The sequence below is a fragment of the Oratosquilla oratoria genome, chromosome 30 (assembly GCF_046742065.1).
Source record: "Oratosquilla oratoria isolate Oo_2021 chromosome 30, ASM4674206v1, whole genome shotgun sequence".
Taxonomy (NCBI): Eukaryota; Metazoa; Arthropoda; class Malacostraca; order Stomatopoda; family Squillidae; genus Oratosquilla; species Oratosquilla oratoria.
Genome location: NC_134806.1, coordinates 47,821,010 through 47,888,509, shown reverse-complemented (window position 1 = coordinate 47,888,509; position 67,500 = coordinate 47,821,010). Strand labels below are relative to the sequence as shown.

The 67,500-nt window shown below is 42.3% G+C and overlaps 2 protein-coding genes across 11 annotated transcripts; one reads left to right on the top strand and one right to left on the bottom strand.

The window, feature by feature from the left end:
- Nucleotides 1-19,412: 19,412 nt before the first annotated feature.
- On the bottom strand, nucleotides 19,413-46,486 carry LOC143041156 (uncharacterized). 9 transcript variants are annotated; one of them, XM_076212962.1, is made up of 9 exons: nucleotides 46,173-46,486; nucleotides 38,369-38,429; nucleotides 33,156-33,255; nucleotides 31,761-31,999; nucleotides 27,909-28,094; nucleotides 25,117-25,236; nucleotides 24,041-24,112; nucleotides 21,964-22,031; nucleotides 19,413-20,236 (listed from the first exon to the last, which is right to left on the bottom strand). In XM_076212962.1, the coding sequence occupies exons 2-9, from the start codon at nucleotides 38,420-38,422 to the stop codon at nucleotides 20,014-20,016; spliced, it is 1,062 nt and encodes a 353-aa protein (XP_076069077.1). In that variant the 5' UTR covers nucleotides 38,423-38,429; nucleotides 46,173-46,486; the 3' UTR covers nucleotides 19,413-20,013. The 9 variants fall into 9 exon arrangements, with proteins under 9 accessions (XP_076069077.1, XP_076069082.1, XP_076069085.1 ...); XM_076212967.1 differs by having other exon boundaries at nucleotides 38,378-38,429; XM_076212970.1 differs by lacking the exon at nucleotides 38,369-38,429 and adding an exon at nucleotides 41,724-41,851 and having other exon boundaries at nucleotides 46,173-46,485.
- A 1,148-nt stretch (nucleotides 46,487-47,634) lies between these two features.
- On the top strand, nucleotides 47,635-62,007 carry LOC143041157 (rab-like protein 3). Of its 2 annotated transcripts, none has more exons than XM_076212972.1 (6): nucleotides 47,635-47,776; nucleotides 50,866-50,951; nucleotides 51,099-51,222; nucleotides 52,551-52,708; nucleotides 56,119-56,232; nucleotides 57,161-62,007. In XM_076212972.1, the coding sequence occupies exons 1-6, from the start codon at nucleotides 47,662-47,664 to the stop codon at nucleotides 57,347-57,349; spliced, it is 786 nt and encodes a 261-aa protein (XP_076069087.1). In that variant the 5' UTR covers nucleotides 47,635-47,661; the 3' UTR covers nucleotides 57,350-62,007. The 2 variants fall into 2 exon arrangements, with proteins under 2 accessions (XP_076069087.1, XP_076069086.1); XM_076212971.1 differs by having other exon boundaries at nucleotides 52,551-52,726.
- Nucleotides 62,008-67,500: the final 5,493 nt, after the last annotated feature.

Here is a 67,500-nt window from a genome sequence, read left to right as displayed (position 1 = left end):
GAAGAGGGGAAGAAAATAACAAAAATAATAACAATATTAATATCAATAACAATAATAACAACAATAACAATAATAATAACAACAACAATAAAAATAGTAATAATAATTGAATAATAGTAATAATAATAATGATAATTATAATAATATAATTATAATAAATAGTGCAGCTGTCGAGGGTACACCCGTCATGACGTCACGTCGTTCGCTCTCTCTTTGATCTATTCCAAATCTTTCATTTATTTGCGTTCAGATTCTAAAACCATCGACTCAGAAGCGCTTTTGAAGCTGCATTCCGTCACTACTTCATCAGAACTCCCTTTGTTTTCCATTTATTAGCGTCCACTTCAAGCATGTTCTAATTGATTAAGATGTCAATTCTATGGAAATGTTTTAAAGTTGGTGTTGAATGGTTGTGTGTGTGTGTGTGTGTGTGTGTGTGTGTGTGTGTGTGTGTGTGTGTGTGTGTGTGTGTGTGTGTGTGACGTCATCACGGTTTTGTCTTGGATCACGTGTTAGACTCATGATCGACAGCTATTACCCTCCCGGATGAGAGCTCAGAGCTCATATATGACCGATCTATGGGTAATGCTGTGACCTTACACACACAAATCCCCGCCCACGAAAGTTGGAGTAACGGCTCGCAGCGCAGTTATATAGAAATTATTACGGCCATGGGCGGAATTCGAGCTCGGACAGCTGGGGTAGCGGTTGCGTACGCTACCACTGCGCCCTCGAGCCGCGCGCGTGCGTGTGTGTGTGTATGTGTGAATGTACGTACGTATGTGTGCGTGTGAGTGTACGTATGTGTGTGTACGTGTGAGTGTACGTATGTGTGTGTACGTGTGAGTGTACGTATGTGTGTGTACGTGTGAGTGTACGTATGTGTGTGTACGTGTGAGTGTACGTATGTGTGTGTACGTGTGAGTGTACGTATGTGTGTGTACGTATTTACCTAGTTCTATCCTACGGGAAGGGGAGCTACGCTCGTGGCGACCCGTCTCTGTATGTCGCCATGTCTAATTTGCTCTTAAATTCGTGTAGTTTTTTTGCACACACTATAGTTTTGTCTAGTATGTTCCCTATATCCATCACTCTGGAAAGCTGTTCTTTTTCAGGTCTCTACTATAATTATCCTTTTTGAGTTTCCTTCCATGTCCTCTTGTGTTTCTCTTATCCCAGTTTAGTAAGTCTTCTCTATCAAGGACTTCCATGCCTCTCATGATTCTGTGGATGGTCAATAGGTCACCTCTTTCTCTTCTTTGTTCCAGAGTCGGTAATTCCAGTTTTGACAATCTCTCTTCGTATGACAGTTTTGAAAGTGTTGGTGCCATCTTTGTAGTTGCTCTCTGGATTCTCTGTTTTCTTTATATTCTTTTTGGTACTGGGTGAACATACGAGTAGTGTCGCTGCGTACTCCAATTGAGGCCTTATCAGTGTGAAAAGTATTTTCTTTATCATTTCTTCGTCCAAGGAAGTAAAAAACACACACACACGTGTGTGTGTGTGTGTGTTTGTGTGTGTAAGAATATCAATTTCATTATTCATTTATATTCATTTCATCTATTCATCAACTTCATTTTATCTATTCATCTACTTGTTCTATATCTTTATTTCGTTTCTAATTTTTATATATTTATCTATTCTTCATAACAGTATCAAACGACCTCAGCTCCTGAAAGTACTATCACACTAGGCTATTTTTCCTCCAACATCCCACCTCCAACCTCCATTTGAATTTAACTAGAATATGAATTGCCTTACAGGAATCCAGAATTCTCTGAGAACATTATCACACTGGGCTATTTTTCCTTCGACACTTCACCTCCAACCTCCTTTCGGATAGCTAGAATATGACTTCGCTTACTCAAATCTAGACTTGTCTAAGAACATTTCAACAGTGTGTCTAACATTCGTCTAGGTTGACAATCTCTACGTTCATCCTTCTCCTTTGCTAGACGGAGAGACGGTTTGACAGTTGGAGATTTGAAAATTCAAATATTGTAACCGTTTTTACCCCCAACGAACTCTCAACGGTCGTCGCGGTTGGTGTTGAAGCTGCCCAGTATGATAACCACCTTCAGCAGGCCAGGCATACTGTTCCCAAGAAAAAGTCATTGTAATAATATTAATAATTAATATCACGATAGTCCACGTCATAATATTGTATACATTTACTCAGGGAGAAGATATGTATATGATGGTGACAGGGGGGGAAGGGGGGAGATGGTGACAGGGGAGATGGGGGAGATGGGGAAAGGGGAGAGGGGGAAGGGATAGATGGGAAGTGGGAGATGGGGGATGGGGGAGATGGGGGAAGGGGGGAAAGGGGAAGGGGGAGAGGGGGAAAGGGGAAGGGGGAGAGGGGGGAAGGGGAGAGGGGGAAGGGGAAGGGGGAGAGGGAGAAAGGGGAAGGGGGAGAGGGAGAAAGGGGGGAAAGGGGAAGGGGGAGAGGGGGAAAGGGGGGAAGGGGGGAAAGGGGGGAAAGGGGGGAAAGGGGAAAGGGAGATGGGGAAAGGGGAAGGGGGGAGAGGGGGGAAAGGGGAAGAGGGAGATGGGGAGAAGGGGGAACGGGGAAGGGGGAGAGGGGGAAAGGGGAAGGGGGAGAGGGGGGAAAGGGGAAGGGGAGGAGGGGGGGAAAGGGGAAGGGGGAGAGGGGGGGAAAGGGGAAGGGGGAGAGGGGGGAAAGGGAGGGGGAGAGGGGGAAAGGGGAAGGGGGAGAGGGGGAAAGGGGAAGGGGGAGAGGGGGAAAGGGGAAGGGGAGAGGGGGAAAGGGGAAGGGGGGAGGGGGAGAGGGGGAAATGGGGAAGGGTGAGAGGGGAAAGGGGAAGGGTGAGAGGGGAAAGGGGACGGGTGAGAGGGGGGAAAGGGGAAGGGGGAAAGGGGAGGCAGGGGGGAAAGGGGAGAGGGGGGAAAGGGGAGAGGGGGGAAAGGGGAGAGGGGGAAAGGGGAGAGGGGGAAGGGGAGGGGGGAAGGGGGAGAGGGGGGAAGGGGGAGAGGGGGGAAGGGGGAGGGGGAGGGGGAGAGGGGGGAAGGGGGAGGGGGAGAGGGGAAAGGGGAAGGGGGAAAGGGGGAAGGGGGAGAGGGGGGAAAGGGGAAGGGGTAGAGGGGGGAAAGGGGAAGGGGGACGGGGAGAGGGGAGAGAGGGGAAAGGGGGAGAGGGGGGAAAGGGGAAGGGGGAGAGGGGGGAAAGGGGAAGGGGGAGAGGGGGGAAAGGGGAAGGGGGAGAGGGGGGGGAAAGGGGAAGGGGGAGAGGGGGGAAGAGGGAAGGGGGAGAAAGGGGAAGGGGGGAGAGGGGGGAAATGGGAAGGGGAGAGGGGGAAAGGGGAAAGGGGAAGGGGGAGAGGGGGAAGGGAAGGGGAAGGGGAAGGGGGAGAGGGGAAAGGGGAAGGGGGAGAGGGGGGAAAGGGGAAGGGGGAGAGGGGGGAAAGGGGAAGGGGGAGAGGGGGAAAAGGGGAAGGGGGAGAGGGGGGAAAGGGGAGAGGGGAGAAAGGGGAAGGGGAGAGGGGAGAAAGGGGAAGGGGAGAGGGGGGAAAGGGGAAGAGGGGGAGAGGGGGGGAAGGGGAAGGGGAGAGGGGGAGAAGGGGAAGAGGGGGAGAGGGGGGGACGGGGAAGGGGGAGAGGGGGAAAGGGGAAAGAGGAAGGAGGAAGGGGAAAGGGGAAGGGGGAGAGGGGGGAAAGGGGAGAGGGGGAGAGAGGGATAGGGGGGAAAGGGGGGGGGGAGGGGGAGAGGGGGGAAAGGGGGGAAAGGGGAAGGGGGAGAGGGGGGAAAGGGGAAGGGGGAGAGGGGGGAAAGGGGAAGGGGGAGGGGGGAAAGGGGAAGGTGGAGAGGGGGGAAAGGGGAAGGTGGAGAGGGGGGAAAGGGGAAGGTGGAGAGGGGGGAAAGGGGAAGGTGGAGAGGGGGGAAAGGGGAAGGTGGAGAGGGGGGAAAGGGGAAGGTGGAGAGGGGGAAAGGGGGAGAGGGGGGAAAGGGGAAAGGGGGAGAGGGGGAAAGGGGAAAGGGGGGAAAGGGGAAAGGGGGGAGAGAGGGGAAAGGGGGAGAGGGGGAAGGGGGAGAGGGGGAAAGGGGAATGTGGAGGGGAGGGGGGAGAGGGGGAAAAGGGGAAGGTGGAGGGGAGGGGGGAGAGGGGGAAAGGTGAAGGTGGAGGGGAGGTGTCCCCCCCTCTCCCCCCCACCCCACAAAGCTCGCAGGACCAAATATGAAATATATGCTCTCTCTCACGCTAGAAAATATTGCCACCATTTTCCGTATCACAATACGCTTTCTCTCTTTCTCCAAATTTGTGTGTATGTGTGTATGTGTATATGCATGTGTGTGTGTATGTGTATTAAAATAGTGCAAAGACGAGAAAAAATTAAATAAAATACATAAATAAAATCAATAATGATAATGATAAAAACAATAATGATAAAAAAAGATACAAGACAGACACCACAAACTATGGTTAGTATATATTGGGTCCTCAACAAAAATGCGAAAATGGTCGATAAGTTGAGAAAAAAAAAAGTCAAGACCGAAGTAGTCGATAGGCAAAACAAAAAGTGGGGGGGGGGGGGAAGACGGGGGGGGAGGGGAGGAATCGATCAAAGATCCCCCCAACCCGCTCCCCAAGGAGGGGAGACGGTGGAGAGGAGGGGGGGAAATATTAAAGATACAGATAAGCGACCCCTCTCCCCTGAAACCACAAATTAGGGGGGTTAGGGGGAGCGAGGTTGAAGTGGGGAAGGGGGGAAAGGGGATGGATAGAGGGCCCAAGAGAGAGGGGGAGGGGAGGAGAAGGGAACCTGGATGAGGGTGGGGAGGAGAGAGGGAGGAGACAGGGGAGGGGAGGGGATGAGGGTGGGGAGGAGAGAGGGAGGAGACAGGGGAGGGGAGGGGAGAGGGAAGGAGTGAGGGAGGAGACAGGGGAGGGGAGGGGAGAGGGAAGGAGTGAGGGAGGAGACAGGGGAGGAGAGGGGAGAGGAGGGGAGGGGGAGGAGAGGGGAGAGCGAAGGAGAGGAGAGGGGGGAGGGGAGGGGTGAAGAGAGAGGAGGGGAGAGGTGAGGGGAGGGGAGAGAGGGGAGGGGAGGGGAGGGAGAGAGGGGAGGGGATGGGAGAGGGGAGGTGCGGAAGAAAAGAAGAAACGAAGAGGAGGAAGAGGGAGAAGAGGAAGAGGAGGAAGAAGGGGAGAAGAGGAAGAGGAGGAAGAAGGGGAGAAGGCAGAGGAAGAGGAGGAAGAAGGGGAGAAGGCAGAGGAAGAGGAGGAAGAAGGGGAGGAGGCAGAGGAAGAGGAGGAAGAAGAGGAAGAAGAGGAGGAGGCGGAAGAAGAGGAGGGTGGAGGAGGAGGAAGAGGAGGAGGATCTAGAGGAAGATGTAGAGGAGGATGAGGAGGAGGAGGATGGAGAGGAGGATGGAGAGGAGGATGAAGAGGAGGATGAAGAGGAGGATGGAGAGGAGGAAGGAGAGGAGGGGGAGGAGGATGGAGAGGAGGATGGAGAGGAGGATGGAGAGGAGGATGGAGAGGAGGATGATGGAGCGGAGGAGGAGGATGGAGAGTAGGAGGATGAAGTAGATGGAGGAGGATGAATTAGATGGAGGAGGAAGAGGGAGAAGAGGAAGAGGGAGAAGAGGAAGAGGGAGAAGAGGAAGAGGGAGAAGAGGAAGAGGGAGAAGAGGAAGAGGGAGAAGAGGAAGAGGGAGAAGAGGAAGAGGGAGAAGAGGAAGAGGGAGAAGAGGGAGAAGAGGAAGAAGAGGGAGAAGAGTAAGAAGAGGAAGAAGAGGATAAGGATGAGGAGCAAGAGGAGGATAAATAGGAGGAAGAAGGGAGGAGGAAGAGGAATAGGAGGAAGAGGAGTAAGAAGAGAAGGAGGAGGAAAAGGAGTAAGAAGAGGAGGAGGAGGAAAAGGAGGAGGAAAGGAGAGGAAGAGAAGGAGGAGGGGAGGAAAAGAAGGAGGAGGGGAGGAAGAGAAGGAGGAGGGGAGGAAGAGGAGGAAGAGGAGTAAGGAAGAGGAAGAAGAGGGGAGGAAGAGGAGGAAGAGGAGGAGGAGGAGTAAGAAGAGGAGGAGTAGGAAAAGGAAGAAGAGAAAGAGGAGTAAGAGGAGAAGAAGATGAGGAAGAAGAGGAAGAGAAAGAGGAGGAGTAGGAGGAAGAGGAGGAGAAGGAAGAGAAGGAGGATGGAGAGGAGGCTGGAGAGGAAGAGGATGGAGAGGAGGCTGGAGAGGAAGAGGCTGGAGAGGAGGCTGGAGAGGAGGCTGGAGAGGAGGTTGGAAAGGAAGAGGATGGAGAGGAGGCTGGAGAGGAAGGGGGATGGAGAGGAAGAGGATGGAGAGGAGGCTGGAGAGGAAGAGGATGGAGAGGAGGAGGATGAATTAGATGGAGGAGGAGGAGAAGAGGAGGAAGAAGAGGAGGAAGAGGGAGAAGAGGAAGAGGGAGAAGAGGAAGAGGGAGAAGAGGAAGAGGGAGAAGAGGAAGAGGGAGAAGAGGAAGAGGGAGAAGAGGAAGAGGGAGAAGAGGAAGAGGGAGAGAAGAGGGAGAAGAGGAAGAGGGAGAAGAGAAAAAAGAGGAAAAAGAGGAAAAAGATGAGGATAAAGAGGAGGATGAATAGGAGGAAGAGGGGATGAAGAGGGGAGGAAGAGGAAGAGGAGGAAAAGGAGGAAGAGGAAGAGAAGGAGGAGGAAAAGGAGTAAGAGGAAGAGAAGGAGGAGGAAAAGGAGGAGGAAAGGAGAGGAAGAGAAGGAGGAGGGGAGGAAGAGAAGGAGGAGGGGAGGAAGAGAAGGAGGAGGGGAGGAGAAGGAGGGGAGGAAGAGGAGGAAGAGGAGTAAGAGGAGGAAGAGGAGGAGGGGAGGAAGAGGAGGAAGAGAAGTAAGTGGAGGAAGAGGAGTAAGAGGAGGAAGAAGAGAAGAGGAGGAGTAAGAGGAAGAAGAGAAGAGGAGTAAGAGGAAGAAGAGAAGAGGAGTAAGAGGAGGAAGAGAAGAGGAGGAAGAGGAGGAAGAGGAGGAGGAGGAGGAAGAGGAGGAGAAGGAAGAGGAGGAGGATGTAGAGGAGGATGTAGAGGAAGATGTAGAGGAGGAGAAAGAGGAGGAGGATGGAGAGGAGGATGGAGAGGAGGAAGAGGAGGAGGAAGAGGAGGATGGAGCGGAGGAGGAGGATGGAGAGGAGGATGGAGAGGAGGATGGAGAGGAGGATGGAGAGGAGGAGGATGGAGCGGAGGAGGAGGATGGAGAGGAGGAGGATGAAGTAGATGGAGGAGGATGAAGTAGATGGAGGAGGAAGAGGGAGAAGAGGAAGAGGGAGAAGAGGAAGAGGGAGAAGAGGGGAAGAGGGAGAAGAGGGAGAAGAAGAGGAGGGTGAAGAGGGAGAAGAGGGAGAAGAGGAAGAAGAAAAAAAGAGGAAAAAGAGGAAAAATATGAGGAGAAAGAGGAGGATGAATAGGAGGAAGAGGGGATGAAGAGGGGAGGAAGAGGAAGAGGAGGAAAAGGAGTAAGAGGAAGAGAAGGAGGAGGAAAAGGAGTAAGAGGAAGAGAAGGAGGAGGAAAAAGGAGTAAGAGGAAGAGAAGGAGGAGGAAAAGGAGAAGAAGGAAGGAAGAAAAGGAGGAGGAAGAGGAGAAGGAGTAAGAGGAAGAGAAGGAGGAGGGGAGGAAGAGAAGGAGGAGGGGAGGAAGAGAAGGAGGAGGGGAGGAGAAGAGGAGGAAGAGGAGTAAGAGGAGGAAGAAGAGAAGAGGAGTAAGAGGAGGAAGAAGAGAAGAGGAGTAAGAGGAGGAAGAAGAGAAGAGGAGGAGTAAGAGGAGGAAGAAGAGAAGAGGAGGAGGAAGAGGAGGACGAGGGGGAGGAAGAGGAGGAAGAGAAGGAGGAAGAGGAGGAAGAGAAGAAGGAAGAGGTAGAGGAAGAGGAAGAGGAGGAAGAGGAGGAATAGAAGGACGAGGAGGAGGAGAAGGAGGAGGAGAAGGAGGAGGAGGAGGAGGAGACTCTTTGGCGGCAAAGTAAAAAGAGAAATTCATAATGCAGAGGATTTTTTCTCTTTTTTTTCCAAAGTCGAACTACAATCGGTTTCCAAAGAATCGTCTGTGTGTGTGTGTGTGTGGACATTTGCATGGTTCATAACCAAATAAAAGCGTAAAGCGAATTCGTTAACCTGGTTTGAAAAGGTTACGTTAACTATGTATTCCCTCGGGAACTATATATATATATATATATATATATATATATATATATATATATATATATATATATATATATATATATATATATATATATATATATATATGGGAGATTTTATGACAAAATTTTAGATAAATAAAAGTAGGGTGTACACAAACACAAAGAAAAAATAAGAAAAAAAATTGAAGGCAAAGAATAATAATAATAATAAAAATCAATCAAAGATTCAGGCAAAAACAAATAAAATGCAGAAAAACCTACAGATGATAAAGATAAAATATAAAAACTCATAAAAATAATTAAATAAAAGTTGCAGAAAAAAAATCAAGATCCCAACGACTTCGGTTACAATATTTGAAAATTCAAATCTCCAACCGTCAAATTGTCTTTCCGTTATATACAGCAAAGCTGAAAGATGAACTGATTGTCAAACTAGACAAATGTCAGACACACTATTGAATCGTTCTTAGAGAAGCCTAGGTTTATGTTAGCGAAGTCCTAGTCTAGTTATTCAAATGGAGGTTGGAGGTAGGATGTCGGAGGTTGGAGGTCGGAGGTTGGAAGTTGGAGGTAGGATGTCGGAGGTTGGAGGTAGGATGTCGGAGGTTGGAGGTAGGATGTCGGAGGTTGGAGGTAGGATGTCGGAGGTAGGATGTCGGAGGTTGGAGGTAGGATGCTGGAGGTAGGATGTCGGAGGTTGGAGGTAGGATGTCGGAGGTTGGAGGTAGGATGTCGGAGGTTGGAGGTAGGATGTCGGAGGTTGGAGGTAGGATGTCGGAGGAGAATTAGCCCAGTGTGATAACCCCTTGAGAGATTAGTTGATTGGGTCCCGAGGATTGATGCGGAAGAACTAATCAGTTGACAATCCATTAACTATTGTCCAGATTGGGGGCCTTCAAATAATGAGGCAATTCTGAAGATTGGTCAGACACTGGAGGATGAAGAGGAAGAAGAGGAAAAAGAGGAGGAGGAGGAGAAAGGGGAGGGACAGGGAGGGAGGAGGAGGAGGAAGGGGAGGGACAGGGAGGGAGGAGGAGGAGGAAGGGGAGGGACAGGGAGGGAGGAAGGGGAGGGACAGGGAGAGAGGAGGAGGAGGAAGGGGAGGGACAGGGAGGGAGGAGGAGGAGGAACGGGAGGGACAGGGAGGGAGGGGGAGGAGGAAGGGGAGGGACAAGGACGAAGGGGGAGGAGGAAGGGGAGGGACAAGGACGGAGGGGGAGGAGGAAGATGAGGGACAAGGAAGGAGGGGGAGGAGGAAGGGGAGGGACAGGGAGGGAGGAGGGAGGGGTTGGGGAGGGAGGGAGGGGTTGGGGAGGGACAGGGAGGGAGGGGGGGAGGGGTGGGGAGGGACAGGGAGGGAGGGAGGGAGGGGTGGGAGAGTGAAAGAGGAAAGGAAAGGAAGGGAGGAAAGAAAGGAGAGGGAGGTAGGGAGGGAAGGAGGAAGGAGGAGGAAGGAGGAAGGAGGAAGGGGGAAGGAGGGAGTGGGAGAGAGGAAGGGAATGGCTCTAGGTTTTATTTTGTGTTTGAAATGAACACAACAGGTCTCTCTCTCCCCTCGCTCTCGCTCTCGCTCTCTCTCTCTCTTTCGTCGAAATTCAATTTCCCCAATTTCAGTTTAACACTGTTGAGATTGCGAACAGATATAAGCTGTGTATGTGGGCCTTTGAATAATTAATAATAATGATAATAATAATAACAACAATAATAACAATAATAACAATAATAATAATAATAATAATAATAATAATAATACCACTACTACTAATAATAATAATAATAATAATATACAATTGGTTTATTATATAATTTGTGTTAATCTTAGAACTAGTTACATTTGAGTACATCATGCATGTATGTATATATGTATGTGTACGTGTTGTGTGTGTGTGTGTGTGTGTGTGTGTGTGTGTGTGTGTGTGCGCGCGCATCTGGTGATGACGATAGATCTCATCTCAGTGTCCCCCTGGGGAGACAGGGGGGAGGGGGAGAAAGGAAGAGGGGAGGGGGATAAGAGAGGGGTGAGGGGGAGAGGAGGACAGGGCTGAGGAGAGGGAGAGGGGGAGAGGAGAGGGGAGAGAAGGGAGAAGAGAGTGGAAGGGAGTAAAGAGGGGAGGAGAGAGGGAAGGAGAGGGAAGGAGAGGAGAGAGGGAAGAAGAGAGGGAAGAAGTGAGGGAAGGTGAGTGGAAGGAAGAGGAGAGGGGAGAAGAGGTGGGGAGGGGGGAGGGGACGGGAGAAGAGAGGGGAGGAGACAAGAGAGGAGAGGGGAGGGGAGAAGAGGGGGAGAAGGAGAGGAGAGGGGAGAAGGGGAGGAGAGGGGAGAAGGGGAGGAGAGGGGAGAAGGGGAGGAGAGGGGAGAAGGGGAGGAGAGGGGAGAAGGGGAGGAGAGGGGAGAAGGGGAGGAGAGGGGAGAAGGGGGGGCGGAGGGGAGGGGAGGAGAGGGGGGAGGGGAGGAGAGGGGGGAGGGGAGGAGAGGGGGGAGGGGAGGAGAGGGGGGGAGGAGAGGGTGGGAGGAGAGACGGGGTAGGGGAGGAGGGGAGGGGGTAGGGAAAGATAGGAAGGGAGGAGAGAAGGGAAGGGAGGTGAGGAGGGAGGAGGGAAGGAGGGGAGAGGAGGAGAGAGGGGAGGGCAGGAGAGAAGGGAAGGGAGGGGAGGAGAAAGGGGAGAGAAGGAGGGAAGGAGGGGAGGAGGGGAGAGGAGGGGAGAGGAGGAGAGAGGGGAGGGCAGGAGAGAAGGGAAGGGAGGGGAGGAGAGAGGGGAGGGGAGGAGGGGAGGGGAGGAGGGGAGGAGGGAAAGAGAGGAGAGGAGAGAAGAGAGGGCAGGAGAGAAGGGGAGGAGAGGAGAAAAGGGGAGGGGAGGAGGAGGAGAGACGGGAAGGGGAGGAGGAGAGACGGGAAGGGAGGAGAGAGGGGAGGGGAGGAGAAAAGGGAGTGGGGAGTAGTGGTGTTGGTGGTAGTAATAGTAGTAGTAGTAGTAGTAGTAGTAGAAGTAGTAATAGTAGTAATAGTAGTAGTGGCGGTGATAATTCATTTGTCGTTGTGTTTCGTATATACATTACATCTCCATAGAATCCTCAGACCAATTAGGAAGAAGTAATTAGTGTGTGTGTGTGTGTGTGTGTGTGTGTGTGTGCGTGCGTTTCACGTAGACACACGAGACTGTGCTTCTCAAACCTTTTATCTAAGAATGTGCGTTTAACTTTACTAATTATGACTGTAATTGCATTTAAATGTTTTATAAAAATCCTATGTAACACGACCCACGTTGTTGTTGTTTATTATTATTATTAATACTATTATTTATGTTATCATGGGAAACCTTACAATGTGTACACTATTTTACTTATTTTTTATCTATTTATTTTATTTATTTATTTATTTTACTGATTACTGTGTACATTCGTAGCAAAATGACATAAAGGGGTTATCACACTAGGCAGCTTCCACGGGCTTCAACAACAGCAGCGACGACCGTTGAGAATTCGTTGGAGTCAAAACGTCGACAATATTTGAATTTTCAAATCTCCAACTGTCAATTTATATCTCTCCGTCTAACAAAGGAGAAAGATGAACTAAGTGATTGCCAACCTAGACGAATGTTAGACTTACTCTTGGAATGTTCTTTGACAAGTCTAGATTTGAGTAAGCGAAGACATATTCTAGTTGTTCAGATGGAGGTTGGAGGTAGGATGTCGGAGGAAAAATAGCCCAGTGTGATGACGCTTAAGGTGAGATAGATAGATAGATAGATAGATAGACTTTATTTGGCAATAAATCAATGTACATGAAGTGCAAATAATGACAAGAACACATAGTTCGAAATAATAAATGTAAATTGCCGAGGATAACACAAAAAGCATGAACGCTTATTTCCATTGTGGTCCTCATCAGGTAATTTTTCTACATTAAGTCACACGGACAAACATACATAGGGGGTTGAGGGGACCAGAGACACTCATGAGTAATACCAGTCAGTACACATATGACACGTAAACATTGTTATAGATTTGCTAATATTACTGAAATGTTTGTACACAAGTGGAGGAGATCATAATTAAATCAGACTAAGAAACGGCGGCAATTATGACGTGATTAAAATATCGAGGAGTAATAAAATATAAAATACCTCGAAAACCAAAACGATTTTGCACAAATTTCAAATACTCACAAACCCTACACACCTCACTATATAGAAATATTACAAAAATAACAAAACAGATCAATTATACAAAATTAATAGTAGGCCACATTGTACAGAGACAAGTGTGGTTGAATTACGAAGATTAATTAAATTTCTGTAGGTTTCAAGTTTAATTAAATATATATTCATGTCTCCCAGAGGCTTCATAAAATTTACAAATAAAGTGTTGAGCCCACATCGCTTCACATTTGAAATTAAATAAACTTTAATTAGTCCATGCGCGCCATACATGTTTATTAGTCCATTTTCTTTGAACCTTAAGCACACGAAAGAGTATGAATTACTTAGGGGGTGACTTTTATTTTCGCAAAGCTACCCAAATTGTTCCTGTTCTTTTATTTCTGTTTGTAATATAAAATCACTACTTATTATTTCTAAAGATATACATATTTCTTTGTGGAAAAAATCATAGCTGGCAACTCGATTTTCAGATTTCTCAAAAATATAGAAACGAAAATATTTTCATATTTATATTTCGCATGATCTCGTAAATTCTTTCTTACCGTATATTTCATCATTACGTCAATGTTATGACAAATATTGTGTGAGATATCTTAACCAAATTAAACAAAAACAAATAGATAGAATAAATAAACAATAATAATAATAATAATAATAATAATAAAAATTAGTGGAAGAGGCAGAACAGAGGTACCGTGTCTTGTCTCATTACCCGAGACGTGTGCCGGAAGTCGGGAACAAACCATCCCAGTTCCCCCCCTTCACCCTTTCTCCTCCCCTACCCCTCCACTCACCCAAGATCACATCAGCACGGGCGACCATTGGGAAATTAGTGGTGATTAATGGAAATTATACGATGTGATTCAATGAGGCTGCCGTTAATGTCCCCCTTGAGGAATCCAGCCAGGGATAAGCAAATGTGACCCAAATGACATCCAACTGTGTAAGGTCGGTGGAAGAGTAAGAGGAAGATAAAGAGATGGAGGAGGAGGAGGAGGAGGAGGAGAGGAGAGGGGAGGAGGGAGGAGAGGAGGGGTTGATGGGAGGAGGGGAGGGCAGGAGAGGAGAGGGAAGAAAAGGGAAGGGAGGGGAGGAGAGGAAGGGAGGAGAGGAGGAGGGAGGGTGGTGATGTTGGAGGTAGTTGCAATCATGGTCGCACCAGTAGTAGTAGTAGTAGTAGTTGTTGTAGCTGAGTGACCCCCGTTATTCTGTGAACAGGCTTGGTCACGTGTTCTGTGACGTTATATTTATTCAGTGTGAAAGATAACGAGTATAACGGCAGTAACTCTGTATTTTGTAACGTGCGGGTTGTGATGCATCATCGTACATTAGGCAACCTGATGTACCTGCCCTGTTAGTTGTCGGAAGTACTTTAGAACATAAGACTGAAGGAGATTGCAAGAGACCGTAGGGCCTACACTAGGCAGTTCCATGTCCATTACCACCTGTCATCCCCATCCATAAAGTTTGGACAATTGTGTTACTTTGTTCCATTAGACGTTTGTCTTTATTCGTTTGTCAAGCACGTTTTAGCATCTTCCCTTGTTTTGATCATAACCATACTATGGCGCCTTATAAAGACAGTTCTAAAGATGAAACTTATCCATTATCTTCAATCTAGGTCAAAGGTCAACGTCATAATGTCGTCATGTGTGATTTCCATTCAAGGCCCGTGACGTCATCAGTGGTGCCCGTGACGTCAATCTGATCAACGTTTATGATTTCTCCGGATTAATCAAGTTTTTATTTATTTTATTTTATATTTTATTTGTTTCGTTTATCTATTTAGTTATTAATTTATTTATTTATTTATTATTATTGTTATCATTTTCATCAGTTTATATGAAGTTCATCAATGTTTTCAATTTCACGCGGGGACCAAGTTAATCAAATCGGTCAAATCGACTTGATACTGTCTCTGGGTAGACCGAAATATGTTTATTTGCCTCATGATTATCAAAGACTTTATTACAATACTTTTTAACGTTGGATAAATTTCTAACGATAAAGTAGACAGCTTTGAATCCGAGTGAATAGTGACGTTTTGCGAAAATTTCGGTTCAGACTATTTTGCACAAAAATTCAAATGTTCTTGGGCACTGCATACGCACCCCACTTCACCATATAAGACCAGACGGATGAAGGAGACTGCAAGAGACCCTAAGGCCTATACTTGGCAGTTCCATGTCCACGACCACTTGTCATCCCCATCCATAAAGTTGTTTCGAAGTTTCTTAAAACAATCTATAGTTTCTGCGCTCACTGCATCATGATTACTAAGTCTAATTCATTACAATATTTCACTCAGCACCTGTTAGGTTGTGGGCTTGACTGACTGACTGACAAAATATCAACAAAATTTATAAACAGAATGGAAAGTTGACAGTACATACCTATGCAATGGCCGGTGTGACTCAAATATGAAAATTTCCACCTTTTTGTATGTTTCGAGTTAATTTCAATGTCAAATTATTGTTTCTATATGCATTATAAACTTTCACAGATAGATGGTAGACCATATTTCTTTACATTTGCACTTAAATTTACTAAATTTGTACACACTGTCACACGCACTGCTCTATGTAAACTTAAATTGTTTTGTTTACCGATTCAGTGGCGCCATAATAAGCTTCGTTTGAGTGAAAGCGACTTCGGTTACGTTTTTTTTTTCAAATGTCAAACGACTCTTGCTTCTGATTACCTAAATGGCGAATTAGGAGACTTTAAACCTGAATATTAGACACAAAATTGGTGGGATGTTTTTAGTCTAGAATATTGTTACCGAAGTAGTTTCTACACAAACAAAAGAGCAAAAACAAAGTTAACGGTATGAAAATCTAGGTACTGGTGACTATTGTTTTGTAAAGTTGCCCAAAGTGTTGATGTTTTAAAAAATCCTAATTTTAGTTCAGAATGCGAATAGATATTTCCCGGATAATGAGGACTATAAATCAAATTCCGGAATCACGCAAGCACGTATAATCTAATATGAAATTTACGTTCTTCAATAGCTCCTCATGTAATCTAACATAATATAACCTACTGTAATCTAACCTGACCTGACAATTTCATAGGAAAAATAAATCTCTGAAATGAAAAAACGAAAAACGTAAAAGAATTTGCTTGCGTGATACTGAAATAATACCTGCCTATAGTGACATTGTTTAGAAAAAAAATGTGCCAAGGAAAGGAGGGAGGGAGGGAGGGAGGGAGGGATGGTAAATGGGAGTGGAGTAAGTGGGGATGAAATGGGTGGGAGTGGATTTTATGCCTTTATTATGCCTTTTGCCTTTGGCTACCTCCATTGTAAGGGAAAAAAGCCCTTGGTATATGTATGCATGTATTATTATCATTACTGTTACAATCATTATTATCATTATCATTGTTGTTAATATTGTCATTATTATTACTATATTATTATTATTTTATTATTGTTGTTATTATTATTACTATTATTATTATTATTTTATCATTATTATCATTATTATTAATATCATTACTATTACTATTATTATTATTATTGTCATTATTACTTTATATTCGTGCTTACTACGTACTTACCATGGTCTACTTCTCAATCCTCTTTCCTCTCTCCTCCTCAGAATCTCCTGATGGCCAAGAAGATCTCTTGGCGATCTAAGTAGGAATTACCACACTGACACGCTGGCGTCTCTTGCCCCTGCTCTCTCCTCCACAAGACCCGCGGCCTCCTGTTAACCGGCAACAGCTTCCGATCGAGACCATCATAGGCAGCTCGCGCACCGATGCAACCAGTTGCATGAAACCGGTCGCACACCCACACATCCCCGCACACCCACACACATACACGACTCGACGGCGCAGTGGTAGCGTTCGCAACTGCTGGTACAGCGGTCCGGGTTGGAATCCCACCCAGGGCTGAAATAATTTCAGTAGCACTACGCTGCGGGTCGTTACTCCAACACTCGTGGGCGGGGAGTTGGGTGTGTGCGTGCGTGTAACGTCACAGCATTACCCATAGAATATAGATCGGTCACTTATGAGCTCTCTTTCGGGAGGGAAATAGCTGTCGATCACGAATCCAACACGTGACCCAAGACCATGGTGAAACACACATATACTGGTGTGCCCCGCGATCGGTTTCATGCAACTGGTTGCGTCGGTGTGGGACACCAGTACGAGGTGTTATGCGTTTTCAGTCTGGGAGTAGTTGGAGTATTAAGGGCCTGTTCACACTAGCGGTTTGAACCGCGTGGAAACCGTGCGGAAACAGCGGCGGTACCCCATAGTCAAGGAAAAAATGCGAGGTTGTGATGTGATAATTTCAATTGAACCGCCGCGGTTCAAACCGCGAGTGTGAACAGGTCCTAAGAGTTAGGTGGTCTTTCTTGAAGGGTGACCCAGCTGGGCAAGGCTTCCCAGCAGAGGTCAGGTCAGGACAGGGTGACTGCGTTCCCACATCCAACTTCCGTTTGAATTTAACTAAAATATGACTTCGCTTACTCAAATCTAGACTTGTCTAAGAACATTTCAACAGTATGTCTAACATCCGTATGCGTTTACAATCTTAGTTCATCTTTATCCGTTAGTGGACGGAGAGACGATTTGACAGTTGGAAATTTGAAAATTCAAATATTGTCCCTGAAATCGTTTCGACTCTAACGGTCGGCGCTGGCAAATCCCGTGGGAAAGATAATTTGAAAGTTGGAGATTTGAAAATTCAAATATTGTCCCTGAAATCGTTTCGACTCTAACGGTCGGCGCTGGCAAATCCCGTGGAAAAGATAATTTGACAGTTGGATATTTGAAAATTCAAATGTAGTAACCGAAGTAGTTTTTATTCCAACGAACTTTCAACGGTCGGCGCCGGCAAATCCCGTGGAAAATATAATTTGACAGTTGGAGATTTGAAAATTCAAATGTAGTAACCGAAGTCGTTTTAAACTCCAACGAACTTTCAACGGTCGGCGCCGGCAAATCCCGTGGAAAAGATAATTTGACAGTTGGAGATTTGAAAATTCAAATGTAGTAACGGAAGTCGTTTTTACTCCAACGAACTTTCAACGGTCGGCGCTGGCGAATCCCGTGGAAAAGATAATTTGACAGTTGGATTTTTGAAAATTCAAATGTAGTAACCGAAGTCGTTTTAAACTCCAACGAACTTTCAACGGTCGGCGCCGGCAAATCCCGTGGAAAATATAATTTGACAGTTTGAGATTTGAAAATTCAAATGTAGTAACCGAAGTCGTTTTAAACTCCAACGAACTTTCAACGGTCGGCGTTGCTGATGGTAAAGCCCAGTGTGATAGCCCCTTAAGTCCCATTGAAGGACAATTACTCAACCTACTGTGTGGATTGTATCTATGGGCAGGACATCTCCAGCCTCCACTTTCATGCTCCACCATCGGATGATTATGACAATTAATAGAAATTATGAAGCCTTCATTAGTTTTGACAGTGATTAAAGGTAATGTTCGTCTTAGTCGCTGGACAAATTTAGCTTTAAGAAGGAAATAGGCAAGAATTGGTTTACTAATAGACTGGTCAATGAATGGAATAGACTTATGTCACCATCTAGTTAGTAAGCGCTGAAACTATCTGTTGTTCTAAGAAGAGGTTAGGCAACTTTATGGATGGGGATGGCAGGTGGTAAGGGACATGGAACTCCCTAGTATAGGCCATAGGGTCTCTTGCAGTCTACTCTATCCTCATGTTCTTACACTTGGCATCAACCTCTCAGGTGATAGTTACAATTGGGGGATTAGGTGCCTCGAGATTAATTTTCTTTTCTTTTTCTTTTCTTCTTTCTTGGTTTGTGTCCGTGACCTGCTCAGACCTTATCCTTGCATCTTCTTACCCTCCGCTAGGCAGAAGGCGGAGTTACGAAACCTTTTTAAATGAAACTGAAGAGACACTTGAAAACATCGCCCTCAATGTTGAGAATTTGATTCACAGATTGACAGACAGGGAGAAATACAATAGAGATTGAAATGGAGAGAAAGATAGAGGAGAGAGATTGACAGTGAGAGACTAAGAGTGAATGAGAGTGAGAGACTAAGAGAGCTTGAGAGAGACTGATAGAGATTGAGAGGGAGACTGATAGAGATTGAGAGAGAAATTTAGATAGAGATTGAGAAAAAAATTGAGAGCTAGAGTTTGAGAGATTGAGATAGATATTGAGAGGTTGAAAAAGATTGAGAGATGTGATTGAGAGCTTGAGAGTGAGGCTAAGAGAGAACAAGATTGAGAGTGATGGACTAAGAGATTGAGAGAACTTAAGAGAGGGAGACTGAGAGATGGAGATTGATAGAGATTGAGAGAGACTAGGAGAGATTAAGAGGGATATTGACAGAAATTGAGATAGATATAGAGGGATATTGATAGAAATTGAGAGATAGAGATTGAGAGCTTGAGAGTGAGAGACTGAAAGATCGAAATCAAGAGTTAGAGATTGAGAGAGGTTGATAGAGATTGAAATAAAGACTGAGAGACAGCTTGAAAGAAATAGAGATTGAGATAGAGCCTGAGAGAGAGAAAAGACGATTTTATTTTTCTATATAAAAGAATTCAATGGGAATGAAATAGGTACTTGCTCGTAAGGGGGAAAAACCGCCTTTGTTGTTGTCGTTCCCTAGACTGTCCGAGCAGTCCCGTCTCCCCAAGGAATGCCACTGCCGAAACTGGGTCTTCCCACAAATCCTTTATAGAGTGTATGTTGTGTTGTTTGCATGCATGATTGTGTATAATGCAGTCTTCCATTATGTGTTGTATGGTATGGGGTGAAGTGTTACATCCTGGGCAGCTGTTCACAATGCGGTCATCCAGCCTCTTCTGATAGCTTAGAAGTGCTGGGTGGTGGCCACACCGCAGTCTGGCCAGGTGAACTCTGTCCTTTCGTGGGAGAGAGGATTCAGAAGGGTGGATATCAGGGGGTCTGGCATGCTGGTATTTGGTGGTTGTTATTATACATAGATCTATCTACATACCAGAGGCTTCTTTCCCCCTTATAAGGGGGGGTAGCCAAGTCAAAGGGCACAATCCCACTCCACTCCCGTCCACCATCCCTCCCCTCCCTCTCCCTGTTAGCTCGTCGTGGATGACGGGTCATCCCTGTAAGGCTCAATGCAAACCAAACTCCCGATGTCTACGGCACATTTTATTTAGAAATCTTCTCCGTCTTACAGATTACTGGGTGTGAATTGCAAACATACACTCTAAAGTCTAGACAAACTCATAAGAAAATTCTAGATAAAGATTCTTAAATACACAAAATCACTTTGGTTGTACGAGTCTTGATACTATTACGGTAATGAAACAATTGCTCTATTTAATTCTAATTTGTATATTTGTTTTCTTCTCAAAGATACTATAACTCTGCTAAATCTAAATTGGTTTACATAATTTTGCAGTCTTCTACAAAGAATAAAAATTATTAGAAATAATCATTTGTCGATTTCCTCTTTACGGGTTCTCTGTACAAAGTTTCATCTACGCACACCTGCGGATTATTTTGTAACGTCGAGGCACAAAGAAACGTGCGTCATTGTGTTTTCCATCCCTGCAGGATTTACGCCGTTGGTCGTGCAGGCCAATCGCTCACAAATCCGAAAGATACAAAATGCACTTGCAACATATACATACACTCTAAAGTCGATAACTTCACACAAGATAAAACGATGGAAAAAGTGGCCAAACAAATATTCTCGAAACGGTCAGTTTCATCCTTAGAACGACGACGTTCATCACTTTGTTGCAAATCTTTCGGCTCGCTTTTTCTTCATCTCGTCCTCCTCTGGGGTCGCTGCTGCTGCTGCTGCGGGTGCTACCACCGGCGCCGCTACAGTTGTAGTTGTACCTGTGGCGGGAGTGGCTGCGGCGGCAGTGCTGTCGCCCGTCGTGGTCCCAGAGACCCCAAAGCGCGCAGCCCTGGCCGCCTTAGCATCTGAAGGTTCTGTTGTCGTCTTACTGTAATACACGAAAGAACGTAAGAAAATAATTATGAACGAGACTGCAAGAGGCCATGAAGCCTACACCATGTCCCTTACCACCTATCATCCCTATTCATAAAGTTGTATAACCTTCTCTTAAAACAACTGATCGTTTCAGTGTTCATGACATGGTTACCAAATCTATTCCATTTGTTAACTACCCTGTGCGTAAACCAATTCTAGCCTACTTCTTAACCCCTTCAATACGATGACGCCTACGTAGGCGTCATGAGGAGCAAGTGGGTATGCGAGGATGCCAATGTCGGCGTCTTGATTATATATATTGTAGTTGTACCTGCGTGACCCCCATACTCTGTAAACTGGCTTCATCATATCTTCTCTGGTTATCAAAATTCACGGGTGAAAGAGAACAAGCAATACAGTGGTAACTTTATTTCTTATAATGCGAGTATTATGACGCAACATCGCACGTCTGGCAGCTAATGCTGCCCGCGAGATTTTGGCCCGTATTGAAGGGGTTAAAATAACTGATCGTTTCAGTGTTCATGACATTGTTACCAAATCTATTCCATTTGTTAACTACCCTGTGCGTAAACCAATTCTAGCCTATTTACTTCTTAAACCTAAATTTGTCCAATTTAAACCTATCATTACGAGTCCTGCCCTGCTGTCTTTATATGATGACCTTGCCTGCATCACCCTTATTGAAGCCCTTGACCCTGTATGGAGGAAGGGGGGAGGAGGAGGAGGAAGGGGGAAGAGGAGGAAGGGGGGAGGAGGAGTAAGGGGGAAGGGGGAGGAACAAGGGAGTAGGAGGAGGAAGAGGAAGGGGGAGGAGGAAGAAGGGGGAAGAGGAGGAAGGGGGAAGAGGAGGAAGGGGGAAGAGGAGAAAAGGGGAAAGGGGGCAAAGGAGGAAGGGGGAGGAACAATGGAGTAGGAAGAGGAAGAGGAAGGGGGAGGAGGAAGAAGGGGGAAGAGAAGGAGGAGGAAGGGGGAAGAGGAGAAGTGGGAGGGGGAAGAGGAGGAGGAAGAAAAGGAGGAAGGGGGAGGAGGAAGGAGAGGAAGGAGGAGGAGAGGAAGGGGGGAGGAGGAGGAATTTAACTGACTATCTGTGAACTACCAGACTAACGGTGGCAGCACAATAGGCATTTCTCACTAGCATGCTACTTGCTTTTGCTATGATCTTTAGGTTTTCAAATTTCCAAATGTCAGATTACTCTTGAATCCTACAGCGAGTGGCTAAATGACGAACTAAGAGACGTGAAACCTAGAATATGTTAAGACACATTGTTGAGATGTTCTTATGGATGTCTAGAACAGCGGTTCCCAAACTTGACCATACCAGGGACCCCCAAACACGAAGAGTCCCGGCCGAGGACCCCCAACCAAATAAAAGTTATCAATGCCATACCGGAATACCCAGTATTACCCAGTACAACGGAGTACATTTAATATTTACTTATTACTGCACATCGCATAAATAAGAAAATATGATGATAGAGAAGCAGTGATATATATTTTTTTTTATTGTAGGCTATATATATTTTTCATCAGTTAAAAAAATGACTTTCCTTCATTGTGTTGCGGACCCCCTCGGGCTTTCTTCCGGACCCCAGTTTGGGAACCTCTGGTCTAGAATACTGTAACCGAAGTTATTTCTACTCGTCCAAAATAGCAAAAGCAAGTAGCACGCTATCCTAGTGTGCCGCCACCTTAACTCGTCTACCACAACCAGTAACTCACGTTTCTGAGGAGGTCGCGACGAGTCCAAATCTTTCTTGTCTTTTCTTGATCTGGTCATTTGAAGCCGCCTGTTCAAAAAAGAAAAGAAAATAAATACATAAATTAAGAGTAAAAAACTCAAGAATAATAACAAGCACAAGAAATGCCGATGGAAAAAAGGTCATCCTTGTATCCTGCCCACTGCCCCGGGTAGAGAGGCACAGTGCATCCGCTATCTAGTACAGGGGTTCTCATTAGGGGTGAAATTCACCCCCAGGGGGGGGAATTTTGGGTTTTCTGGGGGTGAATTGTGTGACCACATTAAGTTTACGGAGTGAGGAAAGCAAATATAGGCTCTGGCCTATCTGGCCTGTCACCTGGGCTGGAATTATACCAGCGCTGACCCAGGTTGATCTTAGGACTGGAAAAGTGTTACGCTGTGCGATAATATCTGCATATTATTTAGAATGCACCTTTTGAAACAGGCAATCTTGGAAAGGAGGGGGGAATGACATTCTGGCAAAGGGTGAAAGGGGTGCATGAGCCAAGCAAGGCTGAGAACCCCTGATCTATTCTGTATACCAAGGGCTTTTTCCCCCTTGCAAGAGAGGTAGACAAGTCCAAAGACAAGCACCCACTCCCAACACCCTCTCTTCCCTCCTTAGCTCCTCCAAGATGAACCATGGGGAGTCCCCAAATGGATTCTCAAATATAATTTGATGACAGTAAACAAGTGAGGGGACATTAACCACTTGAGTATGATGACGCCTACATAGGCATCATGAGACGTGCGTGGGTACAAGAGGATACTGGCGTCATCATCTTACATACATACATATACCAAGGCTTTTTCCCCCCATACAAGGGAGGTAGCCAAAAAGGAAAAGGCATAAAATCATTCCCACCCATTCCATCCCTGAATACACTCCACACCCCTCCACTCTTAGCACCTCCTGGATTACTGGTCATCCCTGCACCTTGTCCACTGCCCTGGGTCAGAAGCAGTGTCGCAAGACAGCACATCCACAGCAAGGCCGCTTCATTAAATCAGCAACCCCCCCTCTCCGTCTCCCCATGCATAAAAGGAGAAGACAGGAAGAAATCCCTTTGGGCTGCATCAAATTTTGCTCACACATACTACCTCACCCCCCATCCACCCGCCCATTCCACCTCATGCATCACAACATCATCCATATACAACCATTCTCCATTCACCCGTCTTCTGTCCTCTCCCGTCCTTCCTCAACAGACATTCCCCTCTTCCCCAAAGGCCCCTTCACCCCATCCATCCACCTCATCCTAGGACGTCCCCTCATGTTCACTCCCTCCACATCTGCCTTCCATACATCTTTTACTAGTCTTTCTTCACTCATTCTTTCCATGTGTCCAAACCATCCCAATAATCTTTCATCAACCTTATCTCCCAACTCCCTTTCCACCCCTGTTCTCCTCCTCACCTCCTCATTTCTCACTCTATCTAGCCTAGTAACCCCCATCATACTTCTCAGACACCTCATCTCAAACACATTCAAACTCCTTCTCTCTTCCTCTCTTATGTTCATCTCAAACACATTCAAACTCCTTCTCTCTTCCTCTCTTATGTTCCATGTTTCTGCCCCATACAGTGCTGTTGGCATAATCACTCCTTCATATAGTCTCCTCTTAGCATCCATTCCCAAATGTCTATTCCTCATTACACTTTTTAATCCACCAAGGCATTTACTCGCTTCTCTCAATCTACATTCTACCTCCACCTTCACTTCACCTTTTCCTGCCACATTTGCACCCAAGTATCTAAAACTATCCACTTCCTCCAGTCAGCATCTTGATTTTATATATATATATATATATATATATTTTCTTGTAGTGTGTTTATTATTACTCAGAGTAAAAGAGAACAAGTATTGCAGCAGTGACTTTATATTTCATAATACAAGTTGTGTGATGCAATGTCCAAATGGCAGCTGCTGCTGCGCACGAGAATTTGACTCGTACTGAAGTGGTTGAAGGAGTTTGAAGAGGTGTGTGTGTGTGTGTGTGTGTGACAATAGCAACATTGCTAGCACAACCATTGTACAAATCATTTCTCATTTCCTACCTGTGTGAGTATTTTTGAGGTCACCTCTCCAAACCGTTCAGCTCGAGCTTTCAGCTTGCTAACATCAATGTCCTGCAAAATAAGTGTGTTAAAAGTTACTGGAATATAATAAACAAATTGCTGCACCAAGTTTCTCCATTTATATATGATGCCTTTATGGGAAGGGGTGGGGTAGGGACATAGAGGGAGAGGGAGGGAAGGAGAGAGAGGAAGAGGGAGAGAAGAGAAAGGGAGGGGAGAGAGAATGAGAGAGAGAAAAGAAAGGGAGGTGAGAGAGAATGAGAGAGAGAGAGAGAGAGAGAGAGAGAGAGAGAGAGAGAGAGAGAGAGAGAGAGAGAGAGAGAGAGAGAGAAAAAAAAAAAAATCACAACCCGATAAAAATGAGTAATACTACCCCTTGGGCCCTCCCATAGACTGCAGGAGACCTTAAGGCCTGCACTAGGCAGTTCCATGCCCCTTACCACCTGTCATCCTTATCCATAAAATTATCTCATTTTCTCTTAAAACAATAGTTTCAGAGCTCACTAACTACATCACGGTTACTAAGTTTATTCCATTCATTAACCACTCTGTTGGTAAACCAACTCTTACCTACTTCCTTATTATTATCATTTTCAATTTAAATTCATTAATATGAGTCTTGCATTAAAGAGAAATGTCTTAGAAAATTTGTTCTCATCTGTCAATACAATAGTTATGTTCAGATGATGAAAATAAACAAATAATAACATTTTGTGACAAAATTGTACAAAACATTTGCTCACCTTAATTCTTCAAGAACAACTGTTCTCTGGATATGAAATATCATAACAATCATTCAAGAGCTAATGGACTACATGTCGTCATTCGGTTTAACGTCACAAACTCCCCCAATCAGGAGGCTAGGACGGTGCCCCTTACAGAGGACTTTGTAACATGGAATTTAATGAACCATGCCCTTGGTCCTACTCGCTAGCAGTAGGATTTGAATCACCATCACCTTGATCTCTGCCATAAGTAGCAACGCTCTAACCCGCTTGGCCTGTGAGCATCCACGGAACTACGTGTAAACAAAAAACAAAATTAAATACATTTACCCCAGTTTCACTCGACAACTTGGCTGGTCTCCTGGTGTTTCCGAAACGTTCTGCACGAGCTTGCTTCTTGGAGGTTTCGGTCCCCGATATGCCAAATCTTTGTGCTCTGGCATCCAGATTCTGGGGGAATACAAGACATATTAATTGTTTAATTAATCAAATATTGTCTAATTAATTAAATATTAATGTTTAAGTCTCACCAGTGTTACTGCAGTATCTCCCAAATAGAACGACAACACTCAAAAGGTAAAGAAATCAGCTCCAGAGAAGACTTCATTTTTTGGTCTTCCGTAAAGATGATTTCTTTACACCCACTCTCCACTCACACCGATCTCAAAGGATTACAAAGGCGGAGCATGCCGACAGGAGACCTTTTGATCCATATCTAGGTCGGATGCAAAAAAAAAAAAAAAAAAAAAAAAAAAGACATTCCTCTTGTAAAGAGTGCCCCTTTCACCCAATCTATCCATGCTTACAAACTTGTTTGAGTCCGTTTTACGAGTGACGTTTTTCTATATATTTTTCGGATCACACGAAGAACGGTCACCCCAGACTTCGAGAGTGACAATTCTTCTTGTGGGCCATCATCCTGGGTTGACGATTCTTCGGTTGTACAAGTTGATGACAATAAGCATAACCCTCGTTCAACCTAACCTAATGTAATCCTTATTCCACTGTTGATATTCGGAATTCTGGGGTGGCAATTCTTCAGGTGGGAACTCATGGGGTGACAATTCTTCATGTGAGCGTTCTAGGGTGACAATTCATGTGTCCCTATTTTTCTATATAAACAATGGAATATCCCTATAAGGTTCACACTGGTGGTAGTTTCTGTGCCAGGTATGGAAAACATAAGATGAAGACATAAAGAAACAGTAGTGTAAAATGCGGTGGGGCAACCTACATTTATTTTTCTGGAGAATCGACACTTTTCGGGAATAAGTTTACAATCTAATAATGCAGCAAAAGGGTTAGAATTACTCGTACACTATTTCGAAACCCACTTAACATCCCATAGACTGTTGGGGCGGGTAACACTCACTCCTGGGAATTGAGGAGTGCGGGATTCAAACCCACAACTAAGTGAATGTAAGACCAACATGCTTCTGACAACACAACCAGTGCAAATATTAAATAAAACATAACTTAATGTCTCAGTGCGAACCAGTTCATTAATATAGCAGCTTTTAGTATGTTTCGCCATTAACCACTTTGGTATGATGATGCCTATGTAGACGTTACAAGGCGCAAGTGAGTACACAAGGATGCCAGCATCGGCGTCTTGATATATATATATATATATATGGAGATTGGTATGTTACAACACATTTATAAAAGCTCACTGTAAACCCACTATCGGAGAAATAATAACGGAAATAAAGAGAAACTGTAGTCGAAATATACAGTTTCTCTTTATTTCCGTTATTATTTCTCCGATAGTGGGTTTACAGTGAACATATATATATATATATATATATATATATATATATATATATATATATATATATATATATATATATATATATATATATATAGGATCACATGAAGAATCGTCACCCCAGACTTGGACAGGGTGACAATTCTTCTATTTGGGCCATCCTGGGTTTGCAATTCTTCAGTTGTATAAGTTGATGACAATAATCATGACCTTCATTCAACCTAACCTAACCTTACCTAACATAACGTAACCTAATATAAATCCAAACCTAATGTAACCTAATCTAACTACCTAACCAAACGTAATCTTTATTCCACTGTTGATATTCAGCTAACTGGGGTGACAGTTGTTCAGGTGGGATCTCATGGTGTGACAATTCTTCATGTGGGCGTTCTGGGGTGACAATTCTTCATGTCCCCCTTATATTTTATGTAGCTGTACATGAGTTACCCCCGGATTCTATGAACTGGTTTGATCACATTTTCTGTGTTTATTATTACTCAGAGTAAAAGAGAATGAGTAATACAGCAGTTATTTTATATTTTATAATGAGATAAGTGTGATGCATCATACATATGGCAGTCGATGCTGTGCATGAGAATTTGAGTCACACTGAAGTAATTAACCTACAGTATGCAACAACCCTACCTATTTGCGTGAATGAATTACAAACATGAACACTGTACCCCATGAAAAGCTACACATTTCATTCAAGTCTTACATACATACATATACCAAGGCTTCTTTCCCCCTTACCAGGGGGGTAGCCAAAAAGGACAAGGCACAAAAACATTCCCACCCATTTCATCCCCGAAAACACTCCACACCCCTCGACCCTCCCTCCCATCTTAGCACCTCCTAGATGACGGGTCATCCCTGCACCCTGTTCACTGCCCTGGGTCAGAAGCCGAAATGCATTATATATACATACTATAGACCACATTATCAGAGAAAAGAATGTTGTACAAAGGTATGTATATTGCGATCACTGTCACATCCTCTTGAGTATGATCTACAGATATATACATGACCTAGTGGGATCTACAGGTCATATTGCCATTGTGTTAGAATAACTTGCTTACATATATATATAAATACAGTAAACCCCCGATATAACAGATCTCAATATACCAGATATTGGATATAATGGACAAAAAAAATCTGACTGTACAAACCCTCGCTAACCGGATTTTCATCCGTTACAGCAAGGGATCCTCGGTTATAACAGATCTTCAGATATAACGACAGACCCGTCCCCATATCGTCCGTTATACCGAGGGTTTACTGTAAAGAGTGTTTGGACGCATACTAAAGCCGTTATAAAAAGGAACCGGATCAACAAAATGATAAATACACTTGCAACTGGGGTGTCACTGGGCGGTGCATTGATCTTGATGATTTTCTTGGGCGGAGGTGTTGTCTCCGTATTCTCTTTGTCGTTACTGTCTGCAGCTTCCTGCCCATTCTCCTGTGCCGGTAGAGTGGGTTCGGACCGCTTCAGACTAATTTTCTTCTTCTCTGGTTCTAGAAGAGCAGAGTCCTGCGTAATGGAAGCAAAAGTCAGTGTTTGTAATTTTACTATGAGAAAAGAAAAGAAAAAAAAACGAGGGCAGGAATGAGTGGAAATAAGAGACAGGGACAGAGAGAGAGAGAGAGAGATAGACACACACACAGAACAGGTATGAAGCTTAGTCATTTAGTCACCATAAAAAGGACAAGGTCAAAGACCGCAACAATGGATACAGTTGGTGAAGAGTTCAATATTACAAGCAGCACTTTTACGACATATAAGAACCACAAGAAAAGCAGATTTCATGACCTACCTCTGGAGATCACAGAAAAATCTAAAAGTGATACAAATAATTTAGATGGCTAAATATGCAAATAAGCAGCATTTTGTGCTTTATTTTGCATATTTTGTATTTAACTGACATTTCTCAATCTAAGAATAAATTTAAATATTTTACAACTAATTCAAAGCATGCCTTGTTATGCAAACCATCTCGGAATTTGCTAACTCGAAAATCTGGGTAATTAGGAATGGCTCAACCCCTATATGTGCTGAATTATCAAATTTCAATATACATACGTACAGTTTGCAGAAAAAACACACTGGTAAATAAGAAATGTAGTCCGAAAGTTTTCGTCTATTTAAGACATCATCAAGGTATTCCCTTGATGATGTCTTAAACAGATGAAAACGTTCAGACTACGTTTCTTATTTACATACATACATACATATACCAAGGCTTTTTCCCCCTTCCAGTGGTTTTTCCTGCAAATTATATTCACATGTCATTTGTGAAATACTGCAAAATATACGTACACAGGGATGAAGAGCCTCCGTCACTGGGACTTGAACCCGCGTGTGCAACTGCTTACCTCAAAACCAGAACGTTACCATTGCACCATGTGCAACTGCTTCGTGGCAAGCCGTCACGCACGCAAGAGTTTGTGTCCCAGTGGCAGAGCTTTTCACTCCATTCGTCATAACTTCAAACGTATGTACGCAAACACCATACAAGAATTCAAGAACAAACTAGATGTTGCGAGATACAAAGACAGGTCACTACTAGCCTAGCTCCCCTTCACGTATAATACAACTAGGTAAATACACACCAGTGCCCTTTACCACGTTAAGTCTAATGTAATGCAGTGAGGCACAGCTTTTCCAAAGACAAACCGAACATCTCCCACTGTGTTGCACAGACCCACCATCCAGGAGGAGCCAAGACGAGAGGGAGGGATCAAGGGTGGTGAATGGGAGTGGAGTATGTGGGGGATGCAATGGGTGGGAGTGGATTTTATGCCTTTATTTTTTGGTTACCTCCCTTGTAAGGAGGAGAGAGAGAGAGAGAGAAGAAGAAGAAGAAGAAGAAGAAAAAAAAAGCCTTTGGTATACGTTTGTGTGTGTGTACCTATTTCGCATGATGCTTTTCTGTCCACAGCTATTTACTCGTTTCCCTTACTATTCAAACCACCACCTACCATCTGTACCACACAATACATTAAACACTCAGATTACTAAACAAGCTCTTCAGGACAGACAACTTGGCTCAATAATGCACTTACATGTGTGCTAGGAGAGAGAGAGAGAGAGAGAAAATAAAAAAAAAAAAAAAAAAAAAAAAAACTCTCCCCTTAAAACTTTTACATCCTAACTCACTGTCCCACTCCTACGAAGTGGGAAGTGATTTTTTTTTTTTTTTTTTTTAAAGACTTGTTTGGATCACCTCCCTGCCTGGCCAGGGCTGTTGGGAAACAACACAAGAAGCAGGCAGCAGGTAATGGGAACTGAACTCACAACCACTTGCTCATGAGTTCAACACACTACCCACTGGGCTACCCCATGGCCCCTTTTACATCCTCACGAGCAAATCTTCCAATCATCCTTTAGGGAACTACTACATAATCTGTTCATGCCCTCTTGACTGTACTCCCACCCAACCTTGCCCATGTATACTTATGCTCATCTATTCTTATAAAAAAAAAAATTTCCTTTTAAACAAACAGTTCCAAAAGCTCTCTATTACAGTTCTTTCCTGCCTCCCCATACCTCCCTACTATTCTATCTATCAGCTCATCAACTATCTTGGCATTCAACTCTTCCATACGATGACGCCTACGTAGGCCTCATGAGGTGCGAGTGGGTATACGAGGATGCTGACATTGGTGTTCAGATTACAATTTTTTTTGTAGTCATACCTCAGTGTCCCCTGTATTTTGTGAACTGGCTTGACTGCATTTTCTGTGGTTATTAATATTCAGAGTGAAAGAGAACATGTAATACAACTGTGATTTTGTATTTTACAATGTGAGCAGTGTGATGAATCATTGTACATCAGGTATCCGATGCTGCGCACGAGAATTTGACTCGTATTGACGAGGTTATGAGCCCTACCACCATTAACTAAATTTCCCCCAAACCTCTCGACATCCTCATCTTAATGGGTTCAAAATCCTTCCCTCTCATCACTTTCCTCATAATCGGGGATATTCAATTGATTCAGTTTAATGTCAAGAACTCCCTCTATAAGGAGGCTAGGATGGTGCCCCTCACAGAGGACTTTATATCATTGAATTGAATGAACAATGACCTTTGTCCAACTCGCCGGTGGCAGGGTTTTCATTGCCGCCAACATGACCACCATTGCAAGTAGCGATAATCTAACCCACTTGCCCAGCGAGCATCTGGCCGGGGCCGTATACTCGTACATTCGCAAATGCCCATATTTCCCCATCCCACTCACACCTCTCACAAAATAATTTCTCTGTTCCACTGCACACCTCTCGTCACTCACCAGCAGTGCCGTTCCCTCGCCCTCCCGTGACTCCCAACCGGACTTCCCAAATTCCAACTCCACCTTCCATCTGGCATAGTCCTATTATCTCCGTTCAATATTTGTTTTATAATGTCAGTTACTTTCAAGATTAATTTTGGCAAATGCTTATTTTCATACCATTCCTAAGAGATAATCTCCACCTACCATATATATATATATATATATACATACACACACACACTTGAGTAGCAAAAATCCCTTTCCTGCTTCTATGAGAAGTGGGTAAGTCAAAGTATACACAAATCCCACGACATTTATATTCTACACTACACAACATAAATAGCATGCAAGGTGTTCTATATAAGACTCATGCATTTACTGAAGTCCCTAAACGTAACTCCTTTGTACGACACATCCCTTGAACCAATGACAACAAAGAGTATTAACACCTTTCTCACAGTGGCATAAGTTACAATTCGCTTTCCATTACGAACACTGTCTGGTTCTGATCCAGTTTCACAGACCGATTTGATCCCGTTGTTTTCCCGCGACTACTGCCACCCCCTCACCACCCAAGCACATGACAGAAAATGGCTTCAGTTGTGGAGACAGCAATTCCCTTAGGTAAGGTTCCTGCTTCTTACTCTAAGGTCTTCTGCATCTGGATGAGGGGCGGATCCTAAGAAGAAGCGAGCCTTTACGGACGTTTTTCATCCTAGGGCCAGCCCCTTGGTAAAATAAAATCCGTGATTTGCCATAAAAACACCTTATAAGATATGCCAGTGTCGAAAGATTATTGATACAGTTGAAACAAAAACATTGTCGTTTTGCCACAGTGATGGCTCATAAAGTGTTCAAACAACAAAGACCTGCATGAGGATTTTTAGACGATAGAACAGCTCACATCAAGAACAATTATTTACATCTCTCACTCTGATAGTTCCTTGCAATGCTGCTTCTTCCTCCTGCGGAGTAAGCTTCCCGAGATCTGCGTCCATGTCCACTTCGCCAGCTAAGATCTCCTCCTCGTCAAAGTCTTCCTCTTCGCCTTCAGCCTCAGCCTCGGCCTCAGCCACAGCCTCGGCCTCACCTTCTCCTTCTTCTTCCTCTTCTTCGCCTTCTCCTCCTCCCTCGGTGGTCGCCAGGGGTAAGGTGCCACCGTCTTCAGTAGCGAAAAAACGACAACAAGAAATAACAGTAACTACACCAACAATGCCACATCTATTTTAGTAATTCCAATGAAATAAAATTTTGTATTTTAATTTCTTTAATACAGATAATAGTGACTCTTTCTTCTTACCTTGCTAAAACAGCATGTTGTAATATAAAACACAATCTGTGAAAAATGTGACTATCCCAATGGGGCCAATTAGTCTCTACCTTCAACTACAACAATTATTTTTTTAATTACAGCAGTACATTTTGCATATATCTTCTCTGGGGGAATGGAAAAACCACGAAGAGACCACACCAGCCCCTCAGGAAACACCTAATAACCAAATAATTTAGGTATTAACAGTTGTGAATTGGCTTGTGAGATTGTTTAATATGAGCCCAAGGGAAATGCTCCCATGGAGAGGAGTGCAAATGATAGATGATGCGTGTCTACGGTCCTTCCACTTCTCAAACCACAAGCTTCCATTTCTTATGAAGTAGTGTAGTTGTAGTTCAACCTTAATGGTCCTCTACAGGACCAGCCTATCCTCTGAGGGATGATACAGCCTCCGTACCTCGCTGTGGTAGCTTAATCTGGCTTGGTAAGGTTGTGTGTATGGTGACAAGTGCTAAATGTGAAGTACTGGTATGTTGGTATGTTAGCTGTGGTTGTGAATAAAGTCTGAAATCAGTATAATCAGCTTGATTATACTGATTAGGTACTAGCTACTTGACACTGGTCTACCGCACCTCTGATATCTACCATTGTGGAGAAGGGTCGGAAAGCCACAAAAAAGCTTTGCACTTACCAGGGGTCGAACCTGGACCTTCCACATTCTGAGGCAGGAACATTACCCACTTCTCCACATGGGCTCAATTCCACTGCTTTTTGATTTGGTTTAACATCACAAACTCCCCCTTATCGGAAGGCTTGGATGGTGCCCCTTACAATGAACTTTGTATCGTGGAATTTAACGAACCATGCCCTTAGTTCAACTTGGCCTGTGCAGGGTTCGAATTGTCATCATCTCGACCTTTGGCACAAGTAATGACGCCCTAACCCACTCAGCCAGCGAGCATTCCGCTGCTAACAACATCCGATAATACTCAATGAAACTCCCCCCAGATGACTGTGAAAAGATAAATACAATGAAAACTCTTACCTCCTGAAGCTAACGCTTCCTGCAGACGCTCCACGAGTTCATTTTTGTTGCCGGACTGCGGCAATCCCCGGGCCTTCAACTCCTTCTTCAGGTCTGCAACCTATAAAGTCGTTTATTTATACTTTAGATTCTTTGAGGGAGACAGATAGAGAGAGTGAAAGAAATTGTTTCTACTTATAGTGTACGAGGAAAACAAACTTTGAATTTAGTGATGAACTCGTCATGAAAAAGCATCTGTTCATCTTCGTTTCATTAGCGTTTCTTAACTATAAATCCCTTTCTTAATGGTGACATGCTTAACACATTTTCTTCTGGCTAAAGCTACATGACTAATTAACTTCGGGAACTGTGCTACAGAAAAGCTGTTGTAATTATCCAGCTACGATGATATATTCTATTTTACTTATTCATAGGAAACACCACCACAATTAAGGTGACGGCAACCTAGGCATTTCTTACTAGCATGCTACTTGTTTTGGTTACTTTGAGTAGAAACAACTTCGGTTACAATATTTTGTTTTTCAAATTTCCAAATGTCAAATTACTCTTGCGTCAGAGTGAGAAACTGAACGACAAACTAAGAGAAGTTAAACTTATATGAATGTTATACACATAGTCGAGATGTTCTTACAGAAGGTTAGAATATTGTAACCAAAGTCGTTTCTACTTCAAGTAGCAAAAGCAAGTAGCATGCTAGCCTAATGTGCCACCACCATTAAGGGATCAACAATAACTAATCTAGTAAATTATGATCGCAAGTGAGAAGTATTTTTCTTTATGCATTTCTTGTTCAATATGCAGACAACTATAACCTAAACAGCTAATAAGAAAAAATCCATTTAAAAAACAATATAAATCACATTAAACACAACTGGTAATGTATATATGCAAATAACTTAAACAAAGGTAACATGACCATTATTAACTTTGTCCACTAACAACAAGTTTTTTCCCATACAAAAATTTGAGGAGAGAGAAAGAGAAAAGAGAGAGAGAGAGAGAGAGAGAGAGAAAGTTATTTCACTGTGCTTGAACAAACACCATGCTTCTCTGAAACAATTAAAAACCAGGGTAAATTGGTTCTGTACCACATAACTTTTCCTGTGATCTATGCTATGGAGGGTGATCACAAACTCATCAAAACTGACACATCCAAGACTGGGATGTGTGTCAGTAGTGGAGGATACAAGCAAGATCGAGAGAATACAAAGGGCAGCAACCAAATGGTCCCCACCTTGGCATATAAACCATATGAGGAGAGACTAAAAGTAGTGGGTCTACCAACTTTGAAAGACTGAAGAGAAAGAGATGACATGATTAGTGTTCAGGTCACTAATGGGGATCGGTTGCATTGACAGAAGAGATCTGATTAAAGACGGGAGAGCTTTAAGAGGCCATGGGAATAAATCAAGAAAGACCGATTATAATTCATTTTATATTATTTGTTTTTGTTTTGTTATCATTTGTCTGTCTGATTTTCATTTATTATTAGTTATATGTCAATTTATTATTATTTACTATTTACCTGTTTGTTTATTATTTAACTATACCTATGCATTTATGTATTTTATTTGTTATTTACATTATTATAGTTTTTATTTATTAATTATTATGATTTTTTTCGCATCCGACCTAGATATAGACCAAAAGGTCTCCTGTCGGCATGCTCCGCCTTTGTAATCCTTTGACCGTATGTCTACGGGATGTGAGGAAATACAGTTTTCCATATGGATGCATAAGTACTTGGAATAGCTTAGAAAGCAATACAGTACTACCTCTCATTAACGGATGTTAATTAGCTGTGTTTGCGGCATTTGCGCTGTGTTTTCGGTGTTTCCGGTGCTGTTGTTTCGTGCTGTGCAATCACTATTATGCCACCCAAAAAACCACTCCAAATCATCATCATCATATCTTGTCACACCAGAACCGTGTCCATACAAGGGCAGTTTCATTTGCTTCCCTAAGGTCTTGGTCGGAGCAATGGGGACTCAACGGACATTCCCGGAGGACGTGGACCATCGTCTGTACTTCGCCACAGGGACATTGGGGGCTATTGGTGTATCCCCACTTGTGTTGATTTTCTCTCGTTTTGCCCACCTTGGCTCTTCCTCTGTTTAAGGTAACCCAGTCCTTCCTGGTTAGGACACCGGTACCACCCTTTTAGTCCGTTCATGAGAGGTAGTACTGTATAACCAAAACTGGAGCATTAAATGAAATCAAGTCTCAATATGATAATTGGAAATCAAGGGTAGAGATGAAGTTGGGACTGTAAATGAATCCGAGTCTACGTTAGAGAATGGAAAACAGGACCCCATGAGCATTGCTCTTTTCCTGTATACTACGATTAGGTAAATACGTGGATAAACTCCGTGCGCTCCAAGGAGCCTGTTCAGGGTGTGGAGTATCTCACGAGCCATTCTGCCAAATCAACCTTAGTATGACCTCTCTCCCTCATTCTATTTCCCATCTATGTGCTATTATTTTTTTTCTTTCATATATTCTGTACATAGTAAAGGAACCTGCATAGTACAACATGTATCACTTTTTAGGATTACGACATCTATTTGAATCAATTCTATGACACATGGAAGTGCTCAATCAATTCTATGACACATGGAAGTGCTCAATCAATTTTATGACACATGGAAGTGCTCAATCAATTCTATGACACATGGAAGTGCTCAATCAATTCTATGACACATGGAAGTGCTCAATCAATTCTATGACACATGGAAGTGCTCAATCAATTTTATGACACATGGAAGTGCTCAATCAATTCTGACACACGGAAGTGCTCAATCAATTTTATGACACATGGAAGTGCTCAATCAATTCTATGACACACGGAAGTGCTCTTTCTCCTTGATGTTATGCTGAGGTTTCACTGGGGTACAGGTAACCACGACAATCCGATAATTGGGGGGTCAAATTGGTAATGTCGCACTTAGTGGGTTCTTGGAGTCCCACTTCCTTGGAGTACAAGGACTCTAGGAGGTGTGTATCTGTAGCCAAATCCTTCATCTTTGCTCTACGGTCTCCAACAATTGGAGAGTGTGGGATTCGAACCCCATACTGAGTACTGTACATGGACCACACAATTCTGATTAAGCCACCAGTGCATGATCTATAGAGGAGAGTAAATAGTGAAGCCTGCAAGGTATATCGGTATATCTTTAGTGCAGGTTTTAGAGCTCCAACACCCTCTGGATGTGCACTGTAGACAAAACGACTGGGACACGATCCTCTCCCATGTCCGTCCTGCCAGACCACGACACATAACTAACCATCATTGGTTGTTGCTCTTCTGGCAACCCGTTTCCTCCAAAACTACAACTTTATAATCCGCAGACACTGGAATCTTAAAAATAGTACAACAACAACAGGAAAAATACCAAAGGATGCAAAAGTAAATGTGTTGATCCTAAGTTCCCCTCGCAAGGGACGACCAGCAACAGGTTCATCTCACAAGGGACCCATGGGTCCCGGATGATCAGCAACAGGTTCCTCTCACAAGGGACCCATGACTCAAATATTCAGCAACAGGTTCCTCTTGCAAGAGGCCTATGGCTCCCAGACGACCATCAACAGGTTTCTCTTGCAAGAGGCCCATGGCTCCCGGACAACCATCAACAGGTTTCTCTTGCAAGAGGACCAAGGCTCCCGGACGACCATCAACAGGTTTCTCTCGCAAGAGGCCCATGGCTCCCGGACGACCATCAACAGGTTTCTCTCGCAAGAGACAGGTAAATCTGAATGCCTCGTTTTACTATGCCCTGCCCTAGCAATACCCAGGCAACGTAGTTCCTGCTTCTCTTGAGAGGGATTTTTCTGTAGGGATGCTGGGGAGACTCCTCTGTGCCATGCATCTTCAAAGAGGAATAACAACGAATCCATGATCTCCCTTTATCAACTTTAATTAGCCCCCCCCCTTTATCAACTTTAACTACCAACCTCCCTTTATCAACTTTTAACCAACCCCTCCCTTTATCAATTTCAACTATCATCCTCCCTTTATCATCTTTAGCTATTCTCTTCCCCTTATCAACTTTAACTATCCCCCTCCCTTTATAAATTTTGACTATCCCCCTCCCTTTATCATCTTTAACTACCCCACCTCCCATTTCCTCATAACAAGAAGTGGCAAATGGCCTGCTGCGGTTCAGTAGTAGCACGTGCGTCCGGTAACCACACGGGGATTCTGGTGTCTTTTCGAACCCTGTCCTCGGCGTAGAGGTTAGGAATAGCATCCACTCAGAGTAACGACCCCTAGACTGCTACTTGCCCCTGACCCGAGGTGACTTACGCACCACTGTGTGTGTGTGTGTGTGTGTGTGTGTGTGTGTGTGTGTGTGTGATGCATCAGCTTCCTCTGGGTATTGTCACTGCAGTGGCATACCATGGACACTGTCCCCTACATTCATGTAGGAACTGATTCAGACCCCCTAAAAAATGGAGGTCCGAGCAAGTATCATCCCTACATGCCATGAAAGAGAGAGAAAGAGAGAAAGAGAGAGAGAGAGAGAGAGAAAAAGGGGGGGGGGCAACCAATACCTACTCTCTGTTCATTGGTGAGTGACAAAGAAACGGATCAAAGTGAAAACAACATTAATTACATTCCAATTTCCTTCATAGATAGATCTATGAGAGGGTCCAAGGATGGTGTAGGGTTGCAGGTGAGGAAGAAAACAAAACAAAATAGAATAAAAGAAAAGTGAGAGGGATCAAGAAAGACAGAGGGAGAGAAAAAAAGGAAAGAAAATGGGAGAGATGAAGGGAAATAGAAAACAGAAAGGAAGAGACATTAAGTAGTGAAAGGGAGGGAGACACACCATGACTCAGTCCGTAACCATTCTTACGTACACTTGAAGCGAGGGTTTGTTATACAAAAACAATTTAACATTGACAAGTCTCAATCCTCAAGTGAGGTCATTCACTCATTCACAAAACTGAACAAACATCGGATCCCTCAAGAGCCCCCAAGAACAATTTTGAATATAGGTGCACACTCGTTAAACTTATTAGTGATAACAATTAGTAAAAATAAAATAGCATACTAAACACTTTCACAAAATAACACTAAAAGCAATTAGTATTATTCCAGATGCATGTAAATCACGACTTCAATCGGCACAAATTTTGTCATTCTGTTCTCCGCAACACCCACGGAGAGCAGCTGACGAAATTAGATGCACTTCATGGACATTTTTACGCACCTGACATACCTTCAATACAGACAGCTTGTCAGCACTTGTTTCAGCACTCGCCATACTAAATCTTGACATCGAGAAGCAGAATTTAAATGCGTGTCACATAAACAATTAAGGTGATAAACAAAGTAAAGAATGAAACTTAGGATATCTGATGAAATGTGACTGAAGGAACAAAATTAAAATCTTTGTACAATTACATTAACTGAAGCGTATGCAGATCAAACTTGAAAAGGCATCTGTTAGTCTTATAATCCTATCTATCCATACACATTATACACACTGTGTATTATATATGAACACACAAACTTACAATAGTTTATAGACAACCTCATCTCCTTTTCTCTGGATGTTGCAATGAAAACATATCTGCTTGTAAGCTGAGTAAACACGAGGAAATTAAGCATAAATCCTTTATATTTTAAGTTTCAAATATACCCCAGAGTAGCTGACCATACAGCTACTGAAGACGGTAAGATCCACTTTAAGCATTTCAGGATTTCAAAACAACCATATAACTGTTTCTTTTTGAGCAAAAGACATTTCAAGTCTGAATCAGTGATATAAAATTTAAGTACACATGGGATGATACAAAATGTCTGTCTATATACCAAGGGCTTTCCCTCCCTTATATGGGGGGGTAGCCGTGTCAAGAGGCACATACCCACTTCCACCCATCACCCTTTCCTCCCTTCCCATCTCAGCTCCTCGTGGATGATGGGTCATCCCTGTCTCCTGCCCTGGGTCAGAACCAATGCAGTAAGACACAGCACATCTACAGCAAGGCTGCTTCATTTTATGAGCCACCCATCCTCTCTGTCCCCTCATGTGAAAAATAGAGAAGATGGGGAGAAATCCCTTTGGGCTGCATCAAAATATCATTTACACATAACCACTCCCTCTCTTTCTTGCATCACAGTACCACCTGTACGATAATTGGAAAGCACGGATATAAACTGTTGGAACTGTATACGAATTTGAGGCAAGGTAGGATAAAAATGGAGGGTAGGAGATGGGACTCAACAAGTGTTGTTCCTTTCTGTGTACACTATATTGGACTCAACAAGTGTTGTTCCTTTCTGTGTACACTAGATACCAAGAAATTTTTCCCCCTTATAAGGGAGGTAGCCAACTCAAAGGCACACACCCCCTCCCTTCCCCCCCTTTTGTCTTGGCTCCTCATGGATGACAGGTCATCCCTGCATCTCGCCCACTGCCCTGTGGGGTCAGAAGCAAAGTAGCAAGACACAGTATGTCCATGCCAAGGGTGCTTTATTTCCTGTGAACTATAATTTTGTAAATACTCAATTTCCAGACTGGGCCCAGGATTTCTCGATCAATTTTGACAATTTCCTTCACCTTTTCATGCACGGAGAGCTAATAACCAATGACTGTCCCCATCCTCCTTCTACAAGCCGATGTCATGGAAAAAGATCTATACTAAGCCTGCATTAACACAGAGAGTCAGGGTCGATTCTCACTAAATGTTGTGAATATGAATAGCTAGAAGAAGACTTTGCATGCAGCATTCTAGACTTCCCTAAGAACACTTCAACAATGTGGCTACGAGTAACATTCGTAAAGGTTTAACTCCTTTCAGTTTGCCATTCATTTTTTCAGTATACGAAGCAAAGGTAATATGACATTTGAAGATTAGAAAAATGAAAGATTGTAAATGAAGTTGTTCCTACTCAAAAAAACTCAAAACAGTTAAGGAAAATTGTCCTACACTCTCTCAGTTTAAATGCAGCCTAATACAATACTTCATTTTTTTTTTTTCCAGAAACCTAGAAAAGAACCTGGTGGCTAGTGAAGCTGTAGTTTTTGAGTCAAGCGAAGTGCGAGGCTACAATCATAACCATAGTCTGTACACTCCAAGGAGACCATTCAGAATGTGGCCCTTGTCGCAAGCCACGCTGCCAAATCGACCTTAGTATGTACCCCCTCTTAATTTCCGTCTATGTGATACTTTAATTTTTTTTTTATATTTAGTATATAGCAAAGTCACTGATTAAATGAAGCGGCCTTACTGTGGATGTGCAGTGTCTTCCTGCATTGGATGTGCCCCAGGGCAGTGGTCGAGATGCAGGGATGACCCATCACCCAGGAGGAGCCAAGAAAAGGAGGAGGGAGGGAGGGAGGGAGGGGTGGTGAGTGGGAGTGGAGTGGATGAGGGATGAAATGGGTGGAAGTGGAATTATGCCCTTTGACTTTGGCTACCTCCTTTGTAAGAAGGAAAGACTTTGGTATATGTATGTATGCATGTACAGTATAAAGGAAGCTATCCTATAGTACAATTGAGTATTAATTTTTAAGATCATAACAATGATTTGAATCAATTCTATGACATCACTTTTTCTCCGTGTTACCGTGGCAAGGTCTCACTGGGTGACAGTGACGATCAAATAATTCTTAGTCAAATTGGCACAATCGCACTCGGGGAGAATTCTCACTTCTGCCCCACCCTGAACAGACTCCTTGCAGCACAAGAACTATACATACATACATATACCAAAGGCTTTTCCCCTCTTACACGGGGGGGGGTGGCCAAAAAGAAAAAGGCATAGAAACCACTCCCACCCATTCCACTCCCCTCCACCCTCCTCCCTTCTTGGCACCTCCTGGATGAGGGGTCATCCCTGCATCCTGTCCACTGCCCTGGGTCAGAAACAGTGCCTCAAGACACAGCACATCCACAGCATGGGCACTTCATTGATTCAGCGACCCCCCCGCCCTCCGTCCCCTCATGCAGAAAAGGAGAAGATAGGGAGAAATCCCTCCGGGCTGCGTCAAGTTATTTCTCATACATACACCCCCATCCCCATCCCCCACCCCCTCATGCATCACAGCATCATTCATACACAACCTTCTCCATTCACACCTATCTTCTGTCCTCTCCCATCCTTCCTCAACAGACATTCCTCTCTTTTGTAATGCCCCTTTTACCCCCATCCATCCATCTCATCCTAGGACACCCCCTCATATTCACTCCTTCCACACCTCTTTTACTAATCTTTCTTCACTCATTCTTTCCATATGTCCAAACCATCCTAATACTCTTTCATCAACCATATCTCCTAATTCCCTTTCCACCCCTGTTCTCCTTCTCACCTACTCATTTCTCACTCTATCCAACCTAGTAACCCCTATCATACTTCTCAAGAACTATAGACTATTATTATAACAAACACAATATCATTTCACCCAGCTTGGGGAAACTAACCAAATCATTTGAGGCCTGATATTTAATATTCAATTGTCACATTCCATCTTGCATTTACCACAATAACTATGCAACTGGAATGGCAAAGATTTCGGGTAGAATGAAAACGAAGATAAGGGAAAAGACGCCAAGACTTACTTGTTCTAGGCACATATGCAACTTGCATGCAAACGGAAGACAGTAAATCTGTGGCCAACAAGGGGCAGAAGCTCAAAGATTGTTCTTGAACACTTTCAAAGTGCTTTAGAAACTTCCTGGACTTGTTTCTGCAGAAGTAACATTGTGCATGAGACTACAGTGCTCAATGGCTTTCAAGAGGAAAGTGCAAGAAGAATGAGGAAGAAAAAATAAATAAAATAAAAATATAGAAATAAAGATTATAAACAAATAAATAAATAAGAAAAATAAAAAGATATATATATATAAAATAAATATATGTGGTACCTGTCAGGTGTCACTTTGTGCAAAATATCCAAAAATGCAAAAACTTAACTGAAAAGATTGGCAATAATCCACATTTGTGCTATAATCCCTGACTCAACAACATATCTATTTTGCCGTTTTCTAAACATCAAATCATAAAGAAATTTGACAAACATAGGTTTGGAGGAGAAAAAGAAAAGAAGAAAGAAAAAGAAAACGCAAATCTGAAGGACGTGAAAATAATCTTCCTCACAGATGCACAACAACAGTATAATAACAATAATCATCACCGCAAGTTTTGTTGACGGAAAACTCATAACGGCAGTCAACGATCCTCAAGCCCTTCTGTAGCCCTCACTGGACCGCTGTTTGCATGGTATTGCGGTAGAACTATTTTCGTCACCAGCGTTATCACACTGGGCTATTTTTTCCTCCAACTGTTGAAGCAAATGTGCAACCAGCAACTTTCAGGAAGGAATATGATATGCTGGAGGAAAATGATTTTCCTCCAGCATAATATCAAATGACATTTTTTGTATTCCCATGAGAAAACAAAATAGTCCATCAGAGTGAGTTTACAATGGAAAAAGTTCTGGAGGAGAGCAGCACCACAGATTAATTTGAAGTTGGAGGAAATAGAGCCCAGTGTGATAACCCGTTATGGAGCAGGAGAGCAGTTGCTGCTTGCTAGCTCTTCCTATAGGAAGCAGTGGAACACAGTTGATGTTGATAAAGAGCTTAGTAGCCCACTGGATACAGCATCAAACTCATGAACAGGTGGTCGTTGATTCACGGGACCACCTGTATGCTTCTTGCTGAGGTTCCTGAGAGCCCTGGTCAAACGGGGAGGTGACTCAAACATCAAACTAAAAAACCCAAAAACTTGCCGCAACTGACAGGTCTTGCCCTACCAGAGATTTTTCACTTCCCACTCTGTTGACGGAGACAGACTTTGGGCCCAGTCCGGAGATCCTACATCAGCCCCACAGATACGAAAACTTCCAGAACAGTCTACAAGATGATATAACCCAAGCTCGAAACAGCCATGAATTTAAAATAAAGTATGACAAGAAACAGAACCCCCTAAACATAGCCCCTGTCCTGTACAACATGACGATGATAACATGGTTTCATGTCACAAACTTCCCCCTATCAGAAGGCTAGGATGGTGCCCCTCGCATGACTAAGTAAATATGTATCAAAGAAGGACAGTGATGCAGGAAGGGCAAGAAAGCGCCAATTGCACACAGCCGGCCACAGTGCTTGATGTGGCAGTCCATCTGGATGGGAGGGAGAGGAAGCATACGAAACAAAATGAGCTAAAGCGACAGCAAGACAGAGCTCAAGTGAGGGAGCAATCACCTGACTGAGGTAATGCACACTTAATAATTGTGGGTGAGGAGTGATGGAAAGGTGACAATGATGGTAGCCAGCCAGCAAGTGCCCAACAGCGACATCTCAGAACCCGTGGACGTGTGAATCACCTCTTGTGAGGCAATGACATAGTATCTGGGCATGGCATTTGGGCTGCAATCATGGTATTTACAGAATTTTTAGGTTGCCACAATAGTGGAGATTCATGATGGCTTAAGTCAAAATGGCGGAGGGCTATATATAGTAATTCTTGCTCTTTCCCTACTGTATGGTGGCATACATACATGCATATACCTCCGGAGGCAGCCGAAGTCCAAAGGCATAATTCCACTCCCACCCATTTCATCCCCACCCACTTCACCCCTCCTTCCCTCTTATCTAAGCTCCTCCTGGATGATGGGTCATCCCTGCATCTCAACCATCAAGACGCGCACATGGTGGTACAATCTAAATATACTGTTGTGGTTTCCACCAGACCGGAAACTACTTGCCCCAATAGACCATGCACGTAGGTGACAGCTTTGCCGCAGCTACGTCTCCTGACATAGGCTCTTTGCCACCTTTTCCCCCATTCATGTGCTGTACCCAGTATTTAATGCAAACACATTGTTCACTTCCTTCATTTTGGCAGATATCTGTGAAATTTTGTCTCATCGGCTTGCACGATAATTTCTATATTTTTTCCATCTACATTACAACAACTCAAACAATTTTTCTTAGTAACTTTTTTACTAAAAATTACTATTATGGGATGATGAAAAAATAATTCCCACAACCTTCCCACTACTCACCACAGAAGCAGTGTCATGGCAATTTGTATATTTTTTCCATTTGTATTATGACAACTCCAACAACTTTTCTGAGCATAATTTTTCCTACAAATTATTATTAAGGGATGATGAAAAAATAACACCCGCAAACAATCCGCTATTTGCCAGTGGATGGCTGTCCACGATGCAAGTTGTACTGTACATGGTCACGCGGATTAGGTAGGCTAGTTTTAGGTTAGGTTAGGGAAAAAATATATATTTCATTAAAAAAATAGTGGGTGATGATCACAACAGCAATGGTGCTTTGGTAAAAAAGTTGCGGGAACTATTTTTTCACTATCCATTAACCTCTTCAATACAAGTAAAATTCTCTCATGCAGCATCGGCTAATTGATGTACAATGATGTATTACAATACTTGCGTTACAAAATATAAAGTTACAGCTGTGTTAATTATTTTCTTTCAGTCTGAATATTAATAACCACAGAAAATGTGATCAACCCAGTTCACAGAATAGGGGGGGGGGGCACTCAACTAAAATTACAAAATACGATCAAGACGCTGATGCCGGCCTCCTTGTATATTCCTCACACCTCGTAATGCCTACACAGATGTCATCGCATGAAAGGGATTAATATAAATTTCTGGACAAAAAAATTAGAAAGAAAAGTTGTTGGGGTCATCATGATATAGATAAAAAATATACACAAATTGCTGTGCCAGCAGATGAGACTAAGGTTCACAAATTCCTTGCGTCATTTCAAAGATCTACATTTAGGTTAGGATAGGATATGTTAACAGCTATTGAACAATATAAATCTTATGTTAAATATCCATATTTGCATGATTCTGGAATTTTACCCTACACCCTTACTAGGAAAATAGATCTTTCAAATAAGAAAAAATATATTTTTAAAAGTGCACACTTACACATTTTAGTAATACAAAATCAAATAATAAATTTGTAAATTATAATACATCAACATAATCGACATTATTTTTGGCAGGAATCAATAATAGAAATAGTTGCTAAAATCTATTAATAAACATGTAGCCACTACTCAAGATGCCATGTTTGTTTTGGTAGAGACAGAGGCCAAAGAAATTAAAGTATGCTAAATTTGTATATTCTATCCCAACCTAACCTATCTAACCTGCATTTAGTAATTTGGTATCTATAATTCTAGATGTTATCTCTAACCTCAAAATTTATTAAAACAAGGACGGTGTCTTGAGGAGTCTATACAACTTCGTTTGTTTATAGCTTTCAGTAACTGTTTCTATTATTGATTTTCACCAAGAATAATGTACATTATGTCGATGTATTATAATTTATAAAATTATTATTTAATTTTCTTTACTATATTGCACTTGACTATATGCACTTCTAAATAATACAAAAATTAAAGCTGCGTTTGATACTAGAATAGAACCCGTGATTCTGTTAGATCGATTTATTAGTATGACTATTCCATAGTAAAGGCATTAAGCCTACCGCAGTTAATATTTTGGTAAAATTCCAGAATCATACATTCACACGGTCACGGATATTTAAAATGATATTTGTGGTCTAATAGTTCTTAACGTAACCATTCCTAAAATAATACTTTCAAGTACAAAATAGAAAGAGATGAAAAATGCGTTTGTGTAATACTGAAATTGAATTAATATTTTATCAAACTAGTGGTTCTTGCAAAACTTTGGCAAGTCGAATACAAGCATAAGCATGATAATATTGGCAATTGTGAACGAGAACAAATTCTCATCTTATTCGTTTGGGTTGGCTGTTTAATTACTGCTATATCTATTGAGGTGGTTACTTCATAGGCTTAAAGTAATCCTGTCACCCAATAAATACTTCACATGCACTCAACTCCTGACAGTAACAATCGAGAAATCAACATTGATAAAAAAAGATATTCTGGCTTTCATATACTTGAATTACATTAAGAAATGCCTTGAGGTCATCTGACAGGCGATAACAATCACTACTTTAGACATTAAAACTGTATACTATTACCTTCATTTTCGAGACTTCGTTAGCGTCCTCCATGTTGCTTGTTTATATCAAGAGTTGGAACGCTGGGATGATCAACGGCTTATGAATCCCGTAATTTGAAGCCGCACATGAATTATTCTGCCTTGAACAATGCAGAATTCCACAAATTTACCTAATTAATCACGTATGTTACCATAGTTTGATGTAGATATGTTTTATTTAATGATTTTGAGATTTTCAGTCAGATAATTCTAGTCATCGATGACATTGGAGGTTCTAACATTTACTGCGAAATTATATTAATTCATAATTTTTCCCTCCCATGATAAATGCCCAGTGATAACACTGATAATGATTCAAAATTTGAAAAATAAATACAATATGCAAAGTTCTAATTTTAAAAAAATGTATAGGTAACCACCACAATTATATAATAGCCTACAAGTGTATACAATTTTTATTATAATTATACGCCATAAGAAAAGGTGAGTTAATATTGAATTGATTACTTGGTGGGTTTTTTTTTTAACAATAACACTCACCAACCGGTCAATACTAGTGATCGATGATGAACATATCTCTCCCGCGGCAGTACTTCGCGTTGGTCGTATCAGTAACGCTATCCAGCTTATTGAAGAATAATTCGTTGAATATATGATGAGTTAAATTGATAAAACATACCGACATAAGAAATTAAGTCCATAATGATTTGCGATGGGAAATAAATAAGGATCTAAAATTAATCAAATATCCAAATCAGAGATAACTCAGCATCACAGAATTTTACCAAGAACCTTCCTTCCCAAATACTACACCTCAAACGGAATATCTAACTGTAGACGACAGTAATGCAATAAAGATGTCGAGTCGTTCTCAGATCCCTTACATGTCTAATTGCTGCCCCGGGGCAGAGTTCTCAATGACGCACCCTCTTCCCGACCATCATCGCTTCCCTTACTGCCTATTATAACTATTGACTTGCGAAATAATTAAACGAATTTTTAAAATGTTATTTAATGTCCCTATTGCAGAAAGGATAAGGGGAAGATATTTCATATTCTGTTGAGTCGAACGCAAAATTCGTTTATTACGGTAAGATATTCAAGGCTTCTTCGACTTTTTTTCTAATATACTTATTTTGTCATTCTTGTGGGCGGCATGTCCAAACTAGAACCGCCGCCCCATGGGGACATATGCACCCACCATGTGAAGGCAGAGATTAATTTAATTAAGGAAGAGGAGAGCGGAGAGAAATTTATATTATATATTTTTGATTTTGCGTTTGTCACTTCGTAGAAGTTTGGCCATCATGCTAGACAGATGCTTATCTTTTGTAGGCGACTTAAAACGGCTAAATAAAATCTCCTGTGGTTTCTTAAAACAAATTATCTTAATGGTGCAAAACCTATACTGAAGAAATATAATGACATAACCATAGATGAATAAAGTTTGTTTCTATGGTGATACCAGTTATGAGCCGCTAAAATAATCGAGTTCAAACCAGATTCGAATGCCTCGAACAACAAATGACCGCTGTCAACATCAACAACAACACAACTCAGCAGAGATGGCAGGGGTAGCGAATGCGATCAGCAAAGTCAAAGTACTCGTTGTTGGAGACTCGGGTGAGGAAATTAAGTTGTCTTCAACTGAAATGAATAAATACTAATAAAGCACTTTAGGGTTAATCACAATGGACTGGTGAAATAAGAGTGTAATGATATATTTTTAATAAATAATTATAATAATAATAGGCTCGGACTGAGGCCTCGAAAATTGGCAAACGCGACAGATGATAGACAATGGGTGTGAAGTTCGTGTAACTTTTCGTGAATTGCTCTACGAATTAAAATGCTGTTGCCGGTAATTCCCTCGATGTTTGGCAGACTATTTGTTTGATTGAATATATCACAAACCGGTGAAGACCAGGAATGTAAATCATGATGTCAAGGACAAGGTTATCCCAATTGGGTGGGAACTTCTAAGAACAATTTTACCGTAGAACACAGCTTGGAGCTGTTTTCTAGAGTTCATGAAGTGTTATTCCGTCTGTTATTGACGTAGCTGAGATGGATTTCCACTGAGGCCAGCCAGCTCTCTTCCCTCGATTGTTCAGTGTAGTAGACTGTTGGAGTTGGAGCCTTGGTAGTGGGTATCCTGGTGCAGGTGGAATTTTGGCCAACCAATGCAGGCGGTGTTCAGAGGTGTCGGGTGAAACGCCACTCAAGTTCCTGGGTTTTGTCTGGATGCAGTTTGTGTTCCATTGTAGGTGAAACTGGTGTGTCAAGGTCCTGATTCTTCGAGATGTTCAGGGGCCGTCATGACATAACATAACCTTCCTCTTCTTAGTTGGATCTTTTCTGTGAAGTTGACATTATGGATACTCTTTTTTTAAATCTTCTAGGTACGGATAACAATGTACCTCTCTCTCTCTGTACCGCTGGAGGGAATACTGATGTAGCTTTTCAAGTCTCTTCCAGTAGCTGAGGTGATGTATTCCTTGGATCTTGCTCATGAGAGATCGCTGTAGGCTTTCCAGCCCTGAAATTTTGTTTGCTGACCAGAATCGGCAGCAGTATTCTAGATGGAGTAGCATCAATGATTTCTGCAGGGTTATCATGCACTCTTCACTTCTTGTGTGGAAAGTCCCTTTGGATCCAGCCTGATAGCTGCCTTGCTCTCCGCTATTTTTGTGATGTGGTATGAGAAAGGGGCATCTTTGTCCATATTCACCCCAAGGTCTTGTACCATCTCCTTAGCCTCAATATCCTCTTAGTCACAAATGTATTTTGTTGAGCATGTAAGGTTTTCTACCTTTTAGTACTGTGCAGCGGACAGGATGCAGGGATGACCCGTCATCCAGGAGGTGCCAAGATGGGAGGGAGGGTAGAGGGGAGTGGAGTATATAGGAAATGGAATGGGTGGGTATGGTTTCTATGCCTTTTTCTTTTTGGCTACCCCCTGTGTAGGGGGAAAAAGCCTTTGGTATATGTATGTATGTATTACTGTATAAACTTCTCCCTGTTGAGAGCCATGGTATTTATCTTCGTCCACTTCAGGGTCATATCCAAGTCTTGTTGCAGTAACTGCACATCTTGTTGCAAGCAGATTCTCTTGGATATTGTAGCATCATCAGCAATAAAGGATATAACAGTGGAATGCTCCAGGTCCAAGTCAAAAGATTAGAAATAATGATTATTGACACTGGGAGTTACTGGGGGATTATTTCAGTATCACATAAACACATTTTTAACTTCTTTTGTTTTTGCATTTCAAAGATATACATATATATATATATATATATATATATACATATATATATGCATATATATATATATATATATATATATATATATATATACATATATATATATATATATATATATATATTTTTTTTTTTTATGGAATGGTTAGGTTAGGATATAGGAGCTATTGGAGGTTCTTGTGTGATTCTGGAATTTTGCCCTTACTAGTACAAGTAAGAACTTGACTATGATTGTACACTCTTCAGAATTCACACAATATAGTCATCATTATATTTTTCTTCCCTCAGAAAGAGCAGACAGCGTAGTGTCATAAAATTCTAGAATCACACTAACACAGCTGTTTAACATCAAATTTACATTGTCCAATACCTCCTAACCTAATGCAACCGTTCTGTAGAATAAGTGAATCTTTGAAGTGCAAAAATGAAAGAAGTGAAAATTGTGTTTGCATGATACTAGAATATTATGGAGTAACAGAATGGAATAATAAAAAAATACCAGTCCAAATAAGATTCCCCTTATATAATTTTTTCTTTATAATTTATATTTTTTTTTCGCATCCGACCCAGTTATGGACCAAAAGGTCTCCTGTCGGCAGGCTCCTGTCATACAGGAAAGAAGTTGTTCGGTTCCGTCCAGCGGCGGCGCCAGGAATTTTTAGTTGGGGAGGCTAAGGGGGGGCTGAGCAAATTTTTGGGGTGCTGAGCAAATTTTTGGGGGAGCTAATAGTAATATGATAATACACATATATTATCCTCATTTCAGAAGAGGAGGGGGTTAATGGTTGGGCTAGCACTGATGGCTGACAAATCTTTAGCCCTGGCAATTAAAGATTCCACTTAATAAAATTATTTCAATGAGTGTTTTAAATTTTCAATTTGCTCATTTCAGTTGGGGGGGCTAATGGGGGGGCTAAAGCCCCCCCCCTGGTGCCGCCACTGGTCCCGTCCCCCATTCCCTAATTTTCTAACATACCTAGACTCAAATTCATGTACAGTTCCAACTTAATCTGTACCCGCAATTTCCAATTATCATATTTAGATTTGAACTCGTGTATTGTGTGTGTGTACAGTTCCAACTTAATCTGTACCCTTGATTTCTAATTATCATATTTAGATTTGAACTTGTGTGTTGTGTGTGTGTACAGTTCCAACTTAATCTGTATCCTTGATTTCTAATTATCATATTTAGATTTGAACTTGTGTGTTGTGTGTGTGTACAGTTCCAACTTAATCTACATCCTTGATTTCTAATTATCATATTTAGGTTTGAACTCATGTATTGTGTATTTATACAGTTCCAACTTAATCTATATCCTTGATTTCCAATTATCATATTAAGATTTGAATTTGTGTATTGTGTGTGTGTACAGTTCCAACTTAATCTATATCCTTGATTTCCAGTTATCATATATAGATTTGAACTCGTGTATTGTTTGTATGTTGTAGGTGTCGGGAAGTCTTCCCTGGTGCATCTTATCTGCCACAACAAGCCGCTGAGCAATTCCTCATGGACTATTGGGTGTGGAGTGGAGGTAAGACATGGATCATCATAGCTGTTGCGATTATTAATAGCAACTATGTTTTACGTCATATCATTTCTGTTCTCCCTCATAGCTGTTAAGCTTCACTCTGTCCTTGGACAAAATGAACGATTACTAATCAACTGTTTTACTTTTTAGGTTAAACTTCACGAATTCCACGAAGGGACGCCGCAACAACGTTCCTATTTTGTTGAACTGTGGGACATCGGGGGAAACAATTCGCACAAGATTGCTCGCCATGTTTTCTACTCCTCTTTTCATGGTGAGAACCCTTGACACCGACTGTCCATGAATGTCAACAGAGCAAAGTCGAAAGATTACAAAAGAAAATCATGCCAACAGGAGACCTTTTGGTCTATAACTAGGTTGGATAAAAAAAAAATAATAATAGATAAATAAATAAGTAAATAAATTAATCAAATAAATAATGACAAATAATAACAAACAGAAAAATAACAATATATACATACATATACCAATAGCTTTTTCCCCCTTACAAGGGAGGTAGCAAAACAACAAAGGCATAAAATCTACTCCTACCCATTCCATCTCCAACATACTCCACTCCCCTCCCTCCCTCCTATCTTGGCTCCTCCTGGATGATAGGTCTTTCCTGCATCTCGCCCACTGCCCTGGGTCAGAAGCCATGTCAGAAGACACAGCAATGATTTATAATAAATTTTGTCACACTGTTTGTCAAGAGACATGTTAACATCATGGGGATTGAGGTATGAATGAAGGTTGCTGTGGATGTACTGTGTCTTGCTGCATTGCTCGTCATCCAGGCAGGGGACGAGGATGATCCTTCATTCACGAGGAGCAAAGAGGAGAGGGAAGCAGATGACAGGTGGGAGTGGGATGGCCTCCTCCCTCTTGGTGTTATCACACTGGGCTGTTTTTCCACCAACCTCCAGCACTTTTCCACCATCAAATCCCTCTGGCAAACTATTTTGTTTTTTCAACCAAAATACATAGAATGTCATTTAATATAATGGAGGGAAATTATTTTCCTCCAGCATATCAAATTGCCTTCCCGGAAGTTGTGAGGTGCAAATCTGCTCCAACAGTTGAAGGAAAAATAGCCCACTGTGATACTGGGTAAGAAGCCTCTTGAGAGTCTAGACTCGCTTCAGGAACTTCGCTTCAGCTTGACAAAATTGTCCATCATTAAAACAAAATTACCCAAGGGACTTCTCCCCATCTTCTCCTTTTCTGCGTGAAAGGGACAGAAAGGGGGGTCGCCAAATTAATGAAGTGGCCTTGCTGTGTCTTGCGACACTGCTTCTGACCCTGGGCAGTGGCCGAGATGCAGGGATGACCCGTCATCCAGGAGGTGCCAAGATGTGAGGGTGGAGGGGACTGGAGTATGTAGGGGATGGAATGGGTGGGAGTGGTTTCTATGCTTTTGTCTTTTGGCTACCTCCTGTGTAAGGGGGAAAAAAGCCTTTGGTATATGTATGTATGTATGTACGTGACGACATCTTGACAGGTTGTGAGAGAGGCAGAGGGAAAAACACACAAATAGAACGAGAGTGTGTATGTATGTACCCAAGTATGTGGTTAGACATCACAATTTCGCACTTCTTCCAGGAATAATCTTGATTCACGATCTGACCAACCGTAAATCTCAACAAAACCTGAGGCGCTGGCTGGTGGAGGTGATGCTCAAGGAGCCGGGACTTGCCAAAGGAAGAGCCTCGTCAGCCGTGGAAGAATTTGATGCCGAGCAGTTTGGTGGATTCTCTCAGGTATATGGAATCCGGCAGGTAGATATCCCACCAACGATTTTGTTTTCTGAATATCTGTGGGACTTGGGATGTAAGCAGTAAGGGTAGGATTAAGGTAGGATATTGTTGCCGTAGTATATTAACATAACATTCTTTTGTTTGTTCTTTATTGTTTGGCACATTGTTTAGTTGCTGGCTGTTGTTCAGTGTGTAGCATTATTATATATATGTTTTTTTATTGGCTTTCTATGTTAATGCTTTCTAGAAGTTGTGCTTTTAATTCCCTCAGTACAGTGTCAATATATAATAAAATGCCAGGAACTTTTAATTCTCATCCTCACTAAAGAGGTCAAGATTGCCTGTATCATTTGCTTGATTCATCACAGTCTTGGTAGAGCGATCGAGGTAATACCAAGCACTTTTGATATCAAATGCACACAATGCGTCAATAGCAAGAAAAACAGAACAGGTGACTTGCAGTTGACAGAAATTCACATTTTGTGAGTTTGAGAGTACATAGTTTCTCTTTCCATGAGTAATTTGAAACGATGCAATGTGCACCAAATAAAATTTCACAATCGGCTCAGTTTTATGGAACAGCCGTTAAATGTTACTCTCTGGTCTGTCGCAGGGAATCGACTGTTTTGTTCACTTGCTGTGTTGCCCCCGTCACACATATGTGACTCAAGCGAGTTCATTCGAGTAGAAACAACTTGGGTTACAATCTTTTATTTTTCAAATCTCCAAATGTCATATATTGAGAAGTCAAATGATGAACTAAGAGGAGTTAAATCTGTAAGAATATTAGACACATTGTTGCATTATCGGGAAGTCTAGAATTCTGTAAACAAAGTTGTCTTCCAGATTTCCAAATTCACAATATTTGACGAGAATTTTGAATGTGTGATAGGGGCTTTTTAATAATAATAGCACCTCAGCTTCATGCTTTCCCGTTGTGTTGCTGTACCGCCTCTGTTTTCCCTTTACTTTTGTGGCACAGGAACTTAAACATTCTAACAATGTCTCAGAAATAGAACTCCCTTACTTTGTGTATTCTTGTGAAAAAATTTGTGCATTTGGCAACCTTGCCAGGAACATGTCTGTTGCATCAATCATAATTGTTTTGTTTACCATTATAAAGAACAAAAAATAAATACAAGAAAATAGTTGAGTAACAGACTATCTATCTATATACTGAGAGTTTTTTCCACCTTATAAGGGAGGTAGCCTAAGTAATAGACACTTCAATAAATTTGTGGGAAGTTGGAAATATAGCTATCTATATCTATAGATAGATGTATAAGAACATAAGAATGGAGGAGACTGCAGAGACTATAAGGCCTACACTAGGCAGTTCAAATACCTAAAGCATAAGTTTACATTTACAGAAGTTTCCCAACAGAACACAAATTTACATTGCTTGTTGTTAGAGGGTTATTGTAAAGTTTATTGCTCCCTTATGAATATATTAACCCCTTCCATACGGTGACGCCTACGTAGGCGTCATGAGGAGCAAGTGGGTACACGAGGATGCCGACGTCAGCGTCTTGATTATATTTATTGTAGTTGTAGCTGTGTGACCCCCATACTCTATAAACTGGCTTCATCATATTTTCTATGGTTATCAAAATTCATGGGTGAAAGAGAAATCGATTAATACAGTGGTGAATTTATTTTTTATAATGCGAGTATTATGACGCAACATCGCACGTCTGGCAGCTAATGCTGCCCGCGAGATTTTGGCTCGTATTGAAGGGGTTAAGCAATGTGTAAATTGCCTTTTGTTTTTCACTATTTATGCTATTCTACTGCTGCACAACTTTAAATATTAGCTTGTAACAGTTAATATTACTGCAATGTATTCCTTACTTTTCCATTTACTATGTTATTATGCATTATATTGATATAAAAGCTGGAAGTTTAAATGTATATTCTGCTTTTTTATTTTATTTTATTTTCATTTATTTATTTATTCTAATGAGGAGAGGGGGATTGCTGATGTAAATTAGCTTCAGCTGTTGGGCCATGCTGCGGAAGTGCTGTCTCACTGCATTGCATTTGACTCTGGTGTAAGGAAATGGACACCCTCCCCACTCAAAATATTATTATTATTATTTTTTTTTCTATTTATAAATATTAAACATTAACATAAGTATTGTTTATTAGAATATCTAACATGTCCTAACCTAACCTAATGATAATGAATTGTTTATTTCATTGATGGGTCTGTGTCTTGCTGCATTGCTTCTGGTCCAGGGTAGGGGGGAGGATACAGGGATGACCCATCATCTACATGGAGCTAAGAGGAGAAGGGGGGGAGAGTGTGGTGGATGGGAGTGGAGTGGGTGGGGGGTGAAGTGGGTGGGAGTGGAATTATGCTTTTTGACTTTAGCTAACTCCATGGTATGGTAGAAAAAGCCCTTGGTATATGGATGGATGGATGGATGGATGGACTGAAGGGTCAATTGTCTGCTGTGGAAAATGGACCTGGTTATCCATTTAGAAAATGGGCCCTGGGTCCAACTTCAGGGGGGTCCATATTTCATTTCACACACTGGCAGTGCAGGAGACAGGACATCCTGAGGTGCCGAAATGGTCTTTAATATGTTTGTTGTGGTCGTGTGTTTTGACTCGGCCACTCCTGTCATAAGCGGAGGGGCTTTTGTATGTAAGTCTATCTATGTACCAAGGGCTCTTTCCCCCTTATGAGGGGGGTAGCCAAATCAAAAGGCAAGCACCCATTCCACTCCCCTCCACCGCCCTTTCCTCCATCCCATTTTAGCTCCTCGTGGATGACGGGTCATCCCTGTATCCCGCCCACTGTCTTTTGGGGTCAGAAGCAATGCACCAAGACGTAGTATATCCACAGCAAGGCTACTTCACTTAGTTGGTGACCCCCCCGTCTCCTCATCCATAAATAAGAGATGACAGGGAGAAATCCCTTTGGGCTCCGTCAAAATATCATTCACACATAACCACTCCATACTCCCATCTCCCCCCTTCCTTAGGGAGGGGGCGGGGGATGTAACATAAAAGTAGGGTAAGTACGCTAGGGTCTCACAATTCGACAGGCTGAGGATGGTTTTCGAGGCATCAAAATGTGATTTGTCAAAATGCAAATCACCTCCATCTTAGTGGAGAAACTAAGAAATTTGTGCTTTTTTGTGCACCTTGAATGTCAAATTTGCAAGTTTAGGCATTGAATTAAGGTTTAGGGGTTGGAATTTATTGAGGTTGAATCTGCGAGTTGTTGAATTGCGGGACTCCAGTGTACTGCACTACAAACGGTTACTGTTACTGTGATTAGTGTCTTGGACATACACAGACCATCCAGCTTAAAATAGTACAATTTATTATTGCAGTTTACGGACCGCTTATGTGAGTGTGGAGATGTCGTAAGATCGATGAGTAATGGGTAATTATTGCTCCAGGTACCCGTCTTGGTGGTGGGAACGAAACAGGACCAGGTGGCTGAAGTGCGTACGAATGCTCGAATTCGTACATCTTCCATAGCCGATGAGTGTTCATCAGATGAAATGTTTGTCGTGAGTACAATTGTAGTATTAATATTGTTACTGTTATCATTATTTATTCATGTAATTATTTGATTATGCATTTATCATTTTCTTTTTATTCATTTGTCTTCTTGGAGTTGGGTGTCGCGACTTGCGACAGAGGTTGAGGACGGCAATTCTAATCCTGCCTGGGTTGAGTTAGACCAAGGGCATGGTTCGTTAGATTCCACACTCCAAAATCCTTTGTAAGGGGCACCGTCCCAGCCTTCTGATAAGGGGGAATGTAACATTAAATTGAACCTTTCTTTTGATAGGGGGCAGTTTATTTGTTTACCCACTGCTTGTTGAAATTGACCTAGTAACCGAAGCCATTCCTGGGGTCTGTGCCACCCACAGGGATGGCGAAGGCTTCTTGTGAGAGTTTTGCCTCAAACTTCTGGAGTTAACATAAGAGTGAAGGAGACTGCAAGAGACCATAAGGCCTACACTAGGCAGCTCCGTATCCATCACCACCTGTCATCCCCATCCATAAAGTTATCTAATCGTTTCTTAAAACAAATGATAGTTTCAGTGCTTACTGCATGGTTACTAAGTCTATTCCATTCATCGACCAACCTATTAGTAAACCAATTATTGCCTATTTCCTTCTTAAATCTAAATTTGTCCATTACTGCGAGTCCTGCCCTTTGTCTTAATATGATGACCTCGTTCACGTCACCCTTGTTAAAGCCTTTGATCCACTTGAACACCTCTATTAGATTACCCCTCACTCTGTGTCTTTCCAGAGAGTGTAAGTTTAGGTGCCTAAGCCTCTCTTCGTAAGGTAAATTCCTGAGCCCATGTATCATTTTAGTCATTCTCCTCTGTACTGACTCAAGGTGTGGATGGAGTGAACTCGAGAGGAAGTTTTCCAGTGAACCTCTGAAGTAAATGTTAATGTTGGTCATTTTCCTTTCAGAATTGCCTTGAGGTTAAGTCCATTGCGCCAGGCTCCAGCAACGCCGTCAAGTTGTCTCGTTTTTTCGACAAGGTTATCGAAAGACAGTTAACGACTCGGCCGGAAGTTGGCATCTCTGCGTCCTACCTCGAAAGAGAGAGCAGCATGGTCAGAAGAAACAAGACCTCGTCTTCGTACTACATATCTTGATTTGGTGTGAAAGATAGCAACAGAATTATTCATTAGTTTTATGCATTTTTCCTCTGTGATTGTTTGTTACTGGGCTGTTTTAGAATTAAATCTTATGTACATAGTGGATGTTGCGTCAAACTCACGAACAAATGGTCGTGAGTTTGATTCCTGGGACCGGTTGTGGGCTTTGTCGCATTGGTCCCCCCCCCAAAAAAAAAAAAAAAAAACACACACACACACAGTGGCTCGCTGCTATTAACCACTTCCATACGGTGACGCCTATGTAGGCGGCATGAGGAGCAAGTGGGTACGCGATGATGCCGATGTCAGCATCTTGATTATATTTATTGTAGTCGTACCTATGTAACCTCCATTCTCTCTAAACTGGCTTCATCATATTTTCTATGGTTATCAAAATTCACGGGTGAAAGAGAACGAACGATTGAGCACTGACTTTATTTTTTATAATGCGATTATTATGACGCAACATCGCACGTCCAGACGTGCGATGTGCCCCGGAGTGAAGAGGTTAACAGGTCTCACCCTACCATAGATTTCTTACTTCTCAATTCATGACAGTGGGATGCCGAGCCTAGCATAGAGAATGTAGAAAGTAATTGAAAATCTGTGGCTAGTGATATCCCATGTATCATAAAGGCTGTCTTTTTCCTCCAGATATCTATATTTTATATTTTATACGTAAACATAATTAATTGGGATGCCCCCAGCCGTGAGTTTTTTTACCTTCATATTTCTGCGTAACTGAACATAAGCTGTAATGATTACAATATCATACAGTACAAAAGAACTATCAGTCATACACTGTTTTGCGCTTCCCGTGTATGCATCTCCCAAATACATGCAATGAAACAATGTCTATCAAGTTCCTATTTTATATTGAAAGAAACGCGACGTGTTCTGTGCATAACAAATTCCCGATTATGAGTTGGATGTGGTGGAACAAGCGGCATGGAACACTCGTTTTACGTTGTCTATATATCTTATAAAGGAAAAAAAAAAGCCCTTGGTATATACATACATATACCAAGGGTTTTTTCACCCTTACAAGGGAGTTTTTAGGAGGTGCTAAGATAAGAGGGAGGGTGGAGGGGTGTGGAGTGTATTCAGGGGTGGAATGGGTGGGATTGATTTTGTGCCTTTTTCTTTTTGGCTACCCCCCTTGTAAGGGGGAAAAAGCCTTGGTATATGTATGTACAAGGGAGTTTGGCTACCTCCCTTGTAAGGTGGAAAAAGCCCTTGGTATATGTATGTACGTATATATATATCTATAATTTCCTAAGGGAAAGGGAAGGGAGTGCATACAGCATTCCACATAAAGACTTCAATTGTAAGTACTTAGGCCACACTGGTAAACAATTGAAAATCAGTACAAGCCAACATTGATACAATAATCCCCCGCAATTCATGGGGGTTACGTTCCTTCCCCTCCCGCGAATCCCGAAAATCCACAAATTATTGATGCAGTGAGGGTATACTGTATAACATTAGGACATATCCCATACCAAGCCCTCTACACTCCCTCCTCTCCTGATATCACCTTTTGCTCCCCCTGCCTAACCCCAACAACATCATGGAGAGTGGTCGGAGCCCTTGGTTCTGACCACCTTCCAATCATCATCACCACCAAAACAAGATGCACCCCAGCTGGCCACAGACACACTTACACCAATTACAAGAGAGCTAACTGGGAAGCCTTTAATGAAGAGACAGAACAACATTTTGAAACACTTAACAGTACACCAATCACAAACATAAACAATGCTGTGCACGCTTTTAATACAATCATACAAAACGCAGACAAGAGATACATCCCTAGAGGCAACAGAAAATCACACAACCCCAACTTCACACCAGAAATCCAAGACCTCATCAGACAACGTGACACACTTAAACACGATACCCCCACACCTATCCCTCAAAACATAGCAGACCAAATACAAACACTAAACACTGTGATTGCCAATAAAATACATGAACAAAAAACACAAAATTGGCAAAACTTTATCAATACACTTGATCACAAAACAAACACCAGCAAATTGTACAAAACACTCAACAGCATCACACTATCCAACACTAACACTACACGCTCTCACGCAGCAATAATCACAACAACAGATAATCTACCCTCAAACAGACAACAAGCAAACGCACTCATACGTCATTTTGCACAGACGAGCCATCTTACATCTCACCCTGACGACCGACGCACCATTCGACGTAAGAAAGACTTTCCCACAGACTCAGACTATACACCCTTCATAGACAGTCAGACAAAACTCATAATGCATAGTCTCAAGCACTCATCTGCCTGTGGCCCTGATAACATAAGCAACATCCACCTAAAACACATTGGACCACAAGGTATACACGCACTCACAAACATTGCAAACTACAGCTATTCACACAACACTATACCCGACATCTGGAAGCATGGTAAAATAATCACCATTCCAAAACCGAACAAAGACCCAACAATCCCAACATCGCACCGGCCAATCACACTTCTCTGCACCCCCTCTAAAGTCATTGAACGCCTAATACTTAAACTTGTCACACCATATATTCCCCTTGCTGACTCACAACACGGTTTTAGGCCACTACACTCCACAAACACTCTTCTGACAAACCTCACACAAAGAATTTTAGATGGCATCAATTCAGATAGGCCCCACCACAGAACACTTCTTATAACATTGGACATTAGTAAAGCTTTTGATGCTATCCCCCGCCACAACCTAACAAATAAAATATATAACACAGACATGCACAATAACACCAAAAGATGGCTGGCCAATTATCTGGCAGGCAGGAATGCTCATGTGTCATATAATGGCCAATCATCGCACATCAGAAACATTAAGAACGGAGTACCACTGGGCTCATTTCTATCCCCCACATTATTTAATCTATACATGCATGACTTACCCACGCCAGACACCTCAGAAATACAAATCTCTTCCTACGCAGACGACATAACAATCACATGCACACATCGTAACACAGACAAAGCTGCAGAAATAATCCAGCCTTACCTTGACACACTCAACACATGGTTCATCACAAACAGACTCAAAATAGCTCCAACCAAATCTACAGCAACACTTCTCACCAACTGGACAAAAGAACACAAATACATACCTCATCTCTACATCAACAACACTCTAATACCACACACAAACACACCGAAAATTCTTGGTGTAACATACGATACATCCATGTCTTTCAAACAACACCTCACAAACATAAAAAACAAATGCACACCTAGACTTAACGCACTTAAGTCAATCACTGGAACAACATTTGGACAAAACAAAGAAACTAATATAACAATATACAAACAATGCATACGCTCAGTGATGAATTATGCGAGTCCTGCATGGGCTCCTAATCTCAGTGAGACACACCACAACACCCTTCAAATCATACAAAACAAAGCCCTAAAAACAATTACAGGCTGCACAAATACATCACCTACAGACCATTTACACCATGAAACAAAAGTCCTCAAAGTCAAGGACCACCTCGACATGAGAGGCACACAAACACTTGCTGCAGCCACCACAAACACATCACACCCGCTACACTACATAGCAGAACACCCACACACACCAAGAAACATTAAAAACTACACCCAAAGACCTTTATTACACACAGATACTCTCTTCTCTTCCTCCACAACCACCAAATACCAGCCTCCGGAAACATATTCATAATCATATCACTCACCGCTCCATTAACACACTGAAAGACAACACACTGCTGCATGCCAGACCCCCTGATATCCACCCTTCTGAATCCTCTCTCCCACGTAAGGACAGAGTCCACTTGGCCAGACTGCGATGCGGTCACCACCCAGCACTTCTAAGCTACCAGAAGAGGCTGGACGACCGTGTTGTGAGCAGCTGCCCAGGATGTAACACTTCACCCCATACCATACAACACATAATGGAAGACTGCATTATACACAATCATGCACGCAAACAACACAACATACACTCTATAAAGGATTTGTGGGAAAACCCAGTTTCGGCTGTGGCCTTCCTTGGGGAGACGGGACTGCTCGGACAGACAGTCTAGGGAACGACAACAACAACAACAACAACATTAGGACAGGGTAAATGTCAAGTGTGTTATTTTTACATGTTAGAGGCTATGCATATAACATTAATCAGAATAACTGAAAAAAATTGTCTAAGTATATATATAGCCATATAATTGAATCCTGTTACATTAAAAACTTTTGAAAACAATATGAACATGGGATTGTACAGACCGGACAATTTTATTTTTAACAAAATTGTTGAGACATCATGGCAGGCTGAGGAAGGCGGAAGAAGACGATGACACGGGTCTAGTTCCGAGTTTATTCCTGACCAGTTTTGTTTCAAGCTTCTTCAGAGGAATGATACCTTGCGTTGAAGCTGACGGCTGATGGGGTCGAGGCTGACGGCTGATGGGGTCGAGGCTGACATAGACGACCCGACCCCACAGTCCCACCAGACTTGTTGATAAATACGTGTCTTAATCTGTGTAGTGTGGTTTCATGAGGGACCTCTCCTAATTCGTATTGTATTCGACTTTTGTATATTTATGTTACATATGCATTCTTTGTACCTATGAAAAGTTTTTAAATAGATGAAAACATTTGGTCACCATTTTTTAATTTCCCCAGTATTTTCTGGAAAGGGGAAGAGAGGGAGGGAAAGGGGGAGAGAGAGAGAGGGGGAAAGGGGAAGAGGGGGAGAGAGAGAGAGAGGGGAGGGAGAGAAAGGGTAAGATGGGGAGAGAGTGAGGGAAACTGGGAGAGAGAGAGAAAGTGTAAAATGTAGAGAGAGAAATTCCAGGTCAACTAATTTATTCCAATCGAAAATGGTTCTTCCAGTTCAGATACTCAGTTCTTAAAATTTACAAATATATACATAGATATTTTACAAATGTATACAAAGAGAGGTAGAAAGAGAATAGAGAGAAAATGGAAAAGAGAATGTGGGTGAGAAAGAGAGAGCCCACTGTCAAGGGTGACCGAACATGACCTGGATAACGAACGAAAATGGTGTTGTCGCTTCTCTTATGGGACGTTTTTAAAAAACATTGTGCTAAAAATTAGGCACACACGACAGTCGAAGTGACAGCAAATATTGGAACTCCAGAAAAAAACATAAATTTCCGTGGATATCAACAAGGGAGTACCTTTTTGTATTTGTAGGAAAGGGGAAAGCTCATGGTGTAGTGGGAAGGCGATGAAAAAGGAGAAGGGGAGGGATTACTGAGGAGGATGGAAGGAGAAGACTGGGTCCAGGAGGCCAAGCGCCTTGTAAACAAACGGAGGCCAGATGATTTTGGTGAAGAAGAAGGGATTAACAAAAATGTAAAGATTAGAAATATAGATAGGAACAGCACAATGGAAGGTGAAGATAATAATTTCCATGGATTTAATGAGGGGGTGGGGTACCAACCTCCCCCGATTAGCAAGCATAGAGGAAAAAATTGAGAAAATGACTGAACATTGGGAAAGTAGGTTTGGTCAACCTACATGGATTATGCAGAGAGTTGAAAAAATGGAAGAATTAGAGAAGGTGAACAAAAACCTAACTAAAGAGATAGAAGAATTAAAAAGACAGTTAAAAAGAGTAAAAGATGAGAATGAGGAATATAAAGAGAATACAGAGTCCATAGCAAAAGAAGCACAGGGTTGGAAGAAAATCCAGGAGAGCAACAAATTTGTATTTAATGATATAGTGACACAGCAGATGAAATAACAAACTGAAGATACAGTTATTAAAGTGATGAAGGAGAAGGAGAATATAGTAAGAGACTTAGCAGATAAAAAAAGTATATAATTATATTAGGAATGGAAGAGAAGTAAAATCTAAATAGGACTACAAGAATAAAAGAGGAAAAGGAAAAAGTAAATAATATATTAGAAGTAGTTCAAGAAGATGAACTTGAAATAGGAAAACAAATTGAAGAAACATATAGGCTCGGGAAATATAATACAGATAAGACCAGACCAATTAAGGTTAAATTCAGGTCACAAACGACAGCAGAGAATATCTTAGCAAAAACAGGGAAACTAGCAGACAGTGAGCAACATAAAAAGGTATGGATAAAAAGAGAAATGAATAAAGAGGAAAGAGAGGATGAGAAATCAAAAAGACTAGAAGCTAAAGAAAAAAACGAGAAAAGAACAGAGACAGAAAAAGAGAAATTCTATTGGAGAGTAGTGAATATGAAAGTGAGGAAATGGTTCATAGCAGAGAAAAACGGAAGGGAAACAGAAAACACGATGGAAGTAGCAGAAAATTAAAGGTGTCTTACACAAATATAGATGGATTAATAACAGGCTTGAACGAACTGAATGATTACCTGAAGGAAAAAGAACCGGACATAATGGGAATTGTAGAGACAAAATTGAAAGGTCCACTACCACCCAACAGTGTAGGACATGGAGCATATAATTGTTGGATTAGAAACAAAAAGTGTAATGAGGAATAGAAGTTTGGGAATGGATGCTAAGAGGAGACTATATGAAGGAGTGATTGTGCCAACACCACTGCATGGAGCAGAAACATGGAACATAAGTAAGGAAGAGAGAAGGAGCTTGAATGTGTTTGAGATGAAGTGTCTGAGAAGTATGATGGGGGTTACTAGGCTAGAGAGAGAAATGAGGAGGTGAGGAGGAGAACAGGGATGGAAAGGGAGTTGGGAGATAGGGTTGATGAAAGAATATTAGGATGGTTTGGACACATGGAAAGAATGAGTGAAGAAAGACTAGTAAAAGAGGTATGGAAGGCAGATGTGGAGGGAGTGAACATGAGGGGACGTCCTAGGATGAGATGGATGGATGGGGTGAAGGGGGCTTTGGGGAAGAGGGGAATGTCTGTTGAGGAAGGATGGGAGAGGACAGAAGACAGGGGTGAATGGAGAATGGTTGTATATGGAAGATGTTGTGATGCATGAGGTGGAATGGACGGGGGGATGGGGGGTGAGGTAGTGTGTGTGAGCAAAATTTTGACGCAGCTCGAAGGGATTTCTCCCCGTCCTCTCCTTTATATGGGGGGACGGAGAGGGGGGGGTCGCCGATTTAATGAAGCGGCCTTGCTGTGGATGTGCTGTGTCTTGCGACACTGCTTCTGACCCAGGGCAGTGGACAGGGTGCAGGGATGACCCGTCATCTAGGAGGTGCTAAGATGGGAGGGAGGGTGGAGGGGTGTGGAGTGTTTTCAGGGATGGAATGGGTGGGAATGATTTTATGCCTTTTCCTTTTTGGCTACCTCCCTTGTAAGGGGGGAAAAGCATTGGTATATGCATGTATGTATGTAGAAACAGAGAGGTAAACAAGGGGGTGGAGTTATGTTCCTGACTAAGGATATAAATGTGAGGAATGTCACATATGGAAAGAATACTGTAGAGATGATTACGATGGAAGTGGAGAACAAGGATAAGAAAAGCAGAAAATTTATAGTAAATTATGTGCCTCCTAAAACGGCTTCGTGGGAAGAGAGAGAACACAAATGTATGTTAGAAGACACCAGGATATCACCAAGTAAGATAATGGAAGATGGATGACGAATAATTATAATGGGTGACTTTAACTGTAAAGAAATCTGCCGGGAAGAGATAACAGTGAAGGGTGGAGATGACCTATGGGGAAATGTATTACTTGATATGATTATTGAACATACAATGACGCAATGGATACAAGAGAATACTAGGTATAGAAATGAGGAAGAACCATCGAGACTGGACCTAATAATCACATCAGAACCCGAAATTGTGGACGAGATCGAATATAAAACACCAATAAGTAGAAGTGACCACATATTGGTTGAACTGGAACTAAACGAGGAAAAATACATGAAAAAATGAACAATATAGAAAGGGAAGATTGATGTATGAAAAAAAGAGAGAAACAGACAGATCATTATAACAAAACAATGTGTAGAAAATCTAGACGTCTTACAGAATGAACACTTTCATTCATATTCGAATGTTGTGAGTAGAGTGGCGTGAGCCTGTAGTGTTCTGGTATGGACAACCAAGGAAGGAATCAAACTCCCGAATCAGACGAGAATATGGCGAGCCTGAAATCTGGAGCCAGAGGCGAGTTGTTGCTGCGGTCATTGGCGAGGCCGTCCTTGTAAACCCCGTGGCGGGATCACAGATGGGTCCCGTCCCGTTGGAACGTCTAGCCTTCTGGTTGGCCGCCTTCCCTTTGGCTGTGGTCCACGTGAGCGAGATGTGAGCCTTGACGAGTGGATACGCCTCCGATAGCGTTGGTGACGTCATCAGTCTGGGTTGGACCGGCCAGGGAAGCAGGCGTCTCAGGTGTGGCCGGCGTCGGCGGTTGAGACAAAGTCATCATGAGCCTTTGTGTGTATTTACCTAGTTGTATTATACGGGAAGAGAGTTATGCTCGTGGTGACCCGTCTTTGTATCTCTCAGCATCAAGTTTTTCTTAAAGTCTTGAATAGTGTTTGCACACACTGTTTCGTTGTCTAATATGTTCCAAGTATCTATCACTCTCTGTGGGAAGCTGTTCCTTTTCAGATCTCTTCTGTAACTATTCTTTTTTTATTTTATTTTCGTGTCCTCTTGTTTGACCATTATCCCATATTAACAAGTCATTCTTATCTAAGACTTCCATTCCTTTCATTATTCTATAGATAGTCAGCAAGTCTCCTCTTTCCCTTCTTTGTTCCAAAGTTGGTAATTCTAGTTTGGACAGTCTTTCCTCATACGTCAGTTCGGAAAGAAATGGTGTGTGTGTGTGTGTGTGTGTGTGTGTGTGTGTGTGTGTGTGTGTGTGTGTGTGTGTGGTGTGTGTGTGTGTGTGTGTGTGTTCACCTTGGTCTTTGGATCACGTGCTGGAATCGTGATCGACAGCTATTTCCCTCCCAGAAGAGAGCTCAGAGCTCGTACGACCGATCTATGGAAGGCATAGTTTACCTTTCTTCATATTTTAATAACAAAAAAGACATTTGTAATAAATATTTGAGTGAAAATTATTGCAACCCCTTGCCAGACTCCATCATCATCATCGACGTCATGCTCCGACGAGGCGACATGACGTCACAGTCGAACCAAAACTATTTTTTTTCGTCTTTGTTTTTAATAAAAAAAGACATATACAAAAAGTTATCTCTCTCCTTTCTTTCCTCCTTGTTTTTCTTCATTTGACATAAGGCACACATTTAGAATAATGCTTGACAAAATATCCTCGAAAATCCTTGCCAGGGTCTACCATCATCGACTCCATGGTCCAATTGAGCGACATGACGTCACAGTTGAACCAAAACAAGGCCCACGACCTCAAAACGGAATGTGACAACTCATAATCGATAACTTAAACTATAAACTCACATTCTCTCACGCGATTTTCTCTCTGTTTTTTTGGAGTTTGTCACCTTAAAACAAACCTATAAAAAAGATATAATGTGAGCAATAAGATACTTTTCAAATATAACGGATCTCTGTAGTTCTCTGTATATCTTCGTTCAATGATAAATATTACAAACAATAAATTAAAGAATATGTATACAAATGAACGAGTAAACAAATAATAAATATAAATAGATAGATAAATAAACAATAAATAAACCATTGAATGAATATGCAAATGATAATAATAATAATAATAGCAGTAGCAAAGGGTGAACATGAAATAAATACACAAACAAATCAATTCGCTAATTTCTTAATAAATTCATACAAATAACCGACACAAAACTAATTAAAATAACACCATGTAACTGTCACAAACAAAGCGGCTCATTAATAATGGCTCCGTCCCCAAAATCGTCTTTCTTTTGATAGAGTCGTCGGCATTTAGCAATGGCCTAAAATAAAATATCCAATAAAAACTAATTCTAGAAAATAATTGCGAATTCTTAGCCGTACACGCAAGATTGCGTCATTCTCAGTCGTAATTCTACTCTTTGCATTATTGAAACGCTTACGTATCAGGTACGAGAAGTACATGTGTGTGTATGTGCATGTGTATGTGTACATATGTATATGTACATGTGTGTATGTACATGTGTATATGTACATGTGTATGTACATATATGTATGTGTGTATGTATGTAAATATGGAAAAGAAAAGAAAGGTTAAATGCAGCTATATGTATGTGTATATATATATA

Coding starts and splice junctions, on each gene's coding strand:
- LOC143041156 (XM_076212962.1), bottom strand. CDS start 38,422: ATGGCGAGTGCTGAAACAAGTGCTGACAAGCTGTCTGTATTGAAGGTA. Junction 24,113..25,116: donor AGTTGTCGAGTGAAACTGGG/GTAAATGTATTT, acceptor CTTATTTTGCAG/GACATTGATGTTAGCAAGCT. Junction 22,032..24,040: donor CCTCAAAAATACTCACACAG/GTAGGAAATGAG, acceptor TTTTTTGAACAG/GCGGCTTCAAATGACCAGAT.
- LOC143041157 (XM_076212971.1), top strand. CDS start 47,662: ATGCCTCGAACAACAAATGACCGCTGTCAACATCAACAACAACACAAC. Junction 50,952..51,098: donor CTATTGGGTGTGGAGTGGAG/GTAAGACATGGA, acceptor TTTACTTTTTAG/GTTAAACTTCACGAATTCCA. Junction 52,727..56,118: donor AGGTATATGGAATCCGGCAG/GTAGATATCCCA, acceptor TTATTGCTCCAG/GTACCCGTCTTGGTGGTGGG.